At 37.1% G+C, this 72,089-nt stretch overlaps 1 long non-coding RNA gene across 3 annotated transcripts; it reads left to right on the forward strand.

Moving 5' to 3' along the window:
• Positions 1-30,521: 30,521 nt before the first annotated feature.
• LOC116153602 (uncharacterized) lies at positions 30,522-40,443 on the forward strand. Of its 3 annotated transcripts, none has more exons than XR_010383300.1 (3): positions 30,522-33,461; positions 38,034-39,263; positions 39,877-40,443. It is a non-coding gene; the product is annotated as an uncharacterized LOC116153602 (long non-coding RNA). The 3 variants fall into 3 exon arrangements; XR_004137478.2 differs by lacking the exon at positions 30,522-33,461 and having other exon boundaries at positions 34,439-38,244; positions 39,134-39,263; XR_010383299.1 differs by lacking the exon at positions 30,522-33,461 and having other exon boundaries at positions 34,439-39,263.
• Positions 40,444-72,089: the final 31,646 nt, after the last annotated feature.

Consider the following 72,089-nt stretch of genomic DNA (forward strand, 5'->3'; position numbering starts at 1 on the left):
TTGACAGATTACACTGTAAAAAAGTTTACCCAGAATGAATGTTCTAACGCCTACTCAGAGTTCTAGCAAGAGCAGTTCTTTTCCAGAAATTCAAGCTCTGATGAAAGCATTGTCCAGACTTATAAAACATAGCACCTTGAAGAAATCCAATGAATTTCACCTTGTTCTGGGAAATATTTGCCAAGTTGCGTTGCATTAGAACTATTAGACCTATCTGAGTTAGAACAGGCTTGAACACCTAAAGAAGTGCTTAGAGTACATCTAACTCCTATTTGAAGATTTAAGAAATGTTTTTTTTCCTTTAATTTCATTAATTTTACAGTATAAATGTTCTGATTCACTTCTGTCTTGGCAAGGGCTTGATGGAACATTTTCATTAATGTCATTTAAAATAGTGAACTTACTCATCATCTGTGTATTTTAAGCTTTACGTCCAAATGTAGTTGGACTTGGAAAAGTTGAAGTGGGAGTGGTGGCAGTGGCTGATGATTTGATGGCCACAGCACTCTTTGTTTACTGATATGGCTTGCAGTATTTTTCATTCACAGGACTATGGAGATTAGTAGAATCCAGAATCTTTGAGGTTAACTGGTTTCAGAATAATTCCTTCTCCCAGAAATCAAAAGTGATTTTAAATTTATGGCTAAAACGCCAATGTGAGTTTAGATATTACCAATAAAGATAGTATGATGATTTCCTAGGGGGAACATATAGGTTTGCTGTAGCCGGCCGACCATGGGTCAGGGAGTGTGGTAATTTACTTACAGGAAAATAGGATCTCTGGCTCATCACAATATTTGAACCAGCAATTTTAGGGGACATGTTGGAAAAAGAAAGAAGAATCTTCAGAATTAAGATTAAGGCTCAAGGATGCAATTAAGTTGCCAGTCTGGCTTGGCAATTTGTTAGTGGGCTCAGCGGGAATATTTTAAGAATACAGATGAGGAAACGGTGATGCCAAGGGAACAGAAAGAAAATAGAAGATGGAGAACAAGGAACCCAGGATTCGGTAGCTGTGATGGCAGCTTAGTCTTAAAGTCTCATTAAGAATCTTATCAAGCTTCCTATTAACAGGCTTTGTAGACTCTGCGCAAATTCTAACATAGAGGGGAGGAGGAAGGATGGATATAAATTACAATCGACATGAAACAACTGATTTAAACATGTACTGGCTGGTATCTATACTCGGTACCTTAGATATTTTCTGTTGGCTACTTCTTTTGTTAAAGCATGTACTAAACCACAGTAAGTTACATTTCACATTTGAGGTGATATGTGAAATCACTACATACCAGGACTGTCATTTATTGTGTGGCTTTTCCCGAGTGCTTGTATGTAATTTAAATTCTGTGGCATATTGGCAACAGTCCACGCCTGCTCTCACAGGGTGTGTGTCTGTGGTACTTGATGGATAATGTGCTTTCAGGCTGTGAAATCTTGTTTTCGTTGTGACTTTATGCTAGTTCACCCACCCACCAACACCTCCATCTCTAGTCTTCCCAAAATGGGGACTGTTTCTCCAGGAACCACTGACTTGTGTTGGCTTTTGTTTATAGTTTCCATTGACTTCAAGTACTTTTGATAATTCATTTTCTCCAAGTTTCAGCCTGAAGCCAGAGACTCAGACACAGAAGGACACTCTTGCCTAGATACTAGGAGTCCTAAAGACTGTTCCAGGTCTGGCCTGAGGGAAAAATTGGGATTTTGGGATTAACAAATACACACTACTATATATAAAACAGATAAACAACAAGGTCCTACTGTAGAGCACAGGGAACTATATTCAATACCTTGTAATCACCTACAGTGAAAAAGAATATGAAAAGGAATACATATATATATAAAAATAAGTGAATCACTTTGCTGTAACCTGAAACTAACACAACACTGTAAATCAACTATACTTCAATTTAAAAAAAAAAAGGGAAAAAAACAAATTTTAAGTGTAAGTGTGTGGGCAAGAATGAGCAAGGGGGCAGATACTATCTGGAGGGGACTGCCCCCTAGGGATCAGGCCTAGCAAATGTTAACCAAAAGGAAGCTTCTGTCATTCACAGGATGAATGTATTCCTAGTGGTTTCTTTACCCCATCCCACCTTTCTTGTTGCCTTTCTGACATGGCTTTCATAGGCATTTCACTGGTGGCTGCTGTATTATCGCTCTCTGCTGAACTAAACAAATAACACAAGTTGCCTGTTGGTATTTGCCTCTTACCCTTCGCCCAGCATGCTGCAGAATAGTTATGTAACTGAACCGAGTGCGTGTAACTCTTATTTCCCCTCCTTCCATTGCCGCAAACTCATCGAACTCTTGAACCATTTTAAACCTCTCTCTGAACTTTTCCTGATACAGGTCACTACCATTGCAAGCAACTCAAGAAAATAATGCTTTCACTATATAGCACTGCCCTGTTTAAAGGCCTCTTGAGGCTCCCTGTTACTTAGAAGATTTAGTGTATTTTTCTGTTTTTTCGATTTAGCCATCCTTTGTTTGCTAAAACATCTTTCTGGCCTTTTCTCCTCCCTCTTCTGTGGTTCTCTAACCTGGCTAATAATTAAAATCCCCTGGGAAACTTTTTAAAAGATCAATTCCCCTGGGGCCTGACCTCTAGAGTTTGTGGTTTAAATGGCCTGCTGTGGGGCCTGGAGGATGGGTGGCTTTTTTTTTTTTTCCCCTTGCTTTTTTCTAACTTGCAGTCAGGCTTGAGAACCAATTATCTAAACTCGTGGCCCTCAGAGTGTGATTCTAGACCAGTAGCATCTGCATCAGCTGGGAGCTTGTTAGACATGCAAATGATTGGTTCCTACCCCAGATCTCGTAAATCAGAAGCTCTGGGAGTGAAACCAGCAATCTGCGTTTTAACAAGATTCTGATGTACTTCAAAGCTGTGCTGTCCAAGATGGTAGCCACTAGCTACCTGTGGCTATTGAGCACTTGAAATGTGGCCCAGTCCAAACTGAGATGGGCTGTAATGCCAAGCACCCAATAAACTTTGAAGACCTAGTACAAAAATAGAATGTGAAAGTCACATAGATGATATTTTAAATTAATCACACATTGAAATGATATATTGGGCAAGTTGGATTAAAAAATACATTGTTAAAATGAATTTCACCTACTTCTTTTTTTAATGTGCCTGCCAGAAAATCTGAAACTGCATATATGGCTTGCATTACACCTCTCTTGGACAACACTGATCTAAAATTTGAGAACCACTGATCCCTGCCATCACTATTTTCCTACACAGAATTTTTTCCTCAATGGTTTAACCAGAACACAGACTGGCTTTTTAATTTCACACCTCTGTACCTTTCATGTATCATTCTCATCACTAGAAGATCTTTCCTACCCCTCCATACTTTTTTTTTTTAATTGAAGTATAGTCAATTTATAATGTTGTGTTAATTTCTGGTGTACAGCATAGTGATTCAGTTATGCGTATATATTTATATTTTCATGTTCTTTTTCATTATAGGCATGACAGGGCATTGAGTATAGTCCCTGTGCTGTGCAGTAGGACCTTGCTGTTTATCTGTTCTACCCCTCCATACTTGAACCACTCTGGCTGACTCTTTTAGGCTGAGCTTTTCATGTCTGTTTGTTTCTGAAGTATCTCCCGGACACTCTAGCCTATGGTAACGCCCTTTCTCTACTTTTGTGGTTCCTGATTCCAGAAAGGGAGCAGCTATGACTGGGGAACTCAGAGAGGGGGCACTTGTGCTCAGTCTTCAAGGACGGTGGAGTCGCTGGAAGGAGGAAGGGGAGAGTAGCAGGCCAGTCAGATGGAGGGGGGAGGCTGGAAGCTCCTGGCCGGCAGAGCCCGTTCCCCTCCCCCTTTTGCACCCCCCTATAGTGCAGGTCAGTGTGTCCCACAAGGCAGGAGCCCAAAAGATACTCCTGGCTGATGAAGGTGATGGACCCGAGAGGTAACAGAAAATTCACAGGTTACTTGGTTTCAGTAACTTGTAGAAATCAAACCATGTATTTGGAGCTTTTGTGATAATGGGGATGGGGTAGCAGTGGAGAGAATCTTTCACCATAGTTCAGGGTGACGTCAGGGGATTTTTCTCATAGGTCTCCTATGTTCTATCTTACATCAGGTACAATTTCGCTTAAAGGATGTAAGGGAGACTAGATGACCTCCAAACACGACTTTCTGCCCAGGACCCTGCTGCTTACACCGTGCATGGCAGACCCACGGCACTGGACGAGAGGTAATGCCTTCTCTATTCTATTTAAAATCCCACCATACTCTGCCCCCACAGCATTCTACTTTCTCAGCATTCTCTTTCTTGTCATTTCCCACCATCATGTGATATTAAAACAGAAAAAAAAAAAAAAGAATGATGCTGTTAGGGATGTGAAAGGGGAGTTTTTAAAGTGAAAAAATCAAAAGCAGACCACGCTCCTCCTCATATGTCACTTGTTTGTCACCCTCAGACCACTCCTGTACATTAGTCCGTTTCATTCTTTCTATCATGCCATTTTTAGAAAGTTAATGTTTCATATTTCTCAGAAAGGACTGTTTAAACCACCAGACATCCCAGATGCTTTAACAGTTGCTTCGAGCACTTCAAAAAGTTCTTGAGCGAAAACATGGATTGGATCTTTGTAGGCTCCTCAGGGGAACAAGCAGTACCTCTTGCATTGATTATAATTTTCTGCCTCTAGAATCCTTTCATCTTCATTAATAGGAAGAGAAATATCGACTTGCAAATACTTACGAAGACTCAAATAGTGATGTTTTAAATTCAATCAAGATATGTGAGTCCCAAGACAATGAAGTACCTAAGTATGATATTATCAAGTTATAAATGACCTGTTTTTCATCACCACCTTGAAAAAAAGTTTAAAAAAATGAACCTATTTCCAAATGGACCTATAAAATACCACCAGCCAAGTATGAGATTGGGATAAAGCATTTCATCAAAATGTCCATAGATCATTTCTTTTAGGTGTAGATGAGTATCTTGCAAGTTATCACACAATGCACATTTTTATAGTTGCATTGGAGAGCAATGTGATAATACCTTGCTAGATGTTTTTTTGACAAGAGGCAATGTGATCAATAAAAAAAACAAAACTCAGAGTAGGTTTCAAACACAGGAATCAATTTTACATGAGGAATGAAAGATAAAAAGGCAAGGTATTTAATTTCCCAAACCTGTGTGCTCTCTTGGCCTATTTTACTTTTTATATCATTTTTTTTTTCCCAACTATCATTTTGGTTTCCATTTCCCAGGAACCATCTATGCTATTGCCAAAGTTGGGTTGCTAACATAGGTTTAAGATCAAGAACGGCTTTGTAAATTCTCTTTTCTTTTCTGAAGATGACTGAAAGTTCTAAGTCTCCCTGGTACCCTCGCCCTCACCAATTTCCTGTAAATAGAATTTTACTCCTTTAGAAAGTAGCAAAGGTATGTAGTTAGAGGAGATGTATATATATCCTCAAAATAGTCAGCAGAAATTAATAAAAACTGGTCTTATAAATCTACTTCCTTATGCAGAGTAAGCTTTGAGGTTGCACACTGGCTCTGGAGCTCCTGGTCACAACTGATTTGGGTGGCTGTCGCTTCAGAGACTCAGCATCCTAAGCTTTTCCTACCCAAATCCAAAGAGTCCCTAAATGCAGAGAATCTGATATCTGAACACACTGTTCTCAGACAATGGAGCTCACCTTCCTAAGGGCAGATGCCCTCAGTTTCTCTAGGGGGCACCCAGTTAACCTCCTGTTGGCTCTGAGATCTGTTTCCAAACTTCTGCCCTGGTTTGAATGGCAAGGAATTACCTTCCCCAGGCTCTAGGTAGGTTCATTCATCCAATGGGAAGCAAGATTAGGGTCACGGGGTGGGATGATAGCAATGGTGTAGTTTTTTTTTCCTTCTCCTTCCTCCTCCTCCTTCCTCTCCCCCTCCTCCTTCTGATTTTCATGGCATTTCTGGCAGCATCTCTTCCATAGCTCTGATTTCTGCCAGGCAGCCCCTCTTCCTGTGGTCCCAGCTCTTTCTGGTCCATGCCTACCATGTCTACCTCCCCCTCAGTGGCCTGGCTTGTGGGCTCTTGTAATACCACTTCCTCTGGTCGTCTCTCTAGATGACCTGCTCTTGTCAAACTCTGGGTGGCCTCACCATCCCCTCTTAGGATTCTCTGTTTTTCCACCAGCTTTTGCAGGAGATACGCCAGCTCCAAGTCCCCTTACTGGCCTGGTGTACCCATCGCCCTGTTGCCATGAGCCTTGACTGCTGAGAGCTCAAAACTAGCCCCCTTCTCTGAGACTGAACTCATGGCAGCAGACAGAGCAGCCACAGCCAGTGATGACGGGTCCAGGTTATGAAACACTGAGCACTTTGTGTCAAGCAAGGGACGGTTTTGTGGTGGGGTTTATGTTACAGAGCGCCCCCTGTCTGACCTGACCGCATCCTTGCTTGGCCCTTTCCTCTTCTCCAACCTGATTTGCTCTCTCCCTCACAAGCTTTTCTTAAAGAGCATACCTTCAAAAACATCACTTGCACCCAAATCCTTGTCCCACGTTGTCATTTCTTAGTGACCTAAACTGAGGAAGCTGTGTAACTAAATCCTTCTGTTTGAAAGTCTTAGTCTCTCTTCCTAACTGTGTCCTCAATGACACAGGAAGCTAAAGTAACTCTCAGCATCTCACTTGCTGGAAAAAAAAAACCACAATGACATACCTGTCTGGGTATTCCAGTACAGAAGCAATTTCATACCCACTACGCATTTGACTGTCTTAACCACTCTCTGAGGTGCAACCTCCCCTGTCTTTCTCTAATCTCAGTAGTTTTCTTTTACTTTCTTTAACACAGTGTGTTTTTTCCTGCCTCAGATTAGCTTCTAGATGCTCCTGCTTTTTCTGGGATGGGTTGAGGGATGTTAGGTGAATTGTCTGCATGACAACTCATCCAGGAGATAGAACTGGGTCATAAAGATTTTTTGAGACCCAGACAGTGAGTTTCCTGTTGCCCCACATCCTTCTTATTAGGAAACAGTCATGCAGAAAATACTTTTTAAAGAGGAAATTAACACAATAAAGTAAAAAGGTCTTTGAGGTTACACTAACTTCCTGTCCTTATATTGAGAACGATTGCTTTTCGGTGCTCATTTAGAGACCTTAGATCTTTCTGACAGGAATAACAAGGGCGGAGATCAAACTGGGCCAGTGAGAAGGTAATTCTCACCAGCATCCTTACCTTCTCCTCCAGGCAAGGGAATATACCCACTGATGTGATTCTGAGGGACCCCTGACAAGTGAGCTACTGGGTGATGGTCATCCTTCCACTGAGGTGGGCAGCCAACCCCCGACCTTCCTCTCCACCCCAACTTGCACCATCATCCTGGCTTACTCTCAACTTCAAATGGATGACCTCTCCAATGCGCTTGCCCTCATGGTTCTCTGATCTCTGTACCGCCACAGGCCTTCATATTCACTTACCCCTGTCGTAACTTGGGAGTCTCCTCCTTTGAAACATCGAAGTTCAACAACTAACCATCAAACCATGACCTCCCATCTTTCCAGCTCTTGCTCTGTCACCCCAGTATACTCATTGGCCTCATGAAAAGTTAAATTTACTTGGTTGATTCATTTTCTTCCAATTTCTCAACTATGTGCCACCTTCATTTTGTTCCTGACTTTGCTTAGACCCCATGATCTATGGTGTTCAGCTATCAAGAACACAAGAATCTATGGACTTGAACTGTTCTCTTGCCAATCTCCTCAGCTCTCATAGTCCCTTTCTATCGCTGCCCTCATGGCACGATTCCAGCCTGCTAATCTACAATTTCTCTTCTCAGCTCCTACACTGAGTACTACTTGAGGAAGTCAATACTCCCCTTGGCACGTTGAGCAGGTGAAAATCTCCTATTTCACTTGGACAATTAGTCATTAAGTATGAAACTTACCTAAAACATATACATGCTCACCCATCATTTCAGTCTGATGATGAGATGTCCCTCTTGTTCAGTCAAATGAGTCCAGATAAGATATCCCCTCCCGTGAGTTCACTGAGAATATGTACCATGTTTTATCCCTATTTTATGAATATTAGAACCTGGGGCATAGTAGGTAGTCACTAAGCGTCCTATTGAACGACTCTTCTATATTTTCCTGTAGCTGGTATCACCTTTACTTAGGTCTGTGTACCTTACTGCACTGAGTTCCCTGAGGACAGGAATTGTTTCTTAGTCATCTTTTATCCCTTATACCTGGCAATGTCTGCGACATAGTAGGGATGAGTGAACAAACAAGGTAAGAGGAAGTGAATACCTTAGTGACATAGTCATTTTTGTGCATTTAAATATTATTAGATGTGTTTATAACTGGATGTCTAAGGGAGGAAATTAGTAACATGACAAGTCCAAGTGCACAGTTATGACAGCTCAATGACTTCTAAGTTGCTTTATTACCAAACAAAGATAATTATTTCCATCTCAAATTTAAGTCAATTCATTAAAAAAAAAAAAACCCTAATTAGATGCTTTTTAGCCTGAGAATGATCTGAGAGCCCCTCATTTTCTTTGGCCCAGGTTCCCCTTAACACCTCTTGCCAGAATTTAAGACTACCACTGTGCACAGATGCAAGTTCTCATTCTGAAGTCTACTCCATCCTCTTCTCTTTGGTTATTTTGTTTAGTTGCTTATACGGTTTTCTTTAGGATACCCTGCTTGGTGTTTTTTTCCCCTTCTTGTTATCATAGCAGAAATCATCAGAGTTGTAACTCCTATTTCCTAGTCCATTATTTCAGTCTATTTATTGCTGGCCATTGCCTGATCATGGTAAAACACACACACACACCCCCCCAAGTATGAGACAGAGAATAAGATTCTGAAACACAATTGCCTTGTATACAAGCTTTCTAGGCCCTTTCTAGACTTGAATAAGCCCCAGGGAAACCTCCTGACACTACATTTGCTCATCCGAGGTCTTCATGCAGTCAGGAATCTGACTTTTTTTTTTTTAACTGCAAAAGAATCTCACCATGAACTACTTTACCACAGGCCTCTCAAGAATGTCAGATAAGAACAGAGCGTTCCTTTCCTCTTGTAAAAATCCAAGTTTCTGGCTACTCATAAAATAAGAAACTAGGCTCTTAGCACAAAGGCACTTGATGATTCCCCAACACAGTCCATCCTTGATTATTTAGGATGTAGGTCATGTACTTCTGAGTCTTCTGTAGTTTGTAGTTCTAGGTTGAATTTTCCCTCTTGCCCTGCATAGCTCTAAAATTAGCTCCTCTTATATTGTCTGTGGTAAGGGTTTACAAGCTTTAAAAATACTAACCTAGTAAAATAAATTAGAGAGCAAATATGTTGCCCCTAAATCGTATCAGACACTCAAAACCGAAAGTAAAGTCTTCGGTGCATGGCCCAGATTCCCCTTCAGAACGAAGCTCTCCTCCTCACCTCCAGGGCCGTGGCCTGCTGAGAGCGCTCGGCAGGCAGTCTCTCCATAGGACTTGCCCTGGAGGGAAAGGAGCTGCTTTGCCAGTGTTATAAGCAGCCCACATTTCAATGACTCTTCAATGTAGGAAGTTGCAAAACTGACCCTTAGTCGCCCTCAGCCCAGCCTCCTCCTATGCACTATTTGGGCAGGCCAGTCCAGTTTCAGAGCTCTCCGCGTGACCAGCCGGGACTTCTGTTCCAACTGCTTCCAGTTTAATTTCTCCCTCTGCCCAACGCTGCTTCCTTTACTCCCTTATGGGTGTTATTCCTCAGAATATCTCCAAAAAACCACCTGGATGCAGTTCTCCAGCTCAGGGTCGGTTTCTTGAGGAATCTCACCTCAGGCTATTAATGCCAGGACTGAGCCTACAAAGGAGACTCAGGTGACTCTGGAGCTGGGTCACCGACCAGTTGGCTGGGAGGAAGGACCCTGTCACTGGTGATGGGTAGATTATGGGCAGCCCCCAGCCTACTGTAGTGGTGCGACTGTTAAACTCCCACAGGCGGTAAACTGGTATGGGAGTAGGAACTACCGTAGGCATAATAAAGGTCTGGGAAGAACAGTAATGATAAGAAAAGGAGAATCAGATGACTTATTCCATCAATGCCTTTGAAGGGTAGCAGAATATGCCACTCCGAAATATGATGCAGGAGTTCAGGATATGCTGCCGTAAAATACGACGCTTTAGTATATTGATTATTTTGAGCTACAGGCACTTAAGAAACAGCAAATGCAGGGAGAGGATTTCCCTGAAGTGCCCTTATTTGCCTAAAGATAGATCCTCTAAAAGGGACTCAGCTGTCACAGATCCCCTCCCTGTCTGTTCTCTCTTCCTTGTCACAGGAGAGAACAGAAGGTGACACCGCACCCAAACTTTGTCATCAAATATGACACCTCCCATCTGTTCTTCTAAGGGTTCATTCATCTTTCCTAAAAATCCTTTAGTCTTCCCAAAGAGTCCCACATGCCCCTCCCCTTTCCCTATTAAAATGGCTCTGAAGTCTAAATTCTAACTGACCTTGGAAAATTACTCATTTTAACCTGAGTATCTCCCATATATACCATGAGTTATACATGGTAAATTTGTTGTTTTTCTTTTATTAATCTGTCTTTTATTATAGGAGTCTCAGCAAAAATTCAAAATGGTGGAGGAAAAATTATTTTTTTCTACTATACTCACTGGAGAACGATAATGAAAGGCTGAGGGCAATATATCATCAATTTAGGACAAAATATGAAGGTTAGATAGTCTCCTTGGTGGCGATATATATGTCTGCCTCCTGCTATGAAAGGTCAGGAAAACCTGAAGAGTTCATTGTAAGCGTAGTGGCTCTCCGGACAAAGTTGAGTTCTCTGCCCCTACAAGGCAAGTCTATGATGCTAATGTCAGATTCTGATTAGGAAGGAGTGACACCCTGAGATTTGTGATGGGGACATCTGAGTTGATACACTAAAAAAGTCTTAATTCTAGGTTTTTCTGGACAATCTGGTTCTGCATAAATGCCCACTGAAAGTTACCACTCCCTCTTTGCTTGAAAAATAGTTCAAAAGCCTTGTTTTGCAAAGCAACATGCACCTTCCTCTCTTCTGATCTGCCGACATGTTTTCTCTTGGCCACCAGACAACAAAGACTGCAGTCAAGAGACAAGGTAATGTGGTATGGGAAGTGCTGGGCCTGTTAGGGGAGGAAAGGGACTATCCTCGGACTTAGAAAACGTGTGCTGTCAGGAGCTAGGAGGGCTGGATTCTGAGCATGCTGAGTCAAGGGGGAGAGAGTACGAAGTTGCAGAAGGGAGAAATTATTGATTTGGAAATGATACAGGACATAAGATGCTGGCAAGGACCCTGGGAATTGGTGCTAATAAGCTACTTGTTAGCTTGTAGAAACCTGGTAAAAGGGATGGCCCTTCCTAGCTGAGCTAGAAATTCCAAACTGCCATGCAGATAGTGGAAAGAGATCCAAAGGCTTAAAGAAGTGGGCGTGATAGATAGTTTGGCTCATGGGTGGTTAATCTCCACCTTCAAGTACAAGCTCCAAGTGGACCACTGCTTTATTATAGTCCCATTCAGCCGCGGCCCTGAAAGAGGTAAGGAGTGAATATTCACGGGCAGAGCTTCAGGCATGCACCAGGATACCTGATTTATACGGAAGGAGAAATGGCCCCAGTTTAACCTGTACATGGACTTCTAATCAGTGGCATTGGGTGTGGCTGCTTGATCAGAAATTGGAAAGGAGAAAGATGGAAACTTTGGGGGAAAGGAGGCCTGAGGAAGAGGCCTAGGATGGGCCTCTGGAAGTGAGCACAGCTCGTGAAGGTCCATGGACTTGAACACCCGCCGTTCCTTTTACCATGAAAGAGGCACTGAAAGTGAGACAGACAGAACGGCTCTGTCTGCTGCTGGCAGACACGTGACAGCCAGCCTCTGCTGTCAGCAACCGCAGTGCTGGCACGAGAGCGGGAACAGAGTATCCATGATGTCAGGGATGGAAACTCTGCCTGGGTCCAGTCAGCATCGCGGACTCGGTCACTGTGGCTGATCTAGCTACCTACTGCTGCCCGATATCCAACCAGCCAGCAGCAAAGAACAATACAGAGACCTGACAGGGCACCGTCTTCTAAAGAGACCAAGAAGTCACTTGGTGGCAAGTCAGTTACATCCTGAAAAAGGCAGCCATTTTTCTTTACTGAAATCAGTATATATTCCAGATATGGGTTTGAATTTCCCCCTTGTAGGGCCTCAGCCATCTCCAGTGTTTACAGAACATTGGATCCACAGACTTGGTATTGTACCTGCAGACCAAGGACCACTTTAAAGCAAAAGAGGTTGGCAGTGGACTTAAGACAACAGAATACACTATTCCTACAACAGACCATACCACTCAAAAGGGACTAGATTTATACAGGGCGATGAAACTGCCTTTTGAAAGTATAGCTGAAACCTAAGTTTGGAGATAATACCCTGCAAAGATGGGGTGCCATCCTCAGAGTATAGGATACATCCTGAGTTAGTGACCACTATATAGCGCTGTGTCCCCAGGAGACACGATGGGAAAGTTTACTATCACTCCTGACTATGATGTGCCTCTGACTACAGTGACAAGCTTTGCAGGTCCAGAGGTTCTGTTCTCAGAAGATGAATGCTTTTACCTGCAGGACTTTAAGATCTTTTTGCTTCTTAATCAACCAGCACTTTAGATTCCATGTGCCAGAGGCCAAGAAAGGAGCCGCCGTCCTGGGTGAGCTGATGGGCCCTGATGATCGGGAGTAGGTAGCACCGCCACGATGACACAGTTGGGGAGCAGGAATACCTTAGCCAGGTGATCCAGTGGGGTGTTTCTTGGTACTCCTTACCAGATGTTGACAGTAAATGGTCAAGTACCAACACCACAGTTTAAGAAGTGCATGGTCATCAGAGGATCAGAACTTTTAGGAATGAAGGCGTGCATTACCTGATTAGACCAGGGAGTGTGCTTTTTGAGACTGAAGACAACCTAGATGGGAATGGAGTAAAGAAAGGAGATGCGTATCCCAAGTTGTGTTCCCGAGACCAGCTTCAGTGGTGAGGGCTGTAGCTGCTCCCACCAACCTCCATCCTGTGCATCAGGCCAGAACCCTAGAAAAGATGATTCTAGATGGTGAACTCATATGAACCAAGTGGATCTGAATTTTGCAAGTTCTGGACTCTAGTGCATGCTGTGGTCTGCTGCCCAGATCCCCACGTTAGGACCAAGGCCCTCGTTTCCCTAGCTGCTGTGAGTGTGGTTGATATTGGTACACAGCTGAGTCCTTCCCTAGGAATTGCCTCAAGAGATGGGAGCTGCCTTGCCCAATGTTAGGTCTCCTCCCCCATGGCTACCCACCTCTAGGAACTGCTCCTAGAGGGAGGAGGTGGTGGTGGTATAAAATTTGGGGATTCTCTGAAGAGCTATACAAGATTCAGATTGTGGGATTTGCCGAGGCCCTCGTGCGACCTCATTCAACTTCACTCTCTACTCAGCCCTGCTTCTATTATTCCCCACAGATGCTCCTCGCAAGGGGACTCTCTAATAAAATTCCTGAAGGAAAATCTGCCTCAATTTGTTTCTTGGGGAACCCAACCTAAGACACTAGATTTGTGTTACAAAGTTGTTCAAGAGCTTCTTTAAGGCTCTTGGTCTGTGTCACTAGTTGTTTTCCAGTTTATAAGGGCACCGGTAGCATCCAGTCGTTTTTACTCTTTGCATTTCACGTAGTGTTTAAAGTCCCAGGCTTTGTACCGTTTTAAAGATGGTTATTCTACTATGGGGTGCCAGGGACACACGCCGTGATGCCTCTCTCTCCAGCAAGGCCAGCGTGGATTTTCCTCACACCAGTGCAAGACAGAAAAATGGGTAAGTAGCGCTTATGATATCTCAATTCATTAAAACCATTAAAAATATTTTTACAACTTTTAAACACAGACACTAGTAATTAGACATTCTATGAACTAATGCAGCAATGAAAATGCAAGTCCTCACAGACTGAAGAGCGACAGTGGTGAAGACATGGAAGTGCTTTTTCTTATGATGGTCTGCTTTTCCTTCACTCTGAATATTGGTGTAAACCCTCTGCTAAATTTGTAAACATAAAATTCTTACTACTGGTTTCTTGAACTATGTGGAATATTTGCTTGAGGAACAAAACTTTTCAGGAATGCAAAGAGACAGACAAGACACTAAAGAGTGAAGACAGAGCTATAGGTGGCCAAGGCCCAGGGGCAGTCTTAAATACATTGTGCTTCAGCCTAACTAGTTCTCCTTTGTCTAGAGTGAAGATCAGCAGCATACAAAACTCTAAGAAATCCATAAACAGGTTTCTTGCCTCTCTATGTGGGAAGGATGAGTGGACAGGAAAGCACACAAAACACAGCTATCTGGGACATTTTGTACAGATTCCCCTTTTTTTTTTTTTTTGTTTTGACTATACTTCTATTTAAAAAGGGAGAAAAAATAATAAATAGCTGTATAGTCAGTTTACAGTGTTGTGTCAATTTCTGGTGTACAGCACAATGTTCCAGTCATCCATATACACACATATATTCCTTTTCATGTTCTTTTTCATTATAGGTTACTACAAGATATTGAATATAGTTCCCTGTGCTATACAGAAGAAACATGTTGTTTATTTGTTTTATATATAATAGTATCTACAAATCTTGAACTCCTAGTCTATCCCTTCCCACCTCCTTTCCCCTCTGATAACCATAAGTTTGTTTTCTGTGTCTGTGAGGCATATATCTGGAGGGAACTCTAATTCAAAAAGACACCTGCACCCCAATGTTCATAGCAGCACTATTTACAATAGCCAAGACATGGAAACAATCCAAATGTCCATTGACAGATGACTGGATAAAGAAGTTGTGGTATATTTATGCAATGGAATACTACTAAGCCATAAAAAGAATAAAATAATGCTATTTGCAGCAACATGCATGGACCTGGAGATCATCATATTAAGTGAAGTAAGCCAGGAAAAGACAGAAAAATACCATATGATATCACTTATATGTGGAATCTTCAAAAAAGACACAAATGAACTTATTTATAAAACAGAAACAGATTCATAGACATTTGGTACAGATTTCTGACATCAGCTGTCTGGCAAGGTTTGTCCTGCCCCAGGTTTCCTCTGCCCCAAGGCTCTCAGGTGGGCTTCATGACTAGACTCTGGCTGTACCTTTCTCTACTCTGCAACGTTCATATTCCTCACACACAGAGGAATACAAGGTAACTATCATCAGTGGCCCACAATTCAAAGTAGCCCAGCCTAATTTCCTAAGTTACTTGGAAATAGATCCTCCTTTTCTTTTTGGGCTAAAATTAATTTAAACTTGGTCAAACCATGTCAGGAAAAAATTTTAAAAGTATATAAAGCTCTATTGAGAAATAACTATTGTATATACGAGAGTAGTTGAGCTTTTTTTTTTTTTTTTTTTTAAACATTGGGCTCTATAATGTTTCATGGAAATTCTGACACTCATTTTCAGGATGAAAATAAGTGGAGAATTTTGCCGGTCAGGTTTGTTGCTGTCTCCTGGTGCTGGGAACAACTGGAGGTTCCGAGGAAGGTTCGTGCTGTTTCTACATCCATGTTGCTAAGGTGATTTTGTGGGATGAAAACACTGGCAACTGTTAATTTGTTTACAAAGGAATATGAATGAGCTTCACCTCCTACAGTCAGGAACGCTTCAGCTTCTGCCTGACTCTTTGATGCCAACTGTAGGAGGCAAGGTCATTCTCAACCAAACCATGAACCAACTCACAAATTAAGTAAAAACCCCTTCAGTTGTTAAGATACAATTACCCTCAGCAGCCACATATACAATCTGTTAAATAGTCCCAATTAGCTAACTATTTAGAGCGCAAAGTGAAAAACAGAATACGTGTGAAACTAAGTGAAAAAAAAGATCTTGCAATTCCAAACTGAAACGCTCCTTGCTTTTCAGAGTAAGCAACTTAACCCCCAGTAAATCAAAATGGTTTAGCAAAACAGTTGGTTAGTTGGCTTTTGTGCGTGTGTGACTGTGTAGAGTAGTCCATTGTCATTTAATCAAATAATCAGTTATTATTTGATACAACTGTGTCCTTTCGCACATCGGCGTGGGGCATGGGGCACAGAGGGTGATGATTGTCTGAGTTTACATAAATGATACCAGAGAAACTGAGTAAGGGGCTAGAATCCCAGCAACTGTTTTCCTGTTAAGGGGCTCTGTTTCATTGCTTTGCAGTTTCCCTCAAAGCTTAGGCTTGTCTTTGTTCACAAATGCATCAGAAGCAAGGCTAATCAAGGGTTACTGATTCTGGATTATGAAAAAGCTAGCAGAAAGAATCTTAATATGATGTAAGAAATAAAATTCTTATCGTGATCTAGGAGATTATTAGAAGAGGCAATATAGTGAAGTGGTTATGAATGTAAACTCCAGTGCTTCACTACCTATGTGCACTTCATAATCCAGGGGCAAATGACTTCATTCTATGTCCTGTTTCATGCTCTGTAAAACACGAACAATGAAAGTAACTACATTATAAATGAACAGATTTAATCTGTAAATGTTAAGTGGGAGAGTAAACATTATGTCAGTATTTTTTTTTTAATAATTTCAGACAGTCTTTTTTATTTTTTTAATTGAAGTATAGTCAGTTTACAATGTTGTGTCAATTTCTGGTGTACAGCATAATATTTCAGTCATCCATATATATATTCCTTTTCATATTCTTTTTCACTATAGGTTACTAAAGGATACTGAATATAGTTCTCTGTGCTATATAGTAGGAACTTGTTTATTATTTTTAATATAGATTTAGTAGTTTGAATTCTTCTAGTAGTATATAAATTACCATACACTTTATATTCCAGAACCAGAAAGTCTTTTTTTTTCTCAATATGAGAAAAGAGCATTTTATATGGTTTCAACACTAATTTCTACCAAGACCTTTTGTTCCCAACTCTAACTTCATGCTTTATCTATAGATTGACTCCTCACATTATTTGATTTGCTAGCAGCTGAGCTGTATTACCTACGGTAGATTAAAACCTAGGAAAATCCTAAAAGAGTATGGGCACTTTTCATGCCCTTGCATTGAAGCTATTTTAATTGAGGAAGGAAAGGTGGATTTATAGAATCTTAGAGTTGAAAGGAATCTTAAAAGTCAAAACTCCACCCGTTATCGGTATCCGCACTCACTCATATTTATTCTGATTTTTTAGTACATCTTAAGGGCAAGGACTGAACCTTATTTTAATTCTCTGTATCTTGCCATTGCTGTAGTGCCTGCACTGAGGCAATGCCTGTTTGGAATGGAATACATTTATTCCTCCACTAAGCACATGCTGAGTATCTAATAAATGCCAACACTTGGATAAGTTACGGTGCTATAAGGATAAACAGAAGAGCCTCTGCTCTTAAAGAAGCATGTTGTACAAAGTAACGAAGAATTATATAGTAAGCGCTAGACTAGGTGGATGGACAGAGTGTAGCAGCCTGTAAAGAACTGCAGTGCTCTCCTTAAACTCTGGGGAGGGGGAATGGCGCCCTTAGACTCACACGTGCTCTCCAACGGCCTGGTCTGTACCCTGGCAATGGCCAGTTCTACAGAACTGCACTGGGTAATCCCTAAGCATAGCTTGGCATGTAATGAGGGATTGAGAGGACTTCTGACAAGTCACCTGTCTTTTGGAGTTTTGAAATGTCCATCTAATGTTGGTAACAAGAGTCAAGGTGTGGGATGGACCAAGAAGGACAGGCTTCCTCATGCTAGGCAGGCTTGAAAGCCTGAGACTGTGGGCCTCGGAGAACTGTCCCTCAGTGTCAGCCTTAACCCCTCCTAAGTGGTCCTTCAAGGGAAGCTTGGTACCAGGAAGCGCACTCCTGAGTGAGGCAGCCCTCTCTATCATTATTTACTTCCTTGTGATTATCAATTATCAGAGCTGATCCTGCCATCTGAACAAGATAAAGGATTAAGCCCTCTGCCATATACCATACATTCAAACAAGACAGGATGTTCCAATTATTATACCCCTTCTTTTCTTAAATCTTCCCAATTCCTTCAAACTTCCCTCTTATCATAATGTCCATAGACTACATCACTCACTTTTCTCTCTCTGAGGCACTCTATTAGTCAGTAATCCTCTTAAAATTAAGGAACTTGAGACTGGACCCTCTGTGGGGCTCCACACAGTACTGAAATAGCTTTGTAGGAGGCCCATGTTGCATCTTACAGAACTGGACACAGTTTGCAGAAAGAGCATGGAAGCATTTTGCAGACTGCCAATTCCCTTTACAAATGTACAGCATAACTAATGGGGTGTAGATTTTCTCTGGTGTTCTTTAAATCACATACATCAAAGGAGTTAAATGACTTTGTTCAGAGCCAGTGGCTCAGCAGTACCTGTAATAAGGGAAGGCAACCTTAGTTATTTCTTAATTAAGACTCTTGTAGCATAAGGAGGTGTTGGGAAATTAATTTGACAGCCTAAATTAATGTGCATTACTTTAACAATTATCTCTGATTTATTTTGGAGAAGCTAAGCAAGTATTGATTCATTTCTCCAGCCTTCTATGAGTAATCACATTCAAAGTAAACAACATCAATTATTAAGAATATGCTTTTGCATATGGTAACCAGCTTTTATACTGAAAGAGTAAACGTCAAAATGCATTAGAAGAAAACGCTTGAATTGATTTTTTGATAACTTTGAGAAAATCTCACAAAAAGCTAACTTATTTACAGTGCTGTCTTAGTTTCTTTTTACATTGCTTTTCAGGGAACTGCCACCACATTTTAGTGCTAGAGGAAACTCAAGAATCATCTGGCCTAATTCAAATAAATATGTGGAATTAAGAAAAATGTTACAGTTGTGAAAGCTGGATATTTAGTAACCAAATTAATTTCATATCACTGGTAAAAAAATTTTAGCTGGAGCAATTAATACTTAGACATTAATACTTAATATCAAATACGTAATAATTAATACTTAGCCATTGTACAATATAATTGTGACTAAATTGTAGTCAAGGACCAATCCTGGCTGACCCTTACTAAGAAGGTGAGAGGACACAGTAGTAGGTTAATGGTCCACTTCCTCTCCAGGTAACGTCCCGATATTTGCAGTTAAGGGTCAGTTCTCTCGGGCACTAAAAACGTGTCAAAATGATTTGTTGATGTAAAATATGGTGGCAGAGTGAGTGATAAATGTGGGATTTTAAATTTCTTTCTGTACTTTTCTGTATCATCTAATTTTTTGTTGCATTGAATATCTATTACTTATAATTTTTATTATTTGAAAAACCACATACATCAATATTTTAGAGAAATATTATTTTCTGTTTCTGATTCTCTGATAGAAAACTAGAAGGATACAAATGACTCCCTATTAAAAGTCTAAGTAGATTACAATTTATCTAAGGATGCTTTTCATTCAGTATTTAACCCTCTGGCCTGGTAAGAGCCGCACTAAAGGTCCCCAGGTGTCAGTACCTATGATGCAACTAGAGCCTTTGCTTGACTTTTTCCTTCCGAGCCTCGTTTTCCATCTCCATTTGCAAATCAAAGAGGTAGACAGAGAAGGGGCAGCAGGCTGCTTGCAGGTCTGGTGGCTGCTGTGCACGTATCTATATATACGGAAACATTTACAACAGTGTTGTGGTGGAATTGTGGCTGATTTAATTATTGGGCTTTTTTTTTCTATCTATATATTCTATTTTTTTCCATATGGTAATGTTATTTAACGTAAAAGTCAGTGAAAATTCTGTAAGATATGATTGTGAGCATCCATACTATACATTGCTTATAAATAGCTTTTAAAGTAGCTGATTATTAATTATCTGCAATGTAGGAAGGATGCAAAATTTTGGAAAAGGCTGAGATTAGTGATTTACCTGTGATAGCATAGCAAGGAAATAGAGACTTTTAAGATAATTTTTAAATAAGTATCTTTTCCTGATGTGGTTTTTTTTTTTCTTCTGATCTCTTGTATTTAGCCTTAAAAAGCTGATGCAATTCCATAAGAAACAGAAAGGGAAAGGCTGGAACCACTTAGCATTTAAGAATAAAATGCATTACATAATGGATTCTTTCCCTCAAAACCCAACATTTGCCCATATTTTCCTCTACTTTAATAAACATCCAATGCTAAACTGCTTTGGAAGACTTAATTTGGAATAGTAAGATTGGAGGGATTAAAAGCATATTTTGCAAGTGTAGAGTATAAACAGGAACAAAGCCGATATTGGCAAATGCTCAGGGCAGGAAAATGCAGAGGAATGACAATGACTTTTGGAAGAAATGACATCATGTGTCTTGAGGAATATTCCTTACTCTGGTTTTGATTTGTAAGCCAATCTAAAAAAAATTTTTAGATAGATAAATTGAGCCTATTTACATTTATCAGTATGACGGGTAAGTTTGGTCTTTTGTAACAGAATTATGTTTATTTACTATGTGACTTTCATTAAGTAGCCTGTATTGTTTGCTTTTCAATTAAACTTCTACTATATTGTAATATTTTTGTGTTTAAGATATATATTTAAAACAATTATTACCTTATTTTGATACTTTTAATACTTTTAGTCCCTTTCGTCCTTGGTTAGATGTCAACTATATTGTCAGCTTTAGATGATTTCCTTTTATTTCTACCTATTACCTTTGCAGCAGTCAGTGACCATATACTATTTTCTTTTTCTTTCATTTCTCAGTTTTGTGTGTGTGTGTGTTACTTTGACTTTGACAAAGAATATTTACATACTAGGCTTTCTTTCTCATTCTTACCTGTTAGTCTTAGATCTACAATTATGTACAGTTGACGTTTGAACAACAGGTGCTTGAACTGTGGGGGTCCACTTATATGTGTAATTTTTTCCCCACTAAGTATGTACCATAGTACTACACCATCCATGGATGACTGAATCCCCAGATGTGGACCTGCCTACAGAGTGCTGACTGTGAAGTTATATGTGAATAGTCAGTACCCCAAACCTCCATATTGATCAACGGTCAATTGTATATTTATTCCTCATTACTAGTTCTTTTGCTAGTTCCCTTAATCACTTCTTTGTTAAATGAAGTTCATCTGTTAGTAGATTCCCCAGGAAAGATGGGTCACCACAATATTTGAAGAACAGCTTGGCTGTATATAAAATCCTTTATTTACACCTCCTTTTTTGAAGTTTATGGGGTGTTGCAGTGCTTTCTTGCTTTGATTGTTGATGACCTTAAGTCTGATGCCAACCTGAATTTCTGTTCTTTCTAAGTGACTTTTTGATTCTGCCTGGAAACACAGAGGGTTCTTATCTTTACTTCTAAAGTTCAATACTCTTACTAGGATATGTCTCACAGTCGACTGTTCTGGATTGATTTTCTGAGATAAAAGATGGATCTATTCAATATTACAGATCCAGGCCTTCCTTTATTTCAGAGAACTTTTCTAAAATTATAGTATTTAATATTATTTCCCTTCCATTGGGAACTGGGGTGCTGGAGGACACGATTAGGAGAGACTTTCACTCTGTTCTTTGTGTTCTGTTCTACATGTTACCTATTCAAAAATAAATAGTTTAGAAAACCAGAATCTTTATTTAGTATACTGAATATGCTAGGCAACGTTTGTCACTCATTGTCAGTAGAAATATGTTGAAATACTCAAGGTGCTGGGATATTCAGAAGATGCTATACAAGCAATTTAATGGAAGTAGATATTTTTAAGGCCATTGTTCAATGCCATATTTCTGAATATTCACAAAAGAAATTAGCTTACTGGCTTAGTATCAAGAAAAAGTTGTGCTTCTTCTGATGGTCTGATTTTATTTTCAACTTTTATATACTAACTGTGCTATCATTTTTTACTCCGGTCTTTGACTTTTTACATTATCATTTTTAATTGCCAATCTGAATTAATTGTATTACTAAGAGTAACACCAAATCTTTGTTCTTAAATAGAACTTAAAATACCTAGAGTCAAATTTGTGATCCATCCAACATTAGTGAACAGGACTTTATTGTATGCATTTAAAAAAATAATTAACTCCATTCTTCTCTGTTTTTATGCCCCTATCCTTGTTTTAAGTTAGTGCTTAGTAGCACATATGACTCCTAGAAAATCTCAATAAATTTAAGCTAGCCATATTTGTTTTTCATATTTTGATACAGCTTTGTATATTTATTTCAGTCATTTTTTAAAAATGTGTGAGGTAGAGAGAGAGAGATGGCATTATTGAGTCATGTAGCTTTTTGAAAAATGAGTATGTTGAAGTGGCCATTTATATATACCAACTGGAACCTAATTACACCACAATTTCTTGTGGTGTGGCTTTCTGCACAGCAAACGTTTGTGTGAGAACAGCAGGCATTTGGAGTTCGGGTAACTTTCTAAAATGTAAGAATATTTTAGTTTTTGTTTTGTGAGTAATCAAAAAAACAAAACAAAACACCCCAGCCAATGAGTAAGAGGTTCAGAAATATAAATTTTAGCACAACTGTTTTTCCAGGTCTGGATGACTGGTAGTGATTCCCCCAATCTCCACTGCATGCTCTCTCCAGACTGATTTCTTCAGAGTGGAGGTATTCCACTTTTCCTTGGGGGCAGGGAGTACAATTCAGGGGGAATGTTTTCTTGACTATTGAAATAGAAACCTGGATTCACAGTTGCATTTCTTTACACTTAACAATGAAATATCAGAAAAAGAAAGTAAAGAAACAGCCCCTTTTAAAATCACATCCAAAACAATACAACACTTAGGAATAAATCTGACCATGGAGGTGAAAGACTTATACAACTGCAAAACGTTGATTAAGGAAACTAAAGATGACTTAAAGAAATGGAAGGATATCCCATGCCCTTGGATTGGAAGAATCAATATTGTTAAAATGGCCATACTGCCCAAGGCAAGCTACAGACTTAATGAGATCCTATCAAATTACCGGTGACATTTTTCACAGAACTAGAACAAACAATAATAAAATTTATATGGAATCACAAAAGACCCAGAATTGCCAAAGCAAAACTGAAGAAAAAGAATGAAGCTGGAGGAATAACCCTCCCAGACTTCAGACAATACTACAGAGCTAGAATAATCAAGACAGCATGGTATTGGTACAAAAACAGACAGATAGACCAATGGAACAAAATAGAGCGCCCAGAAATGAGCCCACAGACCTATGGTCAATTAATCTTTGACAAAGGAGGCAAGAATATACAGTGGAGAAAAGACAGTCTTTTCAGCAAGTTATGTTGGGAAAACTGGATAGCAAAATGTAAATCAATGAAGTTAGAACGCTCCTTCACATCATACACAAAAATAAACTCAAAATGGCTTAAAGACTTAAATATAAGACAAGGCACTATAAACTTCCTAGAAGAAAACATAGGTAAAACATCCCCTGACATAAATCTTAGCAATGTTCTCCTAGGGCAGTCTACCCAGGCAATAGAAATAAAAGCAAAAATAAACAAATGGGGCCTAATTAAACTTACGAGTTTTGCACAGCAAAGGAAACCATAAGCAAAACAAGAAGACAACCAATGGAATAGGAGAAAATATTTGCAAATGACGAGACTGACACGGGCTTAATTTCTAGAATATATAAACAGCTCATACAACTTAATAAGAAAAAAACAACCCAATCCAAAAATGGGCAGAAGAATTAAACAGTTCTCTAATGAAGACATACAAATGGCCAATAGGCACATGAATAAATGCTCAATATCGCTAATTATCAGAAATGCAAATCAAAACTACAATGAGGTATCACCTCACACCAGTCTGAATGGCCATCATTCAAAAGTCCACAAATGATAAATGCTGGAGAGGCTATGGAGAAAAGGGAACCCTCCTACACTGCTGGTGGGAATGCAGTTTGGTGAAGCCATTATGGAAAACAGTAATGGAGATTCCTCAAAAGACTAGGAATAGACTTACCATATGATCCAGCAATCCCATTCCTGGGCATATACTCAAAGGGAACTCTAATTCAAAAAGATACACACACCCCAATGTTCATAGCAGCGCTATATGCAACCTAAATATCCATTGACAGATGACTGGATAAAGAAGATGTGGTATATTTATACAATGGAATACTACTCAGCCATAAAAAGAATAAAATAATGCCATTTGCAGCAACATGGAGATCATCATTCTAAGTGAAGTAAGCCAGAAAGAGAAAAAAAAATACATTTGATATCACTCATATTGGAAACAAAAGGATAGTAATGAACTCATCTACAAAACAGAAAGACTCGCAGACATAGTAAAGAATCTTATGGTTATTGGGGGAAAGGGAGTGGGAAGGGATAAATTTGGGAGTTTGAGATTTGCAAATATTAACCACTATATATAAAAATAGATAAAAAACCAAGTTTCTCCTTTATAGCACAGGGAACTATATTCAACATCTTGTAATAACCTTCAATGAAAAAGTATATGAAAATGAATATATATACATACACATACATGACTGGGACATGCTGTACACCAGAAATTGACACATTGTAACTGAGTATACTTCAATTAAAAAACAAAAAAAAAGAAAGAAACCTGTATTTAAATTCTAATTTTGTCACTTCCAAGCTTCATGACATTGAAAAATTTACTAAACCCCTTTAAGTTCCACTTTGTTTCATAGAAATGAACATAAGAACATAACACCTACCTACTTGGTGGTTTTGGAGATTAATTGATAATATGTAAAGAATTATTAACATGTTACATATGTGTTGGCTCACTTTTCTGCTCTCTGTGTGCTTCATTTGGAATAACTCAAAATACCTGGCTCAGCAAACATGAGTTCTTGTGTTACAGCTCTCAAGTTGATCATTACTTAACAAACCTGAAATAAAATCAGCCTTATGGACAGACAGTCCCCAATTCAGAGAGTTCCTTGCACTAATATTTTCACTGATCTATCCCTTTCAGTAAAAGATAAACCCTCCAGGGGAGACTGTGTGACACCAAGCAGTGGCATTTATTATTGTATTCCTGTATCTAATCAGCTGGTTGTAGGAATAAAGCATGTGTGTGTCTGTGCTTTCGTGAGCCTGGAGTACATTAGAGACCCTAACTGAACTAAGGTAAGAAGTCAGGAGGGTCTCACGCCGCTCATAGCAAACTGGTTGTTCTATAGTGTCACAGAAACCTCCACCTAAATGGTTTTACATCTGTCTAATCAATTATTGACTGTTTTGTAGCCACGGTTCTAACAGATTACCAGAATTGATTTTAAAAATTTCCTGCTCAATGATACCTTGCTTCAGTGATTACATTTGTGAAAGCTGACCAGTCAGTGACAGCCTCATGCTTTGAAAGTCAGCCAATCTGTGGCCGATTCAAAGCATTGAACACAGTTCTAAAGCTTACATCAAACCCATTCTACTTCTCTAACCAAACAGAATGCACTTTTGTATCCAGCACAAAAGTGCATCCATCATAGCAGATATTCAGTAATTATTTGTGGAGTATTTGTGCCAGTTTCTAAGATTGATGTCACCCTCGTCTTGCCTCTGTGACAAATATGTCTCAAAACAAACTCTTCCTTAAAAACCTTCATACTATCAGCACTTGGATTTGCTCAAATAAGTTTGTGTCTGGCTAGCATTGCTCTTTCTTAAGAAAATTATAGATTTAGCCCTGGGTTTTGATTCAGACTTTGAGTGGTGGCCTCAAACCTATCTGTTTTGATAGAGGCAGCAAAAAAAAAAAAAAAAAAAAAAAGTAGGTTATTTTCAAGCATTTAAGAAACACTGAGATAATCATTAAAAGTTAGCATGCATTTCTCAAGAAAAGTCCAATCAATATATAACTTTACTTAATCTTTGCTGCTTCAGTTAATTCCACAAATATTTATTGAATACCTATTATGATGGAGGCACCATTCAAGGAACTGGACAGATACAGACTAATAATACATAGTTCATTCTTCAAAGTCTTAGAAGATAGTGACAGGGACAGATTATACACATAACTGTAGCAAAATACAAGAAAAGAGTGCTGTAATTGGAGTCTATAGGTGTCCTAAGATAATAAAAAGGGAAGATTTGCTATCTTTGTCTATGGTAGTAGCTGGTTTGGGAGTGGAGCCTCAAGTAAATAACATTTGAGTTGCACCTTGAAAAATGTGTAGAAGTTGAGCAACAGCGACAGTAGGGGATACTAAAATAGCACCTTCAAGGACTCAGAGCCATGAGCAAGTGTGGAATATTTAATTAGTGAGTGGAAGGAAGTATAGAATGATGGGTGGACGAGAAGGCTGACAGTGATAAAGCAGGCAAAGATATGAGGGAGCCAGCTTGTAGAGAGCCTTTTGTGAGTACAGAATTGGAGAGGGGCCAGACAGAAAGCCAGGTGTCTATAATTGACAGGGCACCAGTCCCAAATAGTTTAATGAATGCCTGAGTTAAGCACATGGAAGAGGGGATGATGAGCAGGAGAGAACAGTTGGATGGATGATGGTGCAACTACATGAGGCAAGAATTGCTGGAAAGCAATATGAGTGCATGGCAAATAAGGAGTTTCATATGCAATGTATTGAATTTGAGATATATTTGAATCACCTGGAGAAGTTATTGAGTGATCAGTTATATAAATCTTCAGCTCAGGGTAGGAACTGGGGATATATTTGTCAGCTGTCGGTGTACTGGTGGGTGGAATCTGATCCTCTAAGAAGTAGTTGCCAAGTTGAGATCAAGTGTGCAAGAGAATTATCGGGGGAAATATTCATGAGGGAGAAGAAGAAAGGCAGGGAAATCCTTTAGACCACAATGCTGGTTTAACACTTGTAATAAGGAGTGAGGGAAGGACGGAGGTTTGCATGGGAAGAGTCTCAGATGGCAGCACAATCCTAAGAAAGTTTTCTCCAGGCTCAGTGGAGTCCTAGAGCCAAAAGAGCATCCTGAGTCTGCACTAGAATCCAACCAAACTCAATCAAACTCAATTGACTGGGCGCAGCCAGGGGAAGCACGGCCTTGGTGCCAATGTGGTGGCTGATCTGTAAGGGCAGGAGGTAGGGCTCTTAGTCAACTTTGCTCCTCACAGTAGGAGATTGCAACAGCACATGTTCTCAGCTACCATGGTAGGTGAAAGTAGACTGTCTAGGTGAGTAACATCACTCAAGGAGAGGAATGTGCACGAGAGGAAAAGAAATATGTGGGAAGGTCTCAAAGTACCATCTGCAAGTGATTGTGAAGGAAGATGGATCAATCAAGAATATCTAGAATTGATCAGAGGAGTGAGGGCCAGAGATGAGAAATTCAAGAAAGAGACTGTGGTCAACAGCACTAAATGCTACAGAGATGATAAATGGGCTACAGAGATGATAAATGGAATAAAAGAAGTATAATAAATAGTTGAATTTAAGACCTGGGGGTCACTAAAGACTTTGGGAAGAACAGGTTCAGCAGAGGGATGTGATTATAGCGGATTATGAAACTTCCTGATGAAATCTGCAGTGAAAGAAGGACAGAGACAGATGTAGTAGCTTAAGAAGGACAAAGGAAAGAAGAAGATTTTCTTTAGGATGAGAGGAGACTTAAGCATATTTACTGAGGAAAGAAAAGCAGTCAATGAAGAGGGAGAAATTGATGATGCAGCACCATCTGGAAGAGACATTTGGAGATGAATGCAAGAAGGTTTGAATGTGGTGGGTGAGGATGAGTGTCAATATATATAATGTTGTAGTTGGAGGAGAAAATGTGAATAAATTAATTACCTGGAGTACTCATTTTGTTTTCCAGCAAGCAATACTTTTTTTCTCCTGTGTATAAAAGTGAAAGTTCGAGGAGGAATGCAAAAACATAAAATGATAACCTTAGTGATTGGGAAAGTTATCTTAATAGAGGCAATGAAAGCACTGCCCAACAACACTGTGGACTGAGTTGAGGCTGGAAATGGTAAATATGTGGTAAGTTCAAGCAATCCAGTTATGCAGTGTTTCTCCAGCAGCATTCGGCAGCTTTGAAATATCTGTTGAGCAAACAGATAGTTGGACTAATCACAGGTTAGGGACTGGTGACTCAGATGAGCCGGAAAGAGGGGGTTGAGAGACTGGAGGATATAGGCAAGAACCCACTGAAATGGTCCAGGCTAAGTAGGGAAGGAAGAGATGAAGCTACTAGTTTGGGAGATCAAAGTAATGCCATAAATGAAACATGATGCTGAATGAATTTTATACTTATGGACAAGATGTGTAAATGATAGTAAGTAGTGGAGTAAGATGAATTAACTGTGTTCTGGATGTAATGTTAAATGCTTGGGTATCAAGCTGAATGGAACCATAAAACTCTATAGTCAGCTCTCCTCAGTTCAAGATTTATGTCTGTGACTTAATGATATGCTTATCAAAATGACAAAGAATCAATATTTAAAATCATATTTTATGATAAAGCCAAACAAAATAAACAGTTTTTTTCTTAGTCTTTTAAGTAGAAAAGAACCAATCTGACTCCATATTAGATCTCTTCCTTCGGCTTCAACCCTGTGCTCAGTTTCCTGGGCTTAGTCGCACTGGTTCTGCACCTTTGTGTAAAAGAATGTTGCCTACAGCCTGAAATATATGGGATATATGGGATACCGAGTTTTGACTCGGTAACAGTCTCCCTCCTCATGGTCAACGGCACTGTCATCCCTAAGTGCTTAATCCAAAAAGATAGGCACCATCTCTAAGTCTTGCTTCTCTCTCTCACACATTCAACCATGGGCCAATTTTGTCAGTTCTACCCTGAAACTATCACAGATTTTCCATAACTTATCTTTTTTACGCTATAACCCTAGTCCAAGCCCCCCTCATCTTTTACCTAAGACACTGCAAAATCCTCCTCATTGCTCTCCACATCCAGATTTGCTCCCTTAAAGTTTATTCTCCACTGAACAACCAAAACTATTTAAAAGTAGAAGTCAGCTCATGCCATCCCTCTACTCAAATGTCTCATTACACCCTGGAAAATCCCACACCATTACTGTGGTCTACAGTGCCCTCTACAAACAGGTTCTTGGTTGCATTTTCACTTCGTCCCCTGCTACCTTCCTTTTCACTCACCGTTTTTAGTACACTGGCTTCCCTGCTGTTTCATTAACCATTTTTTATTGTTTATGTGTTGAAAGAATACATCCTTAATTATGTTAGGTTATATAAAATAGATTATTAAAACTGACTTGTTTCTTTTTACCTTTTCTATGTGGCTACTAGAAAATTTAAAATTGCATATGTGGCTGATGTTATACCTTTAAGAGACAGCACTGGTTGTTCCCTCTGTGTTGTTACCACGTCAGTGTGTCTTCCCCCAGGTGACTAGTTGGGGACTGGGGCTATTCTGGGGTACCAGGATCAGGAGTGAGGATGTGGAGCAGAGGAGAGTGAGGGCCAAGTGAAACCCTCTAAGCACTTCTGTATCTGTCCATCACTCCATTTGCCTGCTAAGGCCTGCAGAAATAATGACCACGACTTCTTCCTGCCTTTTGAATCTTACGCGGCTTCCTCTTTTGGTTGCTCTAACGCAGAACCACATAAGGAAGGAGACGACGGGAAACAGCTCCCAGATTTACCAATTTGTTGACAGAACAGTTCAACATGGCTTCTAAAGGAGGATTCCCTGGGCTGTCAGGGGTTTGGAAACCATGTCATGTCTTATGGAAGATAATCATTCTGGGGCAAAGGGAGGATTTAAAAGGGGTCTGTTATCAAATATTAGAAACACTGCTGTAAAGAAGAGGAAATTGAAATTGACTTCACAAGTATAAAACTTTCCGATTTTCTCTCCAAACCTCTATGGAAATATATCAATATTTTTACTGCTTAAAAACTTATTCTTACCCATTTTTAGTACTCTTCAAGAATAAACATATGGAAGTTACTGGACTCCAATTTCAATTCCACATAAAAGAGAACTTTCTAACACCTAGAATTGCGAAGGGGTAGAGTAGACTGTGTCTAAGGTGGTCAGCTGTGTGTCCACTGCAGGTATTCAAACAAATTGGATGCCCACTTCTCCAGTGTACCAAAGAAGGGATTCTTGACCCTCTCAAAAGGTTGGATTCGATGACTGCTGAAGTCTTAACTAACTCTAAAATTTTGTTACTCTAAATTTCATTCACTGGTACTCACTCATTTTCAACTACTACTTAGTTAAAATGTGACTTTTCATTTCATTCTAGTCATAGGAAAATCTTTATTTCTTTTCATCTAGAGAGATATCTAGGAATTAAAAGCTCCATTTTTTAATCTATTTACAGCCTTGGTCTCCTGGCAAAATGTTTGCAGTTTTTACATTGAAAGTGCATCTTAATCTTTTCCCAGCTCTCTTTATTCTGATAAACATTTCTTTCATTGATGCTTCATTATTGTTAACTGATGTAAAATATATATCTCCTCCTTTAAGAGTAATGTGTGTTCATTAAACATCACAAAGTATAAAAAAGAAAGTTATCCCAAAGTCCACAATCTAGAAATAAATCCTCCTAAAATGTTAGTGTAATTTTTTCCCATTTATTCAAATATGTATATTATTTGCACAATTGAAATCATCTTATATACACATTACCTAAATAATAATGGCTGTGTAATATTCCATTATATGGACATTACAAAATTTATTTAAATATTTCACTATTGTTGGCTATTTAGGTTGTTTCTAATATCTAATTTTACCACTTAAATGCATAACTATTTCCTTAGTTCATTACCTATCAATCATCATTGACTTGTCTTAGCATCTCTGAATTACTGTTACTTGTCTTCTAATTCTTCACTTACAATGTATATTCCTTTCCAAATCCTCTGTAGCATGGCATAAAATGATTAATTTGTTTAATCTCAGGTAACTCTAGACATTTGTATTATGCCTTTATGATATTTAAAAAAAAATAAGTGGTATTCAGTTTCCTTAAAAGTACTGTCAGAGTAGGTACACTGTAATCAGCTATTTATTATGTCTTGACACTCTGCCATGGTCTTTGTAAGGGCAGTATCCTCTAAAGCGTGCCCCAGAAAAACGTAATTTAGTTCAAGGATCTTAGGAGAGATTAGTGTCTAATAAATCAACTTCTTATATAGTCTTGAGAAAAGAAGAAAGGCCCCTCATTGGTTAAAGTGTCAGAAGATTTAAGAGTCTAGCTGGAACCTTAGCTGGGGCTTCTCCCAATTCTAAATGTGGCTCAAGTGAGAAACTATTTCTCTTCTTGATGTTAAGAAGAGGAGCACATAAAGAGAAATAAAAAGCTGGACGAGAGGAATTCTTGGAACAGAGGTTCTCGATAGTTCCAGGGATATCCGTTATTACCAGACTCTGGACTTCTGCATTATATCTATATACTCTAACAATAAAAACAAGGGAGGGCACGTACTGTGACCATGCAAGCTTCAGGAACACAATCAAGGAAAGAAACAGGTTTTGGAGGGGAGTGGAAGGTTTTGGAGAAGGAAGGCAGCACAAGTGGGGTTCAAAGTGCTTCCAAATCCAGAAGTCAGTTTGGTGCACTGACTAAATCCTGATATTCTCACAATATTCCTAGATATTCAGAAAAACAAGCTATAATTAACCCTGTCTTCTCCTGTATAGGGCCACAGTGGAAGTTGCTACCAGAAACTACAGGTAAAATGAGGAAAATAAAAAAGGAAGTTGATGCTCTCAGAAATAAAATTCCTTCTGTGACACTCGGCACTTGGAAATTGGTCCAAGGTAGAATGGTATTCTCTCCTCCCACCCCACCTCACCCTCTACGAGAATCGGGTGCACCTCCAGACTTACAAAACCCTGGTCTAGGACATTGAGCCAAATCTCAGAAGAGAGACGTCAGAACCAAGTATGCTCCCACCTTAGCCCTTACTTACTGAGTCTCCTTCCCCTGGGAAAGTCCACTGAAGGAAGACAGAAGCACACACACACAGATACTCACACATGCAGATACCTCAGAGGGAAAATGAGACAGAGAGAGAATGATTATGAGTGAATGAGAATAGTGAGAAGTTATACAGTAACTGCTGCACAGTATCATACAAATAAAGGTCTGGACATGGTCCTTCAAGTATGAGGAAAAGAAAAATAATGCCATGGCAAATCTACACATTTATTACAAATTATAAATAAGTAAAGAGACAAATCAATCCGCCTAAGAAAAGAAAGCATATACTTGTAAGATGTTTATAATGGAGGTCTTTTTGGTGGTGGAATTCAGAGCAATTAAAAAAATGTTTTGTGTTTGTCTTTTCTTACATTGTTTTGATTTGTTTTAATGCACCAAATATCCTTTTAGAAATCTGCGGGTTTTTTTTTTTTTAATGGAAGCAAACATTGAAAGATGGCAGCTAATTCTTTCTCAATTAAACAAAAATATACACTGCATTTGTCACCGCATTCCATGCCCTCTCCAGAATATGGGGGCCTACATTAATCTCCAGGTGGCTGAAGGTGGCAGAATTCTAAAAGTGACTTAATTACAAGCATCTAACAGTTTTGACGCCAGTAAGACAAATAAGCAGGAATCTCTTAACTCAGATCCATGGCAGAATCTGAATGCTGTACCCATAAAAAGGCTTCTGTTTTGATTCGCTCCACAAGTTAGGAATCACTGAGAGCTCTGTCTTTTCATTTCCAAACTTGCACCTTGAACCATTATTGATTCTGCTGCCACCACTGTAATCCAACCTGCTTTTCCAAAAGTGGTATTTCAGGACCCTCATTTGAGAACACAAAGCATATTTCTCGTGTCACATTTTTGCTTTCATTGTTCCTTTCACCAAGAATGTTCCCCTCCACTCCCTAGTTGGTGAAATGCATCAGACTTTGCAGGCTGAACCCATGGCTCTATTTCCTTCAACACTGTGTAACTGCAAAGGGATTCTCCCTCTCTGAGCAGTGGAACAATGCATTGCCTACTGTCAGTGGTGACACTCACTGGCTCTTAATTGCACTGGTGTTTAAGTCTTCGTTATACTTTAAATTCTGTACACAGTCTCTTGGTTTTCTCTACTAGACTGTTCTCCCCCAGGGTAACTAACTACGGTTTGTTAAGAGTTCTTTACATTCCCCCTTAAGTGGAAGAGCTATTTCTGGGCTGGAACAAATCTCAGCAGAGGGACAGATCCATTTTCAGAATCTAAGATGCCTGGAGCTCTGGGTGCTAGGCGCTGGCTTAGAAGGGAGGAGAAGGTTCATTGGCTGGTACTAAAAAGACCCAAGGCTCAACTGCATGCATCTAATTGGCCCATAAATCTCCACATATTCAAGACCAAAGCATTCTCTCTTTATAGACTCCAACTCTCCCTCAAAGCTGCATGTGTCCTTTTTAAATTTCTAGGTTCTAATTCCCCCAGGATAAAATGACAATGCGGTATTGAGCAGCACTGACTTGGGAGTTAGATTTCCTGGACTTAAATTCCAGTGGTACCACTTCCGAGCTGTGCGAACTTACACAGCTTATTTACCACTTCTGCCTCCTCCCTTCCTCTTCGGTGAACCAAGGAAAATGATAATACCTACCCACTGGACAGCTGCCTGAATAGAGGTAAGCAGAGCAAACTGTGAATATGCAAAATGAAAGATGACTGACTCTGCTGTAGTTAAAGAAGTTTTGAAGAAGTTATCATGGAAAACATTGATGGTCAAAAACTTATCATCACTGATTACTGAGTCGATATGAAAATCCTTGGCAAATTGCAAATGCAAGGTATTGAATATTATTATTATTACTGTGAATATTTTCCTTGGTGTTGATGAGAACTAGGGAGCAGGGGTGCACAGAGATCTTTCATGGGCTGATTTGTCCAGGACCTGCACCCCCCTCCCTTTTTTTTTTGCTAGGTTTGGATTCCAGAGCCTCATGTGACCTTTTGCATCCATGGTGCCAACACAGTATTTTGTAGGAAGTAGGGGTAAAATGTGCTTACTGAATGAATTTGTTATTGACCAAAAGAAGCCAAACAAGTGGAATATACAGATTTGGAACACTAGAGCCTACCCACCTACACACACCCACACACATACACTCTCTCTCTCTGGACTTCGTGGAAATCTGAAAAGACATGCTTTCACTTTGAACCCAAGTTAATAAGATTTTTTTTTAGACATCTTGCCATGAGAAATAAATAAAAACTGTATCAACAGACTTGTCTTATCAAAACTCATGGTTTCTGCAAACATTTTCACAGTTAATGAAAGCATTTGAGCAAATATCTTGACTTACACCATATGAAGTAGCTTGTTACATTTTTCAGTTATTAAAACATATAATTCTTGCAGTGTGCTGAGTATTTTTCTCCTATATTTTAATATTCGGTTTGCTTAAATCTATCAAGGTAACTCTAAATAGGCCTAATTCTTATAAACCATGAAGGCAAACATTGATTATCTTTCAAAAAAAATCTAGCACAGTTCTAGGCATATAGTTGGAGTTCCATAAATATTTATTAAATAGTGTATTTAAAAATACACTATTACACGTACATACTCTGGATGCTATTTGAGAACCAAAGAATTATAGAACATTAGGGTTGGGAGGGATTTCAGGTGTCATATGATCCAGGTCCCTCGGTTTATAGCTTAGAACAGTCAGTTTTCAAATTATACAGTGAAGGACTGACAAAACTTGTCCTCACACTCAATTCTCATGATCCTGATTCCAGTGTTACCTCCCTAAAATGATCTGAGTTTTCTGTGGAGAAACTGACATATCAGAAAAGGCGTGTAATCCAGTGTGACACTGCTGCACTGGAGGAATGCAGGACAGGTACTGAAGTGCGGAGTAAAGGATTCCTGACTTTTGGGAGTGCAGGAGTATAAGCAGTGTATTCTGTGTTCTTCACGGAAGAGCTGATGCTAACAGTGTCTTAATGATCAGGAGGAGTCTGATGGGTGAATATTGGGAAAAAAGGGTGAGAGGAAGGTGAGCTGGCAGGACATTCTGGGCAAAGGAATAGAAAGTGCTAAGGTTTGGAAGCATGAAAGAACAAAATGAAATGGAGAACAGCAGTTCAGAGACTATTTTATATGTGGAAGGAACTTTCTGGAAATTAAACTTCAAAGGATGGCATCACTGTGACTGACCATCATGGACTCCATATAACATTTTAAGGAGTTTGATCCTTGTTCTTTTAAAAGTGAACAAATACTCTAAGTGATATAAGCCAGAAAGAGAGAAAAATACGATACGATATCATTTATATGTGGAATCTAAAAAAAAAGACAAACTTATTTACAAAACAGAAACAGATTCACAGAAAGAAAACAAACTTATGGTTACCAGCGGGGGAAGGGGGTAGGAAGGGATAGATTAGGAGTTTGAGATTTGCAGATACTAATAACTATATATAAAATAGATAAACAAGTTTCTTCTGTATAGCACAGGGAACTATATTCAATATCGTGTAGTATCCTATAATGAAAAAGAATATGAAAAGGAATACATATATATATATGTATGACTGAAACATTATGCTGTACACCAGAAATTGTTGCAACATTGTAAACTGACTACTTCAATAAAAAAGATAAGAGAATAAACATAAGTACATAAAGTAAGAACACTAATAAGAACATAAACTATAGGGCTTAAAATTTAACCTAGCAGTGGTGAGGGTCAGGCCTTACTATGGTTCTTCTAGAGGTGCATTACCTGGAAGGTGATGAAGCTTAAGCCCCTTTCTGTTCCTGTTCTAAGTAACTACTTTTAAACAAACAAAAATGTGTACAACTTTTTAAAAAAACATACAAAATGACACAACTAAAATGAAGCCAGGAGTCTCAGCCACAAGCAAAGGGGAATGATTGCACGAGTCAGGAAACAAAACATCTGCTTCAGCAGCAAGACGCTGTGACGGAGGAAGGGCGGGAAGGCATCCTGAGAGATGCCTTCAGCAAGAGGAGGATCTACAGATCAGGAGGGTGGGAGGAGGGTGTGGCCAAGGTTCTACAGACAGCCTGCACTGGGAGCCCCTGAGGCTCTTTTGTGGACTTGTTAGAAACAGATGGACATTCTTTCGGCCTTTTCCTGGCATTGCTGTTGCCAGCAAGGGGACAGAAGTGACCCGCCAGTCATCGCTCAGTTGTTGCCACCACAGGGCTCCAGCTACTCCATGAACTGAAATCTTACATCGTTTTTGAGATGTTTCTCCAAAAGATAGGAAGGTAGGAGAAAATTTCATTTGGCTGGCATGTCAGGAAATAAGATTCAGTCAAAGACTTTTGAAAATTTTCAAGTCAAGATACAACAGAAGATTAAACTGTTCCAAATGCTATTTTAAGTAAGAGATAAACCTTTCTTTTAGCATTGGTAATTGGGTAATTTAAACTGCCTAAATTATGACCACCCCTTAAAAAAAGAGAGAGAAATGCTTTATACAGGTCTAGAAGACAATACTTTAAACTCATTAAAATTTGCTTACAAAACCTTCTTAGATTTTTCAAGCTTTAACAAAATTACAAGGCACTCCTAGAATAGGCCAGATGATTGAAAGGTTACTGAGACAGACTATCTCATGACTTACAACATAGCACATATGATACGTATTATTTTTATTCTTTAAGAAAGTCAAGACGTATGAAATGATTGGCAGGAGTTCTTTATCAGAACAGAATTGCTTAGAAGTAGAAATGAATGCTTTTCGTCACACACAAACTCTGGCTGTATAAAAGTATCCATGGAAACCCTTACCTGTTAGAAGTCCCAATATGCATATATAAGGTTATTCCGTTTTACATTTCACATCAACAAAGACGTGAATAGAATGGAAAGCATTAAACTACTAGAAAACTCTGAGGCCTTACATAATAGTTTCAGACAAAAAGCCCATTCTATTTTTATAGTATCTATTTGACACAAGACCAAATGACTTTTCAGAATATGTTCATTGATAGATGAAGTAAGCATTATTAGACATCCTGTTATACTTATGGGAACAAATTTACGATTTTATTTTTTAGCTTAGGAACAAGAATTGATGCACATTCAATTTAAATAATATTTCACCATTTTTCAGTCTAATAAAACATGTAGTTAAAAAAAAAAAAAAGAGGTTCTTTCTAAAGGCTCCTAAAGGATAGCCTGCGTTTGGGTAAAGTGAGGAATTGAAGGAAGGAGCTAGAGAGCTAATGCCTCCAGAAAAGCCAAGGCCGTGGTATTTATTCAAAGAATTTCTGTAATTGGCAATTTTGTGAAACGAAAAAACTGTGGAAATAAAGTTCACCCAAATGAGAACAAGCAAAGACTATTTATTCAGGGCTTGCTATGGCAAGGGAGTCAGCTACCATCATTTGTGTTTTAGTAGAGACTCAAAGGCAGGCAGAGTGGGAAAGCTTTATACCGGAAGAAAAGGAAGGCTTCAGATGTGCCCTGATTGGAGGCTGCTGGTGTGGGGGAGGCTGGAGGCAGGCAAATTAGAAGTAGGGCATCCTATGTGATTGGTTATGGGTGCCTATTTGGCTTTCTCCAGGTGGCCCTAAGTTCAAAGTGGGTACAAATATGGAGGTTATCAGTTATCAATCAAGTCCTGATTATTTGGGACGAGTTGCTACAGAAATTGTGGTTTGGCTTCCTGGACTGGTTGCTGTAGATTGTGGGTCAGAGATGTTTTTATATTTGATCTGGCTGTTGTCTGTTTATATATTGAGTCTCTTGGAGTCAAAGGCTGGTTAGTGATATCACTAACTAGCTAAAAAAGCTGAGTCCTAAGGCAGCCATAGAAAGAAAAGTGAGCCGAGCATAGGAAAATGAGAACTAGGAAGAAAGAACGGCAGAAGAAGAGAAAATTAAAGAAATGGGAGCAAGTAAGTGTGAACTGCAGTTTGGGAATAAGGTAGAGGTGGGAAAAGAAAAAACCAAGAGCAAGCAGGTTAACACTTTTTTCTGTCTCTCTTCTGAAAGTGGGTATTCCCATATGCAATAATGGACTTAACACAGCAGGCTCGTGCAATTTTGAACAAATTAAGAAATATTCAATTAAGTGGAATATCAAATATGATAGCTGGTTTAATGAGATATGAATGCCCTTTGCTATTTTAGTTGATATTTTTTAACGTTGTGAGCCAGTGTTTGTGCAGTAGGGCTATTCTTTCAAAACTAGATTAAACTATCTTTTTTCAGGTCAGCCTTGGAGATCAAAATGTCTTTATTCAAGGGCATCTGGGCAAGGGAACAAGCACATCTATCATGGAGCATTCAATAGTCCTTTACTGTCTTATGCATCAGATCTTCTGCCCAGACTTCCCACAGACTGCTCTGGTCCTGCCGATCTACATCATTCTCTGTTCCTGAGCCCATCTGGGCTGTGTTGGCAGCTGAGCATTTGCATAGTGTAAGCTCCCTCTGATGTATGTTTTTTTAAAAAACCCAGACATAAATAATATAAGTTTATTAATTTTACTTTTGCATGTGGAAAGTTGTCATGTTACCAGTGACTCTGGAGTGGTGGGAAATTGAACATGCATGCGAGGGGCCTCAAGTCAAAGGCCAGAAAATGGAATATGGTCCAGGGTGACTCCAGTCACCTCCAGTAGAAATAAAGGTGGCAGCACACTACACCTACTCAGTTCTATTCTCTACTCAGAGGAGCAGAAAATAATTATTTTCTTTTTTTTTTTTAATTTTGAAAGCATTCTTTAATTCTCTGCAGGATTTTTTAGGAAAACCAGGTTCTGCTTTATAAATGTTACATGAGTCATACGGGCATAAAACAATGGAGGGGATTAGCAATGAGATATGCTATTTGCTTATTCATTCACAATTGATTTTTTCCCCCTTAATTTATTCAATATTGGTAATTAGTAATGTTTTTAACCCATAAAATATAGGCATGGAATTTCAGGTCAACCCATGGTTCAAGGGGTATTTGGTATGGGACCTTTCTATTTATGGGTATCAAAGACATTGAATACACAGGCTGTCTTGCTGTGCATTTTCTACACGGATTTTCTACATGTGAGTGTGGACATACGTTTATTTGATCTAGTAGGTAGAGTTGGAATTGGCTTGGCTCACAGAGTACCTGAAGTAGTTGTTTTTGTATACATTCACCAGCCATCTGTCCTCCTCCCAAACCTTAACTTATGACCAGATTTCTGTTATGATTTCTTGATTGTCGTATGCACTAAACCCCAGCCCAATTTCAGCTAGGGGTTCTGCTCTTTTTTTGTGTGTACTTTATTGTGAGAGGTGAAGGAAAACTCTGTTCTTCAAACCTCTAGTCACTGGATCGCATCATGTTCGGACAGAGCTCCCTGAAGCCGCAACTCAGGCCCTCTGTGAGATGGCGACTGCCCTACTTCTCCCAGCAACTTGGATCCATGGCTGGTAAAGCCAGCCTCAGGTGAATGTGTAAGTGATTTTCAACCAGTTATGAACATGACTTCACAGCTTCCCTTACACATAAGGTGGAGGTAGATCTCCACTTTGGATTGTCTGTTCATCCTGTTCTCATTTATTCTTTGCTCATTACCATCTTCCCGTTAGCCTACTGTAGAGAATTATAGTATTTGTGTTTATGGGGATGACAGGGCTTTAAGTCAATACTGGATACATATTATGATACACCAATTATTTAGAGTCAACAGGATTTAACTTACTGCTTTAAATTTGTATTCCTTCCTAACGTTCTTTTCCTACTTCCCAGACTCTACCCAAACAGGTACGTGCAGGCATTTAATGCATGCTGGGCTCCAGTTAGTCTATCAGAAGCCTCTTAATCCCAATGCAGATTAGTTTTCTTTTCTATGACTCTCATTGGTGTTCTTTTCCAGTATGGGAGGGTATAACATCCCTAGACCCATTTCTCTTTCTAATCAAAATAACTGATTTTTCCATTCTCTAATATCAAGTCTATTTTATCTTCTCTTATTTTTTCTTTTTACTTCTTTCCTTAGCTCTCCTCTGTTTTTCTATTTTCTATATGTGATGTGTGGCTCAACTTTCATCGTTTTTTTTATTATAGGGAATGAAAATCATACATTTCTGATTAGACCTTGAAATAGTCCACAAGGTTTATTCATTCAATAAATACTGAAGACCTAGTATGTGCCAGACACTATTGGACGGCTTGCGTGCATCAGTGTATGAAACAAAAATCCTTGTTTCCACGAAGCTGATGATCTTGGAGTCTCTGTGGTTTTTTAAACTATTTTTATTGTTGTTCTTATAATGGCAGAGAGGTTTTTTTCATATTATTATTTATTTAATTCACAGATTCTGTGTATCCAGATGTTTTAGGTTGCAAAATGACACTGATACGATGGAAAAGAAGACACCAAATACTAAAGTTTCTTTGTAATTAATAACAAACTGTAATATATATCTTACTATAAAAATTCTGGACTTTCTCAAAGATTTTATTGAATTCAGATGTCCTTATAATGTAATTAAATAACTGTTTAAACTTTTTCTCTTCTTCTCATAAATAAGTAGAACACATAGGAAACAATCCCATTTACCATTGCATCAAAAAAAAAAAATCCCTAGAAATAAACCTACCTAATGAGGCAAAAGACCCGTACTCTGAAAACTGTAAGACACTGATGAAAGAAACTGAACATGACACAAATACATGGAAAGATATACAGTGATCTTGGACTGGAAGAAGCAGTATTTTCAAAATGACCATACTACACAAAGCAACCTACAGATTCAATGCAATCCCTATCAAATTACCAATGGCATTTTTCACAGAACTAATTTTAAAATTTGTATGGAAACACAAAAAACCCTGAATAGCTAAAACAATTTTGAGAAAGAAGACGGAAGCTGGAGGAATTACGCTCCCTGATGTGTGTGTGTGTGTGTGTATCTATCTTTATCTATCTATCTATCTATCTATCTATCTATCTATCTATCTATCTATCTGTCGATGAATAGAAAAGTAGATACGTGCACCCCAAAGTTCACAGCAGCACTGTTTACAATAGCCAAGACATGGAAGCAACCTAAATGTCCATTGACAGTTGAATGGCTAAAGAAGATATGGTATATACATACATGTATATGTGTGTGTGTATATATATATGTATGTATGATGGTGTGTATGTATGTATGTATATATATATATATAACTGAGTCACTTTGCTATACAGCTGAAAATAACACATAAATCAACTATACTTCAAGTATAAAAAAAACTAGAACACAGAGACACAAAAGTACATAACTCCCCAGTACCAATTTATCTTAGATTTTTTTCTCATTTGAAAATAATTAAGTGACCACTTGGATAAAGGTTATCTTATTTACAGAGGATTACTTCTTGCTGTGTTGAGTGTTTCTATTATTAGGGATTGCATTTTGCACAAAATTGTAGGGTAAGATACAAGAAATAGAGACTTAATTTTGTTGTATGTTTTTACTAGATGAAGCAATTAAAAAGAAGACACTCCAGCCATAGAAAAGTAAAATTAAGTATTAGCAAACTCAAGATCTTCTGTAAGACTTTTATCCAAGCATTACAGATGAAAATGTTTTGTTAAACATTTGGCTATTACCTGAACTTCAAATATTATCCATATAATTAATTGGTGTTATCTTAATTAATTAAGATGCATGAATGTTTAAGATTTTCTAGAATATTCTAGCATTCCAGACCATCAACATGAAAAGTTCTGCAAGATTAGAATTATTTTTCATTTCAGTGGAATTTCCTGGATTTTTACAAGCCATATGAAAAAGCTGAATACCACACTGCACAGCAAAAATTAAAAGATGCTTAGTGAGCAATACAAATGTGACTGTATTCTTTTAAATTCAAATTTTCTATTTAGTAAAATAAAATTATATTTGGGAGTAAAAGTAGGTTCTCAGTATGTTTTAGCCAAAATGTCTCATGGTGATGATGAAGATGTCTTTTTGCATACATAGCATTTGCTTTAAACCAGAAGATTAACTCTAAGGACAACAAAGTTAAACAAAGAATATTAAAAACAAAAAAATTTGAAAACTTCCAGCTTTCAACTTCTGCTTCAGAGCAGCAGTGGCCAAGTTTTAACACAGAGGTCAGCTGGGGTGTGATGGGAAAGAAAAATGGGATCTTGACATAACAAATTAGAATCCTCTATGAGAACAGGCAGTTTGTTTCTAGACTCTTCTCTCCAACTCTGATAAATAAAATGTCCTCAAATGACCTATGTGTTTGATCAAAAAGAAAGTAGATCAGTAGTTTACTAATGATGTTTTGGTTTTTATGATTCCTATAGTGAACCAAGGGGCTGAAAGGGGTTTACTGAATCAGGAGAGGATATATTTGGCTCAGATTGGCCTCTGGTTCACAAGAATGTTAGAAATTCAGTTTAATTTTAATGTAGCCTTCGCGTTCTCACATGCTTACTACAGTCCAAGGAGGCGATTGGAGCATTCACAGCTTACCTGTTTGCTTTCAATTCCTAAAGAACTTTGGCTTCAGATTCACTGAGAAAGCCCAGGGAGCCTCTGGTACGAGGTGGTTCAGTCATAGCTCATCACCTGAAAGTGCTTTGTACACATTAAACCTGCACTATGAACCTGAGTGCTCTTGCCATTCCTGTCTTTGCGGTATTCCCGCCGCCAAATTCCAGAGAATTACTTCTCATAATGAGATGAGAAATAACAGCAGAATGCTAGCTGTAGCGAATAGCTAAAGAAGCCTATCTGAAGAGACTCGTCATGGAGGGTGTGTCCAGGAAGTGGGGTTAGACTGAAACAGCTTAAGATAAGTTGAACAGGATAGTGATGGTTAACAAGAGTTAAAATAAATGAAAATGAATGTGAAAGCAAAAGCTTGTGTTTCCAAAGTGCTTCAGGCTGGACTAGTAATCAATTGTTTTCTTAGTATGCTGAGAGAAATAAAAGACCTAAATTAATAGAGAGATATATAGTGTGTTCATATGCTATTAAACTTAGTATTGTTAAGATGTAAGTGCTCCACAAAATGGTTCAATGCAATTCTATTCAAAATCTTAGCAGGCTTTTTGTTGTTGTTGTAGAATTGACAAGATAATTCCAAAATTCCTATGGAAATTCAAAGGATTTAGAATAGCCAAGACGCTGTTGAAAAGAAAAAACTGCAGGACCCACACGAACTAATTTTAAGACTCATTAGGAAGCTACAGTATTTAAGACAATGTTTATAGGTGTCAAGGTAGACAGACAGAAGGTATAGATCACCTATATAAATATGTATAAAAAATTGATTTGAAAGGTGCAAAGGCAATTCAACGGAGGAAGTATACTCTTCAAAAAATGGTGTTGGAATAATTTGATATGCATATCCAGAAAAAAAGTTTTGAAAAACACTTGTAACCTATATAAAAATTACCTGAAAATTTATCATACTCCTACATGTAAAACCTAAAGTTATAAAATTTATAGAAGAAAACCTAGTAAAAAATCCTCTATGAACTTGGGTTAGGCAAAGAGTCCTTTGATATGACATCAAAAGCACAGTTCATAAAAGAACTAATTGATAAACTGGACCTCATTAAAAACTTCTGCTTTTTAAGAGACACTATTAAAAGAATAAAAAGACAATCTATAGATTGGAAAAAAAATCTGTAAGTTATATATTTGATAAAGGACTTATATCCAGAATATATATATCAGAAACTCTTAAAACCCAACAATAAAAAAAGTCCAGTAAATATTTAGGCAAACAATTTGAGTATATACTTCCAAAAGCAAGATCTGTGGACGGTAAATAAACACATGAAAGTAAGTCCAACATCATTTTTCTTTTAAAATGAAAAATTAAAACCACAAAGAGATATCATTACATATCACAGCAATGCTTAAAATTAAAGACTAAGATAAACAAAGATGGCAGAGTAAGAGGATGTGGAGCCCACCTCTCCCCACAAACACATCAAAAATACATCTACATGTGGATCGATCTTCACTAAAAACGAACTGGAAACTGGTAGAAGGACTCCCATACAATCAAGGCTGTAAGAAAGATCCACATGTAATTGGGTAGTTAGAGAGGAAAAAGGACTTGTACCCCCTGAAAAGCGACTAAGAGGAAATGGGAGAAAACATGGGCAGCGACCTGCCCTGGGGATTGAGCAGTGAGTCACAGAGTGGATGCCCCAGCCCTGGGGTCCTACATGAGGGAGACAAGCCCCTCTGGCTGGTTGGAGCACTGTTTGGACTAACAGGAGGGCTGAGAGAAGCCTGGACTCTGCTTGTGATCAAGGAGCAGAATAGAGAGCCCAGAAACAAACCCACACACTTATGGTCGATTAATCCACGACAAAGGAGGCAAGAATATACAATGGAGAAAAGACAGTCTATTCAACAAGTGGTGCTGGGAAAACTGGACATCCACATGTAAAACAATGAGATTAGAACATTCCCTTACATCATATACAAAAATAAACTCAAAATGATTTAAACACCTAAACATAACAGCAGAAACCATACAACTCCAAGAAGAGAACATAGGCAGAACACTCTTTGACATAAATTGCAGCAATATTTTCTTGGATCAGTCTCCTAAGGTAAAAGAAATAAAAGCAAAAATTAACGAATGGGACCTAATCAGACTTGAAAGCTTTTGTACAGCAAAGGGAACCGTCGACAAAATGAAAGACAACCTGCAGAATGGGAAAAAAATATCTGCAAATGATGCAACCAACAAGGGGTTAATATCATATATATATATATATATATATATATATATACACACACACATACATGTATATATACACACACACATGTACATATACACATATACACATACATACATAAACACAGCTCATACAACTCAATAAAAAAAAACAATAAAAAAATGGGCAGAAGATTTGAATGGACATTTTTCCAAAGAAGACATACGGATGGCCAACAGGCACATGGAAGTATGCCCATCACTGCTAATTATTAGAGAAATACAAATCAAAACCACAATGAGATATCCTCACACCTGCCAGAACGGCTATCATCAAAAATTCTACAAATAACAAATGTTGGTGAGGATGTGAATAAAAGGAACCCCTGTGCACTGTTGGTGAAGATGCAAATTGGTGCAGCCACCATAGAAACCAGTATGGAGATGCCTTAAGAAAATAAAAATAGAACTACCATATGATCCAGCAATTCCACTCCTGGGTATATAATCCAAAAACAAAAAAACAGAAACAAAAAAACCCCCTGAAGACACTAATTCAAAAAGATACATGCATCCCAATGTTCAGAGCAGCACTATTTACAATAGCCAAGACGTGGAAGCAACCCAAGTGTCTATCAACAGATGACTGGATAAAGAAGCTGTGGTGTATTTACACAATGCAATGTTACTCAGCCATAAAAAAGACTGAAGTTCTGCTATTTGTAGTTACATGGATGGACCTAGAGACCATTATTCTTGCTGAAATAAGTCAGACTGAGAAAGACAAATACTGTATGATACCACTAATATATGGAATCTAAAAAAATAAAACAAGCAAATGTATGTAGCAAGACAGAAACAGACTCACAGGTATAGAGAACAAACTAGTGGTCACCAGTGGGGAGAGGAAAGAGGTGAGGGGCAAGACAGGGGTATGGGATTAAGAGATACAAACTGCTATGTATAAAATAGATAAGCAACAAGCATACCACACAGGGAATTATAGCCATTATCTTATAATAACTTTTAACTTTTAATCTCTAAAAATACTGAATCATTTTGCTATACACCTGAAACTAATATAATATTGTAAATCAACTATGCTTCAATTAAAAAAACTTTAATTACAAAGAAAAACAAATGTCATCTTTTTAGCTTCAGATTCCAGGAATTTATGCTAGGAAAACAGTGAAGAAATTAGGAATAAAAAATGTGAGATACACAAAATGATAGAAAAAAATAAGAACACTGACCATAATAGGTGTTGTCAAGGATGTGGAGGGACTGGAGCTCTCTTACAATGCTGACGGGAATGTGAAATGGCACTTTCAATACCATGGAAAGTGGCACAACCTACTTTCTTTAAAGTTATTTTTGAAAGCTCAATACCCAACTATCATGTGATCTAACCATTCCACTCGTAGGTATTTACCCGAGAGAAACGAAAGCATGTATATTCCAAGACTTATACACGAATATTCACATCAACTTTACTTGAAAACAACTTTAATCTCCATCCATAGGTGAAAGGATAAACAAGTTTGTGGTATATTCATACAAGGGAATATTGCTCAGCAAAAAAAGGATTCATAACAGGGATGAGCCTCAAATAATTATGCAATACGAAAAAAGACAAAAAAGAGTATGTATAGTATAATTTCATTTATATAAAACTCTATAAAATGCAACTAACCTACAGTGACAAAAAACACACCAATGGTGAGAGTTCAGGCAAGGAGGGTTGGGTATAAACAAATACCTAAACTTACCAAATTGCACATTTTAAGTAACTATATTTTATGTCAATTATATTCAATATAGATGTAAGAAAAAAATCATTATCTTTTAATTTCTCATCTTCAAAACAAAAGAAGTTGGATTAAGTTATCTTTCAAGACTAGGACCCTGTAATTCTGGTAATTAAACAAGAAGGCCAAAAATACGGACCAAAAGGTGGGAGACTCTGCAGTGCTGTTACTGTCTTGTTGAAGCCCTAGGGCAAGACTGTATTTTATTGAGTAATGAGAGTATTTTCTTTTAAAGAGAATGGATATTAATCCTTCTCTTTTGGTCTTCATTTTTCTAGTTCTAATGGTAGTAGTGAGCTCTTCTTGACTACATGGAGACAGGTTGGAAGGAAACAGCAAACAGAGCTGCAATTTCTTAATCACAATGACATTAGTAGTAGGAGGAGCAATGTGGGGACTTAAGATCCTGATAAATGACAATCAGGGCAGGGCAGTGGTGTGGAATCCTCTAGGTAAAGGTGGGGCATGTCTGAGTTTTGGATTCTCTACCAAGCAAGCAGAGCTTCCAGAAAAATTCTTTTGAATATTGAGGTAGGACATCAATTTATTAGTCCTAAAAACCGAAGGCAGCAGTGTGGCAGCAAATCAAGAAGGCTAGAGTGGACCTAGCTGACTAGGTCCTGCACATATGAGGGCGTAAGTACTTCTTGAATCAGTGGATCAGCAGAAAAGAAGTATTTGGAAATACACCTATGTTGGTAGCATTTATTCATTTATCTCAGATAAAAGATATAGTTTAACAGGTTAGGGTCAATAATTCAATGGCTAGTAGAGTGGGCATAAATTTCCAGTGCCTTCCTTAACCTTTATCAAGACACATGGATTACAAAATAATGTAGGATTTAAAAAAAATCATGCTGTACTCATAACCTGCACAACCCTATAACCCACAGTTACATTGTTTCAGTTTACTTAGCAACCAGCCCATATCTCATAGCTCACAGGACAAGAGAGCTTTCAGTGGAGGATTTTTAGAAATATGATTAAACACCATCTTGATATTTGGCAAATTAACATCAGATTATTGGCTTGAAATTTCAACTCAATATGATTCTGTATCTTGTATAGTTTGAACTGCTGTTTTCATAGGTCAAACATGGTTTAAAATTAGAATTTTATGTAATTCAAAATCAAAAGAAGGGAAGGAAGAGAGGAGGAACGGAAGAAGAAAAGAAAATTATGGATAAAGAGAAAGCCAAGTGTCATAGATGCTGTTTCAGGCATAAATATGTTATAAAAGATAATCAAATATTTCCCAAATGAAGTTAATGAAAAACAATGAAGGCAACAACTCCAAATTAAAACCATTAAAAAATCCCCCCTTTCAGCAATAATCAAACTAAAATAGGGATACAGCTAATGTTATAAACTTCAGAAAGTGTCAGCCAATTTGGGGGAAAAAAAACACCTCAAAGAACAAGGAGCATTACTCACTGTTGCTTTACTCTGTGGAATTTAGTCAGAACATAAATTCAGGAAAATTGTAATCCAAAGACAAGATACCAGGATGAGATGGAAATGGGGAAATTAAAGGGTCAAGAAAAACACTGAGGATCAAATAATATCGTTATAGAATTAAGAAATAAGAAGTAGGAACAAAAAGCTGTAACAAACTCAAATTACTGATAAGAGTAGTTTGACATAATCAAATGGATAGAATAAGAAAAAACAAATGAATTAAAGCAATTGGAAAGAAGATACTATGTCTAGAGGCCAGACCTAAGTCAAGAAATGGACAAATAGAATATAAAAAGTGTTCAAAGATTTCATACAGAAAACCTACCTAAAATTAAGGAAGATTGAAAGAAAGGACTGTTACAGGGAAAATGGACACAGAACATCACCTATACATATCCTGGTTATGTTTTATCACTTCCCAAAGAGAACAAATTTCCTCTCTTATTTCTCCATAATATAATTCAGAGCCAGGAGAAAGAAACAATATTTCCAAAGTTCTGAGAGAAACAGAATGTCTCCACGAGCTCATGACATTATTAAAATATAAAAGCTTCAGAACCACATTTTAAAACATAAAACAACCCAGGGAGCGCAGCATATAAAGCCTTCTTTAAAACAAACAAACTACCATTTAATGCCGAATCCAGCTGATGACGAAATGAATCAAAATAAAGATATTAGAAAAGGAAAAGCCAGGGTAAAAAGCCTATGTGTGTACTGTCTGTTTCATAGAACATGATGGCTGAATAGCTGCAGAAATAACAATGGAAATGTTATAAGCCTTAGAAGAGCATTACCCTTGCCGGGGGAATGCTCTTTCTCTACCTCCAGGTGCCTCCAAACTTCTCTCACCCAAGGTCAAGGCTTTCTGTCTAATAGCCTTGGGTGTTAAAAGAAATAGACCAGGAATCTGCAACCAGGAAAGGGAGTAGAGAAGATGGAAAAAAACTAAAAACCTGAGACACCGACATTTAATTGAATGACATTTTATTGAGTTAATGATAAAGCACTTCCTCTCTCCACACTAACAGGACTCCAGTAGGATAACAGTGGGTTGTAGCTGAAATAGCTGTAAGACACAGACTCTCTCAGAGGAAGATAAGGAGTAGGAAAGCCCAAAGCCAAGAGAGAAGGCAAAACAAAGGACACTAGAGGAATCTGGAGTCTCTGGTCTGTAGAGCTACAGCAAACACTGAACATAGCCCAAAGCCTAGTCACGTTAACATAAATGTTCACACTAAAGGCCTATTTACCTCAGTTCCCATTACCTGATACAACATGTCTGACTTTCAAAAAAAATTACAAGGCAAGAAAAAATACAGTCTGAAGAAACAAAGCAATTATCAGAATCAGATATGCTAGAGATGCTGAAATTATCAGACAGGGAATGTAAAATAACTATGAGTAATATTTTAAGGGGCCCCCAGGAAGAAAGTACGGAACATGCAAGAATATATGGGTAATGTAAGCTAAGACAGAAACTCTAAGAAAGAATCACAAGGAAATGTTAGACAAGAAAAACTGTAAAAGAAATGAAGAATATCTTTGATGGCTCATCAAAAAAGACAACATAATTGATGTGAGATTAGGTGAGCCTGAAGACAGATCCATAGAAACTTAGCTGCAAACTAAAATGCAAAGAGAGAAAAGACCCCTCAAAACAGAACATTTAAGAACTGTGGGACATCAAAAGGTGAAAGAAACTACCAAACTGTCTTCTAAAGGGCCTGTGCCATTTTGCATTTGCAACCAGTAATGAATGAGAGTTCCTGTTGCTTCATATCCACACCAGCAGTTGGTGCTGTCAGCTGTTTTGGATTTTAGCTATTCTAATAGGTCTGCAGTGTTATCTCATTGCTGTTTTAATCTATTTGCAATTCCCTAATAGCATACAATGTTGAGTATCTTTCCATATCCCTGTTTTCCATTTCATGTCTTATGTAGTGAGATGAATATTCAGATCTGTCCATTTTTGTTTTTTTATTGTTGAATTTTAAGAGTTACTTGTATATTTTGATATGTCTTATCAGATATGTGTTTTACTCTTTTCTCTCACTCTGTGTCTTTTCATTTTAACAGTATTTTAAAGAGCAGAAGTTTTTAATTTTAATAAAGTCCAACTTACCAATTAACTTTTATGAATCATGCTTCTGGTGTGTGTCTAAAATTTCATCACCAATTATAAGGCCACATAGATTTCTTCTACTGTTTCCTTTTAGAAGTTTTATAATTTTGCATTTTACATTTAGGTCTATGATCCATTTTGAGTTAATTTTTTGTGTATGATGTAAAGTTTGTGTCTAGATTCATTTGTTTACATATAGACATCCAACTGTTCCAGTACCACTGCTGGAAAAAAACCTATTCCTTCACCATTAAATTACCTTTGCTGCTTTATCCATGATCAGTCGTCCATATTTGTGTGGATTTTTTCTTTTTTTTTTTTTGGACTCTGTTCTGTCCACCTAGGTGTCTGCTCTTTCACCAGTACCACGCTGGTTTGATAACTACAGCTTTTTTGCAGATCTTAAAATCTGGTAGTGAAAAGTCCTCCAGATTTGTTTTCTTCTTCAGTACTATGTTGGCTTCCCAAGACTTTGCCTTCCCATACAAACTTGAGAATCAGTTTATTGATATCTATAAAATCGTTTCCTTGGATTTTGTTGGGGATTGCACTAAATCTATTAACAAAGTTGGGAAGAATTGACATCTTAGTAATGAGTCTTCCAATCCACAACATGACTGTTTATTTAGATCTTTGATTTCTGTCACAGAATTTTGTTGTTTTCCACATATAGATTTTGCACATATTTTCTTAGATTTACATCTAATATTTTATTTTTTGGTGCTATTATAAACGGCATTGCTTTAAAACTTTTTAATTTATAATTGTTCATTGCTAGCACATAGGAAAGTAACTGACTTTTGTGTATTAACTTTGTATCCTGCAACCTTGCTATCCTCACTTATTTGTTCCAGAAGGGGTCTTTTTTGTTGATTCTTGGTACTTTTTGCATCAATAAGCATGTCATATATGAACAGCTTTATTTCTTCCTTTCTGATCTGTATTTTGTTTATTTTCTCCTTCCTTCTTTTCCGTGTATCTTTTGCTCTTACTCTCCTAGCTAAAATTTCCGGTAAGATGTTGAATAGAAGTGGTAAGAGAGGATATTTTTGCCTTGTTCATGATCTTAGGAGCAAAGTCTCCAATTTCTCACCAATTTTACCAATCTCTCCATAGGTTTTTTTTGATGTTTCTTATCATGTTGAGGAAATTACTTGGTATTCTTAGTTTGCTGAGAGTTTTCAACATGAATGAGCATTGAATTTTGTCAAATGTTTTTTTCTGTGTCAATTGATGTGATCACGATGTTTTTCTTCTTTACCCTGTTAATATGGTGGATTACATTTAAAATGTTTAACCAGCTTTATATACTTGGAATACATCTCACTAGGTTATGGTGTATAATTCTTATTATACATTATGGATTTGCCAGTATTTAAACATTTTATTTTGCTAGTATTTTGTCAAGGATTTTCCATTTATGTTTATCAGAGAGATTGATCTATAGTTTTTCTTTCCTGTAATGTCTTTATTTGATTTTATTACTAGGGTAATGCTGGCCTCAACAGATGAGTCAGGAAGTGTTCCTTCTGCTTCTATTTCCTGGAAGAGTTTGTGAACCACTGGTATTATTCTTTCTTGAATTTTTAGAATTGATAGAATTCACCAGTGAAGCCATCTGGGTGGTGTGAGGTGTATGAGAAGACTCTGTACTATCTTTGCAATTTTTTAATATAAATTTAAAATGTAAAATAAAAAGCTCAGTAAGAACATAGATTCAGAATATCACTTCTCTGAATTACACTTCTATGTATCTGTCTATGTAACACCTGCTATTTGTATGTATGTGTGTAGTGATGTGTAGAATGATTTTCATATATTAATGATAATTATTTCACAGTTGAGTATTTGCATATTTTAAGCTTTCTTATTTTTTATTTCAGTATAATGAACATGTGCTTTTTTATCAAAACAATAAAGTCATGCTAAAATAATGAAGGGTAGTTAACTGCTAATTGCGAGGGATCCTGTGGTGAAGTGTATTAAGTTCTTAGTTTATTACTCACCATATAATGGACTCTCGGAAGGATTATTACTATTATTTTGTTGCAAGTGCTTTATGTTCTGACTTTTGCTCACCTCTCCAGGCAATTTATCATCATTTCCCACCCCCTAAATTGATGCTTCAGTGTATCTTACCAAAGACACAGTATGCGGTGATTAAGAGTTTAAACTATCTGGTCCAGCATGCTCAGGATTACAGCTCAGCTCTGCTGCTGTGAGCCCATAGGCAAGTTCTTTAACCTCCCTAGGCAACAGTCCCCTTATTGGGAAAATGGAAATTATTAATATTATCTGCCTTATAGGGTTTTTATGAGGATTGAATGTGACTCTGCATCCTAGCACTTAATAAGATAGTTTTACAACTAATACCACCATTACCATCATTGCACCACCACCACCATTACCTCCACTACCACTACTACCACTGCTGCTACTCCTGATACCACTACACCACTTTCTTCACTATTTATGCAGGACTTTTTGCTTAGAGTATTCAAGTTTTTATTTTCCCAGTCTACTGCTCATTTTTCAACCGGTATGCTGGTAAACATTTAACAATTGATTCTGAGAAAAACAAAACAGCCCTCTAATTTGTAAAAAATTGCCAATCCCATTGTATAAAAAGGACTTTCACCATATCTAACTCCAAGGTACCAGTCTGAAATCATTAAATGTGAGGTGGGGAAGAAAAGCAGTAGCGTCCTTATACAGTATTCCTTCCATACAGATTCATTAGTTGTAAACAGCCTCAAGAGCAAAAACATAATGTAACAATTAGAAAGTGATGGTTTCAAATATTTATTACCTTTGTATATAATGTAGTTATAATTATTACTTAGTATAATTTAATTTTAAACACAGACTGTGTTTAACAACCAGCCTGCAAAATTCCTAAAAATTTAACAGTCAATTCTTAGGAGCTAGTAACTAGTCAGCTCCAATAAACTGCTGGACTTACTATTTTGATTTTCTGATCGATTCTCACCATACAGTCTTAGCTCAGACATTACCTTCTTAGGTAACCTTTATTAACTATCAAAATGGGACACTGAAACCCAATTACAAAATACATATGGCTTCTAATCATTTTTGTCCAGAACACAAAATTGGAATCAGAATTGCTCTTGGCCCTCTGCTCATACTTTTCTCCCCCCAAATCCATCTTCTAAATTTTATATAATTTTTAATTGAAAAACATATATTTACAAAGAATAAAGATGAAAATATTAGAGATTATATATGCAGATTTCAGAAAATAATATCCTCTTAGAAATGGTGAACTGATTTTAGAATGAAGTATACATTTAAGAATATATTTTAGGTTTTCCAAACAACCCTCAGCCCCCCTCATCTAAGTCTGACACTTTATATTCCTCTTCTTATTCCAAAGTGTTTTAGTATTCCAGGGAAGGTGACAAAACCTTACTGAAGGCCACAGCTCCAAACAGCTACTCTCCCCATTTCTGTGGCCCTCCCTGTATTGCTGCTTCAGGCCCAGGAGTAATGGCTTCCAGCTGTTGCTAGCCCCAGGGTAGTGCACTATTGCCTGTTGATTTCTCTGAACCCTGTTTACATGTTTATAAATCTTCTGAAATTACCTAAACCTTGTTTGCATCTCTTCCCCGAAGGGACCTAATACATAATCCTTGTTAGGCTTTAAAAAAATATTTGCTTGAAAAATTAATGGAAAAAGTTGTGTTCAGTCCGAGAAGTGAGCTTAGAAAATGAATTCTTTTTTTTCCCACTTTATCCTCTTTATATCATTTTTTAAAAACAAAATATAAAAAAAATTCAATGCATATGAAAGCTTTTCATAGTTTTCTTTCTCATCCATAGACCCTTTTGCCTATTATTTGTTTTGATATTTACTAAACATTTGGACAAAACGATGATAGTTGTTTTAATTTATATTTCTTTGATCATTAGTGAGATTCAACAGTTTGTATCACTGAAGGTTTTTGATTTAAAGAAACAGATTCTGTATACCTTAAATAAGGAAAGGGTTAGTGGAAATAACTTACGGAATGTGACATGGAAAAGGAGTGTGCATTTGTGAGCCTTCTCTTCTACGGTGCTGCCTTTAAATGATTTGGCATCAATTACTTTGCACCCCTTTATGTCTCACTTAGGATGACAGTTCCTGGGCAAGAGTTTGGTTGGAACAGCATAGGTCACACAATACGTACACACAGTGGTCAGGAGTACATGGTTTACTGTTGCTGGTTCCAGCAGAATCACACAATGTGGAGGATGCAGTTCCACAGTAAAGAGATGCCAGGCATGCAAAGACAGCAGTGACCACCTCAGTTTTTCACATTTTTGATCATTTGCATTATATCCTTTGGAAATTGCCTGTGCAAGTTTTTGGACTATTTTTCTATTGGAATGTTGGACATGGTTTAGAATGGTTTATTTGAGGTTTTTGTATTTTAAGACTACTAACAGCTTGGTATGTTTGTTGCAAATGTTTTTTCCTATTGTGTAGGTTTAGAGTTTCATGTTTTTAACATAATGTTTATATGTGGTTAAACACTAATCTTTTTTAAATTTTAAAATCTTTGTTCTAACTGGAATTAGTTTTGGTTTGCAATATAAGATAGGAATTTATTTTAACTTTTCCTAAACAGGATATTAATTGTTTCAGATCACTTACTGGATAATTTCCCACTGGGATGAAGTGCCACCATTGATACACTAAATTTTTATATTTAGATATATTTGGTTTCTGAAATTTTTGTTGTTTCAAATATGGCGCTTCAGTTATGGTTTTTTCTTTTCCATTCAGGAGTTCCATGATGTTAAATTATTGTAGTTTTATAATGCACTTTAAACACATGATAGGATAACTCCTGTCTTTCAACTTTCCTTTTACAAAATTTCCCAGGCTGTTGTCATTTTTCCAGGTGAACTTAAGTATCAATTGCTCAAGTTTTCTACAATCTTACTTTGTTACATGAATTTTATTACATTAAACATTGTTGTCAATTTGAAAAGAATGAAAAATTTAATATTGAGTTTTTCCATGCATAAACACTGTATATTTTTCTACTTATTTAAAACTTTTTTTGCTTCACAGAAAACTTTTGTATATTTATATAAATTTTCATAACTTATGTTTAATCACTTTAAAAAAATTTTTATTGATATTATGAGTGGCAGTTTTCCATTATATTTCCATAAAGGCTTATTACTGGTATCTAGGAGATTTTTTTTTCAACTGAGTTATATCCTTCTAGTAGCTAAAATAGGTTTTAGTCAATTTCCTTGTTTCTTTCCAAATACATTCTTTCTTCCATCAATTAGGTAGAGAATCGTCTATTTGAAATATATTTTCCAATATATTTATATAGAATTTTATACAGCAGTGCCATGAACTCCATGCTCTTCTGTATACAGACATACAGCCAGATCCCCCCTCCCCTCTCATGATCTCTCATTTCTTATCTCTGTCTCTATAGTGTGTGTATACCCATCTCTTTCTTTTGATTAGCCCCGATGAGCTTTCCTTATTTCATTGGTATTTTACAGAACCAGTCCTTAGATTTATTATGAGTTCTCTTCTTTCTTTGCTTTCCATTCATCAATTTCTGTTTCACCTTTAGCTTCTTTATTCTACTGTACTGCCTTTCAAAAATTGTTTTAGTTGAAAGCTTTCTAATTTACTCATTTTAATTGTTCACTACTTCTATAAACATTTAAATCTATCAACTGTTGTCCAAGTAAAACTTTTTACTGTTACCTATGTATTTTGTGATATGTTTAATGCCACATAATTATGACCAGCATAATATTTTTGTCCTGATATCTAAGACACTTTGTGCGTTTTGTAGTGGTGGTGGTTTTCTTGTAGAATTTCAATACGAGGATTTGCAGGCATAATTCTCTTTTCATTCACTCTGCCTTATATTAAGTGAGCTGTTTAATGTCAGTTCTTATTCCAGCTCGATGTTTCTTCATCTTTTTTTTTCATATTATATTTTTGTTATTTCTTGGTGATGCCAGTAGGTTGTATTTTGATAGTCCCATAAATTTGCTATTAAACATACAGAGCTAGAAGCCAAAAAGTCATCCTTAAGGTCAAATTTCAAGTCTAAACAACCTCACAAGCTTTTCAGTGATTGGAGGAAGATGTTTTCTTTCTTCTTTTCTCACCTAAGATAGGGTTTATAGGTGTTTAACCTTTGATATTTATTTCTCTCCTCACAAAACATGGTATCAAAGCCTGAATGTTTAGTGGACTTTATTGACAAATTATAGGTGATCCCTATGCACACTTACTCAAAGCTTTTCCCTTGGATTAGTATGGTATTTTCAAAACTACCTGATAAAAATATATATGAGTCATTGACAGAAAAATACTCATTTAATTTTCTGAATTGACATGCATAGATATAAAACAAATATTTTGTTTTAAAAAGTGCAGAACACAATAACTATTAGCGTCAACAATTAAAAATTATTTTATGATATTTAATGAGCTGTAAGAAGTGAATTTGCTTCTCATTTTTTGTCTTGTCAAACATTCTGGCATTATGAAATTTGCTAATTTCCTAGTATATTGTTTATCCCATGTTTCTGAAATTTAAATATTGTTACAAATGTTCTCACTATTATGAATTTGAACATAGAAAAATCTAAAGATTGAATTGTATAATTTCACTGGTTTTAAACTTATTACTGAAGCAAATACATAAAAAGACATTCATAACTTTCCATGGATCAGGGTTGATACTTTCTAAATGAGGAAAAAAAATACATATATATACATTTATTGTATATATGCACATCAAAATCCCAGTCATTCTGAGTGCAGTTAAAGTAACTAGTGGAAATAAAGCTTTTAAAGAGTTAAAGAGACTGAGGCATTGGTGAGGAAGGCTAGATTCTGCGCTGGCTCTACTTTATTAGCCACAGGTGGTAAATTCGGCTGAAAATTTATGAAGTTGGTTTTGTTTGATTTTTTTTCTTGTAGCTCTGTAAGAGTTCCTGTTCTTGCCCTTTTAATAATTAATGTAGAGATGTTCTTTCATTTGTGAGCAAAAATATTTGCTCACTGCCTTCAGGGCTAAGGAGGGCTAAGGGTGTTTTAAAGATTTGGTTAAGAAATAAACACTTTCACTGCATATATCTTTTGTGCATTGTTTCAGCTTATTAATTTATAATATTAGTATATTATGTGATCATGTAAGCTGTTCATAGATTTCCTTTGAATTCTAGACATAAACTTTTAAAACACCTCAAGTTTAAAGAGGAGTGAGTGAATCCTATGTGTTGTTGCTCTTACAAACCAGTATTACATAGTCAATAGACATTATCCTCAGACATTTTGACACACTCTTCCCCCACATTTTGGTGCCCAGTCTTTCAGTCACTATCACCTTTTTTTCTGAAATAGTTTCTGTCCAGTTTTTATGATGCAAATTAAATTCATCTTACTTTCCCACCTTGCAGTGCACCAGGAAATGTTTTCCAGACAGGATTTTATGAATCTCATAGAAAGGATATAAACATATGCCTTTGCCCCACATTTTATTTAAGTGAAATTTAGATACTGATTTCTTAATTACATGCTCTCAAAACATTCTGCACTTCACTTCTTTCTATGGGAAAATTTCCAGCAATAAACAGAAGAGTTTTGGTTTTTTTGGCTGCTTCTGTACTATATAATTAAGAGTTAATAAATTAGATGTGTGGTTGTGTTAAATAGAATATAATTAAAAGGGACTACACACTTTATGTAGAATATGAATCCATGTTTAAAAACAGGATAAAAATCAGATATATTCCATTTTTTAATATTTCTAATATAAACACTTAAAATTACCTGTGTTTAAAATTTTTAAATTTTGGATCTCCTGATTTTAAGGACATGAGATTAAAATTATCTTAGACAAATACTAGAATTTTAGTTTGTGGAAAATGTACTCTCTTAGATAATAGACTATAATAAAACTTGAAATTTAATGTCTCTATAAGTTTTTATAAAATTTGAAAATATTCGACTTTTAGTGTGACCGGCTACCTGGAAGCCCATTACTTCCATGTCAGTTAAGAATCTGTGCAGCAGTCCTTACCACCAAGATGGAAAAAGATTCTTCAGTTTTACAGTGTCTTCTGAGAGGCAGTCTTCGAGCTTTGTAAGCATATTCTAATTTTAGAGAAGTGCTAAACTTATTTATACTCCATAAGGGCATAAAGATGAGTTCTTTTCTGACCTCAAGAAACTCACATTCTTTGTAAAGAGTTGTAAGTTGGGTCCTTTCATCAATTTCATCTTAAAAAAAATGGCAAAGTATTAGTACAAGGTTGCTTTTCAAGTGTGAAAAAACAATTGCCCTAATTTTCTTGATGAAAATGATGTCTGTGATTGTTAGTATTGTTTGATAGGTCATTAATTTTGAAAAACTGACTACCTTTGAAAAATAAGGAACCTCAGAATGAGCCATTAAAATGGGCCTGGGAAGGTAAACCACCTTGTAGTTAAGAACTTCTGGGATGGGCCAGGTTGGGAATAACATATAAGGCACATATTAAATGTCAGTATCAATTGAATGTTGGTGGGTAGCTTCTTGGCTCATAGCATTGAGGATTTTTAAGCTGTGTCATAGTATCTTTATCTGCCTTTGATAGGTATAAGGGTGAAGGCACAAAAATAAAGGCAGAAAGAAACAGAAGCATTCAGAAACTGGTGAAGGAAATTTCAGGTCCCTGTTTCCCTTTAGGATATCTAAAGTAGAAGCAATAATCAGACTCCTACCTAATCAGCATATTGAGTAGGGAATCCCAGAATCTCCTCTGAGTATTTTTACGAGACTGAAGTTTGAGAATTCACTCCTCTTTAAACATGGCAATATATTTGCTTAGAAGAGTTGTTCTCCAACTTGACTTCACATTACAATCACCTAGGGAGCTTTAAAATACTACTGATGCCTGGGTTCCACTCCAGACTAAATAAATCACCATCTTTGGGACTGAGCTTCTGGCACTAGTATTTTTTAAAAACCCTCCAAGGTACAGCCAAGACTGAGAATCATTGGAAATTTCATGTAATGGCAAAATCAGACGGTGACTGAGCACATATACTCTCTCCCGTCTCTCCCAAGTTCCCACTGGAATGTAGAAAAGTGTTTAAATAATAATAATAACAATAACAATCATGAAGTATATCAATTCTGGAAAGGAAGTGGCATCAGACATCCAAGCTTTATAGACATTTTATAAGACAAAAATGGGTGGAATTAATTGGTGGTGAAATCTAATCAGAGGAAACCACAGGGCAAGATACTCTAGCTACAAACTCAGATTCAATCAATACAAAGATAAAAGAATCACATTCTTAACAAAGATAAATAATCACATTCTTAACAAATGGGATAACTGAGTCCTTCCCAGTTCCTGTTTATTTCATAAAGGGGCCAAGAGCAGAGACTGGAAGAAAGAGCAGAAATACAGCAGTTACCAGAACTCTTCTAAACACACAAGAGGAGAGAAGGAAGGGAAGAGGACTGGGGTAAAAAGAGAAAGGCACTTCTGCTTAGGAGTGAAACTGACTAAAACTTTACACCCTCACTGTGAAGCCCTCTTTATAATGCCAAATATAGGGCACTGTGCTTCTCCTGTATAGGGAAGCCTTCTCTCCACATTCATTCTTCACTCACACAGAAGCTGAAGGCTCCCCTCCCATAAATGGAGGGGCACTGGGAGACATGGATCCATACAATTTCCAGAGTTGTGTCTAATAAAGTAGTCCTTCGTTCATTTCTATGAACGTCAGAGAAGGATATCCATTATTTGTTAGAGTTCTTTCAGACAACTGAAACCTTAAACAGTGAAGGACTTTTTGGAAGAATTTTAGCCAGCACATGGATCAACAGGAGATCTGTAGAACAGTCAAAACCTAGGTACACTGTGCATCAGGAACAGTCAGTATAGAATGCTGCCACTAGCTCTACCCTCATTCAACAAGTATCACCATAACCACTTACACTGATGCAAATTATCACACATACAACATGACAGAGCAGGAGGGAGAATTTTCTCCACCCACCCATCATCTTCTATTCAGGTAAGTGAGCCCATCCTTTCTCCTACTTTATTTCCTTGAGTCAGAAATGTTTTAAGATAGGAAAGACTAAAACTGAACAATGATCACAATCAAAACCAAAATCCACAAATGAGAAGAACAAAAACAAAGCATACAGAGCAATTGACCTCAGAGGCAGAAAATATTGAATAATTTAGAAAATAAGAGAATTTTCAAAATTTTCTAATTAATGCATTTATAGAAATAGACAGAATTTTTATCTATAGTGCAAGTAAGAAAATACTACTATGAATAAGTAAAAATATAGAAGAGGATTCCCTCAAGATTAGAGAAGAAATAATACCTGAAATTTTTAAAATGATGGCTGCAATCCCAAAAATGGGCAGAAGACCTAAACGAGCAATTCTCTAATGAAGACATACAGATGGCCAATAGGCACATGAAAAAATGTTCAATATTGCTAATTATCAGAGAAATTAAAACCAAAACTACAATGAGGTATCACCTCACACCAGTAGAAAGGTCATCATTCAAAAGTCCACCAAGGATAAATGCTGGAGAGGGTGTGGAGAAAGGGAACCCTTCTATACTGCTAGTGGGAATGTAGTCTGGTGCAGCCACTATGGAAAACAGTATGGAGTTTCCTAAAAACACTAAATAGACTTACCACATGATCCAGCAATCCTACTCTTGGGCATATATCTGGAGCGAACTCTAATTCAAAAAGACACATGCACCCCAATGTTCATAGAAGCACTATTTACAATAGCCAAGACATGGAAACAACCTAAATGTCCATTGAAGATGACTGGATAAAGCAGCTCTGGTATATGTATACAATGGAATACTACTCAGCAACAAAAAAGAATAAAATAATGCCATTTGCAGCAACATGGACGGCCCTGGAGAACGTTATTCTAAGTGAAGTAAGCCGGAAAGACAAAGAAAAATACATACAATATTATTTATATGTAGAATCTAAAAAAAAAAACAGACATAAATGAACTTTTGTACAAAACAGAAACAGACTCAGACATAAAAAAATAAGCTTATGGTTACCAACAGGGGGCAAGGGGTGGAAGGGGTAAGTTGGGAGTTTTAGATTTGCAGATACTAACTACTATATATAAAATGGATATATAACAAATTTCTTCTGTATAGCATGGGGAACTATATTCAATATCTTGTAGTAGCCTATGGCGAAAAAGAATATGAAAACGAATATATGTATGTATATGTATGACTGAGGCATTATGCTGTACACCAAAGATTGACACAGCATTGTAAACTGACTAAACTTCAACTTAAAAAAAGTAATACAAAAGTATAGCATAGGTCTAAAAAAAAAAGTGATGGCTGAACTAATATGTCGAATGGACCAACCAAGTAGTAAACTGAACATGCCTTATGACCAAGTTGATAATTTGGAAAATGAAAGAAATCTCTCAGAATTTATAGTACAAATAAAAAGTCATTGAAAATTAAGAAAAAATCAACACTCTGAAATTAGACCCAGCATTAGAAAAGTTCCAGTGAAGTTTCAGAAGGAGAATACAGAGAATAGAGAGAGAAGAAAATATTTAATAAAACATTACAAAAATCAAAGAACAATTCCCAGTGTTTAATAAACATATAATCTCTGGATTAAAAGAGCTCACCAAGGATGTAGAATTAATGACAAATGACTTTGTCAATTCCTGGCGAAATCAGAACAATAGGGGAAAAGAGAAATTTCTAAGAGTATCCAGAAAAAGGAAACAGCTTGCCTACAAAAGAAACAAATCAGAATACAGTCAGTTTCCCCATAAGCAACAATGGAAAATATAAAAGACAGTAAAGAAAGATCTTCAAATTTTTGAACCAGATTTTCAAGTAAGTGTAGATAAACCACAAACAATATTGAACTTATAAAATTTAACCACAGAGCATATATGAAAAAATTTTTTAGGAAGCACTTTGATTCTTTAGGAATCAAAGAGGATGGCCTTAAAGTGTAAGAAATGATAACAGCTAAGTATGACCCAGAGAAGTATACGAAACTAAAATGGAAATGAATAAATCCCATTATTCCATAATACTTACAAGATTTTTTTTAAACTTTGCCACTTAAAGAACAAAGTTACAAGCTACTTTCCATCTTGTGTGATCTTTAATAGCTTTTCAAGATAACTGATTCTTTCCTTAACTGTGTCCAGTTGACTGATGAGTCCATTAAAGTCATTCTTCATTTCTGGTTTTGATTTCTAGCATTTTCATATGGTTATTTTTATAGTTTCTATCTTTCTGCTGAAATTATCTGATTTTGCATGTTGTCTACCTTTCCCATTAGAGCAATTAACATATTATAGTTCTTTTAAACCCCTCTCCATAAATTCCAACATCTGGGTAATACCTGAGTCTGCCTTTCATGTCTGTTTTTCCTCTTCAAAGTAGTCCCTCCCTCTTCATATGCCTTGTGATTTTTTTTTTTTTTTTGGAGAACCAAACACCTTGTATAGGATAGTAGATAGGTAAGCAGCTTTTATACCTGGAAATGAGCACACCTTTCCTTCTGTTAGGGACAGTGATTTTCATTGGGATGATTTTTTTGTCTCCCAGGGGACATCTGACATTGTCTGGAGACATTTTTGATGGTCACAATTGAAGGGGTGTGATGCTATTGGCATCTGGGGGTTTGAGATCAGAAGTGCTGCTAAGTATCTCATAATGGATAGGACAACCCCCAAAGAATTACCCAGCTCAAGATGTGACAGAACTGGGGTTAAGAAACACTTAGAGTAAAAATTATCATCACCCAGACAGAAAACACTGATTTGGAGAATCAGCACCCAGAACAGACAGTGAAAAAGTCTGGGGATTCTGTCATCCTGGATCCTGGGTCCAAAACTGATCTACCGCAAATCCAGGTATCTTGATCAATGATTTGGTTTGGATAGATTTATCGTGGACTATTTTCTAAATAAAAATCCATTTGAAATAACCACAAGTGCATTTGTCAGAGACGGTGACAGAGAGAAGGGCTATGGATATTGGTTAAACACACTTACATTTTAACAGAGGCCTATGATCATGAATACAATTACTCTATAGAGTTCCTTTATGTGTGGGCCTTCTTGTGAAGTTTATATTTGCCATTTAATTTGACTGTTTCTTTCAGACTCAGATTAACTCCTTTAAAGAGTTTCCTCAGCCATGCCAGAAATACCTGGCCCTCAAGAAAAAGATTCTACACAGCTACCTTTTGAAAATTTAGATTCTGAGCTGCCAGACTCACTCACTGTAAAGCAATTCATTTTTCTTGGCCCACTGATAAGAGATTTGAAGGATCAGCTTCCATTTATATTTCTTCCTTACCTCTTCAGTAGCATCCCTGCTCTAGGTGTCCATGTGTCCTGGCTCATGGCCCATGGCCCCCCAAGGAGCCAGCATTTCCATGAATCATCAACTGGGGGGGAAAAAAACTTGTGTAATTTGCTAGATGCCCTTCTTCCTTAAGTAATTCTCATGAGCAGCATCCCTATTATAAGGAATCTGGCCTTCTTTGTGGACCCAGTTTCCCTAATTGTGATTATTCCACGAGGGAAAGGAGGGAAATTAACATTTAATGAGCATCTGCTCTCTGTCTGGCTCTATGTAAGGTGCCAGACAGAGGACATCCCACTCAGTCCTGGCCATAACTCTAGAAGGTAGAAAATGATACTCCCACCTTGTACATTTATGGAACCGAAGTCCTAAGGGACATAATGCCTTGTCCAAATTTACTCAGCCATGAGCAGGTGATCTGGGAGGTAAACACACAGTATATGCTCTTTAAAGGAGTTGGGGTTTTTTTTGTTGTTGTTGTGGGAGTAAGAAGATGAGAGAAACCCTTATTCTAGTTTTAGATTTGCGAAAAAGTGACCTTTGAGGAAGAAATACATGGAAATTCAGGGATCTAGTGAGCAGGGCTTTATAAAATAGAGGGTTTTTTGTTTGTTTGCCTAGATATGGAGCATAAGGACCATGTCTATGTTACTATGGCCCAGGGTATACACATTTAATAGACTCAGAAGCCTTTTTAGGTGCTATGGATCCATACAGGACATGCCGTTTCATGGCGTCACAGGTGTTTCGGTTGGATTGGTCTGTAGCTATCATCTAGCTCAGCTTTCTCATTTTTCAGATGAAGAGACTGAAATCCAGACAGAAAAGGGAAGAGTTGTTGAAGATTTCATATGTGTCAGGTAAAATTAGCCACTTTATAGGCAGAGATACTTAGAGATAAATGTAAGATTAAAATTCAAGTAGGTATCTAGATTCTCAATTTTGGTCTTCATCCTAATACATCACTTAACAAAAATTATATGTTAATAGTAATACCGCCTTCTACTTGCATACAGTATAATACAAGACTATGTTCCAGACATAGGGAGATTAAAGAAATAAAGACCAAGTTTAGTCTGAGGTGTACCTTTGTATAAGCTGGGACTTGGGAGAGACGGTTTAACCAACCAAGAGCTGATGTCCAGCTGCCACAGTTAAAAATCAAAGCCCATATGGCTAGAGCACATTGCTAGGGAATGAGGGCGCTGGTGTTGGGGGCAGGCTAGGCTGCTCGAGGGTTATCACTCGATGGACCATTGTCTGGCTTGCACCACCGCCTATGAGGAAGTGTCTCATCCAGGCTGGAATAGATGTCCCTTCTCTTCCTAAGACTGCTGCATGGCTTAACATCATTGCCCACCAAGAGTAGTCTGGTATTAGCAGGAAAAATTATCCCAAGATCTTCAGAGAGCTATATCAGCAAAAAGTAGCTTTTGCCCAGACCGAAACAGTCTCTCTCAGATATTCCTCACAAGCTCTCAGCATTTACAGTCTAAATGTCCCCTTGCCATAGGTGGTTCTCCGCGTGTTCCTATCAGTAAGCTCCCAGCAGGGCCCCTCAGCAGCTGAGCTACTAAGTGCTTATCTAGGACCACAGATGAGATGATGACATCCCAGCACAACTTACTTCATTCTTGTATCACAACTTTACTTCTAAAAGCCTTTGTTTTTGTCATCTTTGTCATAAACAAGCAGACTAAAACAACTTCACTTAAGTCATAAACAAGTGGATTTGAAATCCTGTTAAGCCAATACACAACACATACATTTTCAGATTGATTTCACATATTCTGTCTCATTTGGAACTTCACAGTCACCATTGATATTGGACAAGGCAAGTGTTTTCATGCTTGTTTACTGATGGGAAATACTCAATATCACTGCAGTTGACTGTCTTGCTAAAGGTAGTACAACTAGTAAGTAGCAAGAGCAAGAACACAACGTAGGTGTTTGGGATCCTAATTCAGTAAATTCCCAAGACAACAGGCTCAGCTTGATTCTACTCAGGGACAGCAGTGCAGAAGGTGGAAAAGCAGCACCAATTGGAGACCTGGGCTCCAGGCTTCCAGGCCCAGTTGTGCCATTAATTATCTATGTAGCAAATATTCTCTCTTCTTTAATGTTTCCTTATCTGCAAAATGTGGGAATTGGATTAGATGGTATCTAAAATCTATTCTAATTTGAATATTAGTCCTACTAATATTCTGCCATGTGACTATAAGAATATATTAGAAATCAAATAAAGTAAATGCTTCCTTATGTTTACCAAATGTTTATGCACTTTAAATCAGTCTACATTAAAAAAAAAAGGTTCCTGTGTACACATTTAACAAGGGAAGAGGACACTAATACACTTTCAGTTCTGTTTAATGTTTTGGTTTCTTATCTTGGATTACTTATGGTTATTCTTATAGAAGGCTGTAAGTATAAATATAAACTGTAGTAAGAATAGAGTTGGCTTGTATAACTCACCACCAAAGAAGCCCAACCCAATTTACAGAATGGGCAGAGGATTTGAATAAATATTTCTCTAAAGATAATAAATAAATGGCCAGTAAGCATATGAAAAGATCAACATCATGAATCACTAGGGAAATGCAAATCATAACTACAATGAGGTATCACCTCACATCCACTAGGATGGCTATTATTAAAAAACAAACAAACAAACTGAAAATAAAAAGTGTCAGTGAGGATGTGGAGAAATAGAAACCCTTGTGCATTAGTAGGAATGTAAAATGATACAGCTGCTATATAAAACAGTATGGTGGTTCTTGAAAAAATGAAAAATACAATCACTATACAATATAGCAATTCCACTTTTGAATATATACACAAAATAATAGAAAGCAAAGTATACCCATGTTCACAGTAGTACTTTTTACAGTAGCCAAAAGATGGAAGCATCCCAAATCAACTGATAAATGGTTAAACAGTGTATATGTATATAATACAATGGGATACTATTCAGTCTTAAAAAGGAAGGGACAAAGAACAAAGCTGGAGGTATAATCCCACCAGACTTCAGACATACTACAAAGCTACCATAATCAAAACAGCATGGTATTGGCACAAAAATAGACACATAGATCAATGGAAGGAACAGAGAGCCCAGAAATAAACCTATGCACTTATGATCAATTAATCTATGAAAAGGAGATGAGAATATACAATAGAGAAAAGACAGTCTCTTCAACAAGTGGCTGGGACACTGGACAGCTATATGTAAATCAAAGAAATTGAACACTATCTTACATCTTTTATAAAAATAAACTCAAAAATGATTTAAAGACCTAAATATAAAACACAACACCATAAAACTCCTAGAAGGGAACATAGACAAAATATCCTCTACCATAAATCATGGCAATATTTTCTTAGATCAGTCTTCCAAGGCAAAAAAAAAAAAAAAAAAGCAAAAATAAACAAATGGACCTAATTCAACTTAAAAGTTTTTGCACAGCAAAGAAAACCATGAACAAAATGAAAAGATAACCTATGGACTGGGAGAAAATATTTGCAAATGGTGGAAATGACAAAGAGTTAATAACTAAAATATACAATCAGCTCATACAACTCAATATTGAAAAAAAAAACCCATTCAAAAAATTGGCAGAAGACCTAAACAGACATTTTTCCAAAGAAGATATACAGATGGCCAAACAAGCACATAAAAAGATGCTCAACATCGCTAATTATTGGAGAAATGCAAGTCAAAATCACAATGAGGTACTACCTCACACCAGTCAGGATGGCCATCATCAAAAGGTCTACAAATAATAAATGCTAGAGAGGGTGTGGAGGAAAGGGGACCCTCCTACACTGTTGGTGAGAATATAAACTGATGCAGTTATTATGGAAACCAGCAATGGAAGTTTCTTAAAAAACAAAAATAAAGCCATCATATGTTCCAGCAATCCCACTCCTGGGTATATATCTGGAAAAGACAAAAACTAATTCTAAAGGATACATGCACCCCAATGTTCACAGCAGCATTATCTACAATAGCCAAGACATGGAAACAACTCCAAGTGCCCATCATCAGACAACTGGCTTAAGAAGATGTGGTACACACACACACACACACACACACACACACACACACGAATATTACTCAGCCATAAAAAAAGAATGAAATATTACCATTTGCAGCAACATAAATGGACCTAGAGAATACTATACTTAGTGAAGTAAGTCATACAGAGGAAGACAAATATTATATGATATCATTTTATGTGGAATCTAAAAAATAATACAAACGAATCTATATATAAAGCAGAAATAGACTCACAAACATAGAAAACAAACTTACGGTTACCACAGAGAACAGAGGGGAGGAAAGGGGAAAATAGGAATATGGGATTAATAGATACAAACTACTATACATAAAATAGATAAGCAACAAGGATTTACTGCATAGCACAGGGAATTATATTCAGTATCTTGTAATAAGCTATAATGGAAAAAACCCTAAAATATTTATATGTGCATATATATATATATAACTGAATCACTTTGCTGTACACTTGAAACTACCACAATATTATAAATTAACTATAATTCAATTGAAAAAAAGGGAACTTTGATACATGTTGCAACATGGATGAACACCAAGGATATTAAGCTAAGTAAAATAAACCAGTCACACACACACATGCACAAATACTGTATGATTCCACTTACACAACGTATTTAGAGTAGTCAGATTCATAGAAATGAAAGTTAAATGGTGGTTTCCAAGAGTGGAGGGCAGGGTGGGGAGCGATCAATGAGGACTTGTGTTTTAACAGGTATAAAGTTTTAGTTTTGCAAGATGAAGAACTTTTGGAGATTGGTCGCACAACAATGTGAATATCCTTAAAACTACTGAACTATATACTCAAATAGATAAGATGGTAAATTTTACATGTTTTTCAGCACAATTATATAAAAAATATGGTTATACGATCTTTTTCAAACATCTATATGTAATACAGATATAAAATATTATCACATAAATCTATTAATATATAAAACATATAAATATACACTTAAAATACAGTCAGCTTTCTGTGATGACAAAAGCATGATTCTCTTCAATGGCAAGGAAATGTACTCTATATCCATATGGGTCCTCTACTTTCTGAGACTGAGCACAACACTGAAATGCTTCCATCCCTCAAATTATTCATTGCAATTTAACTAATGCCTTTCTGTACTCTCATTTTTAAAAAGATGTTTTTTAGCTTTCACTTTAATGCTTATTCAAAGCTTCAGTTCTCATCAGTATTAACAAGTGAATTGAAGGTCATCAATCTGTAGAAAATATTGACATAGTTTAAAAAAAAAAACAAGGCTTTGAAATCAGACAGACTAGATGAAATCTCATTTCTGCTACTCTCTAGCTTTGCAAATTTGGGTAAGCCATTTAATCTAAGACTCAGCTTCCTCATCTGTACAATGAAGGTAAGGACCTGACAGGGTTATTGCTAAGATTACATGAAATGGGGTCTGCAAAATGCTTTTTTAGCACAGTTCTTGGAACATAGTATGTATTTAATAAGTGATTGCAATTATTCATGTTAGACTTAAAAAAATGCCAATGCTGAAAATATGATTTTAAATTCTTTTTAAGACTTCAGATCGGGGTAAAAGTCTCTGCCATCTAAAGATGTTCTCTTCTAGATAGGCTTGTAGCCCCGAAGGGATGAAATGATAGAATCATCTAGATGAGTAATTTTGACTGGCTTTGTCCCCAGGGAAATAATGATATCTAGTTCTAAGATCCATTGAGCAGACACTCAATAAAAGAAGTATTTGAATCTTAGACAATGTTAATAATAGCTGATGAGAATCAGATTATAAAATGTAGCTTTTAATAGAGCAGTTTGGGTTTTCAGCTTCATTTCACAAAAATTCAGGCTCCAAACTCTGATGATCCCTTTGCGGATCTTCAGTTTATTGGAATCCTTAATCTTTTACCATTTATTGACTAGCAAGCTCTGTGCTAGGTGCTTGGGTTATAAAATAAACAATACAAAACAGTATAAAATTCATGAAACATACTGAAAGCTGTGGGATCAAAGAAGTCAGATATTATCTAGGTTGGTAATTGGGTATTTAAAATCTTGATTGCCTAATGTGGACAATATGTGCCTACTATCACAGAAATGTACACTTTAAAATGGTTAAGATGGTATACTTTATGTTATGCATGTTTTATGAAAATTGATTATAATGTTTTAAAAAGAAAAGGAATAGGTCAAATGCAGGCCCCTTTACTTACATAAATATAAATATGGAAGAATACGTAAATAATTTTGATCATTCCAACACAGAAATCTAGAGTTTTTAAAAAAATTCTTTATCCCCAGATAACTTGTATAAGAGTATTTTAAAGTTCACAAATAAAATTAGAAACCTGAGGCTCTGAAAATTAAAAAAATAAACTTTAAGAATAGATCAGGAAACATAATAATGAAAATTTGGAAAGAGGAGTTTTGAAGCACAGAGGCTACTTAAAAACTATCTGGTAAGAGAAAAAAAAAACAGAATTGTTATTGTAACAAAAGGCATCATTCCATGAGAAATAGGCTTCTTCACTGAAATATCTATATACCAAAGTGAGGGGTGACTTCTTTTTTTTAATAGTAAGATTAGTTATTTATCAGTTTTGATTAACGCAGGGCAAGTTTTTCCAGGAGTAAAGACAGAATGAATGACCCTCTATAGTTTTTTCTAATCCTGTGTTTTATAACTTTAAAAAAGGCTTTGCTGACACTTGGCCAATAGTAAGTCTCTAAATTCATGAATCTTTTAAATATAGGTAAGTTTTTAGGCAATAACATAGACGTGGTTGAAAGCCTTAGGCCCTATGTACTCAAGAGAAAATTGTGTCCCATGAATTTTTAATAAACCAAACAGTGCTATTTCCATGAAGAAATAAGGTATGCTAAATAAGAATGACAGGAATTCCAAGGGGAAGAGCTGAAAAAAGACAGTGCTTGGCACTTTCATCTTTCAATGGAGCTGGGGAGAAAATGGTAGGAGTTTATAATAACAGTACCAGATTTTATTACATCAAAACTGAGGAACCTTCTGATTTGCATTTTCTGCATAAATTTACATCATAATTTCAAAGTCCGACTTGCAACTATTTAAAAAGCAGTTTAATTAATACAAAATTCTTGCTGTTCTACCTGATTCCAATATTCAGGATACGGCACACGAAATAAAGATGATATTTTAAAAACCAATTTTATCACATAGCAGATACTTTAGATTGAGAAGATTTCAAATGGAGAGGTAAACACAGAATCAGGGACTTCTACCAAGACAGAGCGAGAAGATAAGAAAGAAGGTAAGGGTTATTTCCTCTTCTCTCTACTCTGCACCTTCACCTCTCCCCTTTCTCCTCCTCCTCCAACACCCATTCCCTCCTTCTGGTGTTACTCCTACCTATATTATCTTATTCTTTCAAATCCATCCACGTGGCCACTACCATTATTTTAAATAGTAAAAAGCAAAGCCAAAAGTGTATTCTGTTCTCCATTTAAATGTATTTTAAAATATGTTGGGGAGAGAGAGAGAGAGGCAAAACTCCCCTGAGAAATCCAAGGTCTACCTGAGACCTGAAGCAGCTTGGAGAAGGGGAAGGGGACAGGTAAAGCTACAGGGAGGGGTTCAATACATGGATGCATATATTATTCACGAGCACCTTAAATTCTGGAAACTTGAGGGTGGAGTGGTTGTAGCTAGAGTTTACCTTAATTAAGACAAACTAACAAAACAAATTATGACATCAGTTAGCCTTGGAAAAAATTGGGGTTAGGGTCTTAGAGGAGGTTCCTGTAGGAAGGAAGACCACCCAGAAGAGCATCACTGGCAGGTTCTCACAGGGCAAAACGTTCCAAGGGAGGCACACTTATCAAAAGGACTGAAGAAGAGTAGTGATTTCTTCCACAGAGAGCTATTGATAGAACTTGAGGTACCGGAGATCCTTTCTGAAGGCTAGAGTGTGTCTCAAAATACTGAACTATTACTGGAGCAAAAGTAAGTATAGTCATTCATTCTCAAGAACAGATCATAATGAGTACACTTCAGGATTAAGAAATGAACTAAGAGTATAATTAGGTCATGATATATTACATTACCAGTTTCTTGAGAGAAGGTTCACAGATTTTACAGAGCTGTTTTAATTATTTAAGTTATTCTTTTACTTTTCAGACAATCCAGATTTATTTTATTTTTTTAGCTTTATTGAAGTATAATTAACAGATAAATTTTTAAAATGTTTAAAGTGTACATTGTGATGAACTGATATGTGTGTACATTTTGAAAGGATTCCTCCCATCTGGGTAATTAACACCTCTAGCACTTCACATATTGATCTTTTTATAATTTTTGGTGAGAACAAAAGTAAGTTAAGTTCTACTCTCTTAGCAAATTTCAATTTACAATACAGTGTTAATTTTTTAAATTCTACCAGAGAGATGAAAATATTAATCATTAATACTTGGCTATTATTTTCATAAAAAAATATTTTTACTTGGGGAAAAAATGGCTAGCTAAGAGTAATCAACCATTCTGATTTGTCCAGGACTAAGAAGTTTCTCAGAATGCAAAATTTTCAGTTCTAAAATCAGGGCAGTCTTGGGCAAAACAGAACAGTTGTTCACCCTAATCTAAGGAAAGAAAACCTAAGTGTTTGATATCCTGATTCTTCATTTGGCATTAATTGAGTACTTATAAATTTGAGTGTTTTCTGAGATACATGAATATGTAAATTGGCTTTCACAAATGAAAT

Source organism: Camelus dromedarius, chromosome 2 (assembly GCF_036321535.1).
Source record: "Camelus dromedarius isolate mCamDro1 chromosome 2, mCamDro1.pat, whole genome shotgun sequence".
Lineage (NCBI taxonomy): Eukaryota > Metazoa > Chordata > Mammalia > Artiodactyla > Camelidae > Camelus > Camelus dromedarius.